This window comes from Odocoileus virginianus, chromosome 16, assembly GCF_023699985.2.
Source record: "Odocoileus virginianus isolate 20LAN1187 ecotype Illinois chromosome 16, Ovbor_1.2, whole genome shotgun sequence".
Taxonomy (NCBI): Eukaryota; Metazoa; Chordata; class Mammalia; order Artiodactyla; family Cervidae; genus Odocoileus; species Odocoileus virginianus.
In genome coordinates this window covers 48,218,178-48,290,266 of record NC_069689.1, presented here as the reverse complement: position 1 = coordinate 48,290,266, position 72,089 = coordinate 48,218,178, and the positions used below count along the sequence as shown (strand labels likewise).

Sequence of the window (72,089 nt, the reverse complement as noted above, 5' to 3'; positions counted from 1 at the left end):
GATCAATAGAATTTATCTGCCACATTGTTGTATCTAGCAGTACAGAATGCTTTCTGATAAATTTTCTATGGTTTAGTAAATGCTTTATTTTGGGTTCACATAAGAGTTTGTTTAGGAGATAATTTAGAATTAAAAAAAAAAGAAAGAAATGAAAAGCAAGACTTCTTAACTCTGCCCAAGTTTCTGTCTTGCTTTCTTCCTTCCCAATCTGTTTTGACATCAAGACTACCTTGTTTTGTCAACTGTGCGGGAGACAGATAAGGATGGCAGGTATGCAGCTTAGGAATCATTAAGTCTCAAGTTGTCTTGACATCTGCCAATAGCTAAAACACTTTGTTTTTAAGTCTGAATTATCTGCTCATTCACTTTTCTTGCTATTCAAGTTTAGTGACACAGCCAAAAAATACCATCATCACCCATAAGAAAACTACTGTAGCAAATAAATACATTTTTAAAAGTCCAACTACCTTCTATTTTTTAGAAAAATATTTTTGTAAAAAAAAACTTATTAGTCTAAGTCAATCAAATTCACATTTAAGGCTGTTCTCTTATGAACTGTCAAAAATTAAAAATCTTATACTCAAAAAAAGCAATCATAAATTTAAAGTGGTACTCCATAGAGATTTTCATAACTCAATTTTAAAGTTTAGCAATTGGTTATGTGGTAAACCTATGCACCAAAAATATCCTCATAATTTGGACAATCTCTTTAAAATTAAAAAACAACACAGTTAATATTTAAGTAGAAAGGCTATTTTAAAATAGTAGCACTAATAATTCCATAGATGTGTTATGAAATTGCAAAACTAATACCTACTTATTTTCCAGCTTAATAGAGTATTTAAGTTAATCATCAGGTACACTATAAATCAGACAATTATTTCTAAAAATAGATTATTTTTCAAACATTTAAGAAATTCTCCTTGCTAATATTTCTCACTTTGGGAATTACATTTTTGAAAGAAACAGTTTTAAAGTGTTCTTTTGGGGCAAAATTTAAAAATTATCAGTAGACCTCAAAAATTAGAATAGCTATATATCAACTTGATTGGCTATGAAATGAAATTAAAGCTTAGATCTTTTAACTGAGGTCAAAAGAAAAATATAGAACTCCCATATAAGAGAAAAGGATTGCCCATATACCAAGTCAAAGATTTCTTTAACTTTAGGTGAAGAATTTGTGTTCAAAAACTGAACAACTTGAATGTGAATCACCTCTCTTCACTCATGGTAAAGAACACTGGGAAAGTTACTCTACCTATTTTTTTCTGTGAAATGCATCTTATAATTCTATTATAGTGTTTTAAGGATATAAGGTTGAATTAAATGTGTAAAGTACTTAGAAAACTGTTGATGCACACTTAATATTAATAATTACTGCTCATTAATATTATCACTGGAAGTAAAATTTCCCAGAATTTTGTTGACGTATCCTATAACAAGGGATATAACATCTGAACATTATTACCTTTCAGAGTCATGATCTACAAATTTAAAATAGAAATTAAGTTTAAATATTAGAGTGTCAACAAATCATGTAATATAATTTCTGAGTGTACTACATTATCATATCCCGTCTGTTCATCTATTTTAGATAAAACCAAGTTTTTATTTTAAAATTGTCAATGAAAATATGGTATCAGTGGTGTTGATTAGAAAGATCCAGAATATGCTCCTGGATATAGGGAAAGATGGTGGAGCAGGCTAACTCTTGATGAAAACAATTCAAAAATCTGGAAGATATATAGATAAAGGTATAGATATAGATACACACATGGCATCATATATATATATGTGTAACAATTATATGAACCACAGACACACACATATCACACATCCAATCTAAGTATCCAAGTGCTACTTAAGCAACAAAGATAAGGAAGCCAAGATTCCAGAGATAAGGGAAGCACAGAGAAATTAACCTCTCATTTGACATCATTTTTCTCCTTGAAGCAATTTTTTATTCCCAAGACCAACTGATACGCATTGCAGAAAGTGCCATGGAGAGACTGAGGATCTGAGAGACTGAGCAGCACTTCCGGCAGTCCTTCATAGCCAGTTTGACAGTTCTGGAGTTAGAGCCCAGAAAGTCTAAGGGCTCTCCTAAACAGCCAGGGTTCTGAATTGGGAACTCAGAATATACAATTTCTAGTGTTAAAGAGAAAGTGGAAATAAACTAGTTCTGAAAAAGGCCTAAGCTCAGGATTCAGTTCAGTTTAGTTCAGTCGCTCAGTCGTGTCCTACTCTTTGCGACCCCATGAACCGCAGCACACCAGGCCTCCCTGTCCACCACCAACTCCTGGAGTTTACCCAAACTCATGTCCATCGAGTCGGTGATGCCATCCAGCCATCTCATCCTCTGTCATCCCCTTCTCCTCCTTCTCCCAGTCCTTCCCAGCATCAGGGTCTTTTCCAATGAGTCAACTCTTCCTATGAGGTGGCCAAAGTACTGGAGTTTCAGCATCAGCATCAGTCCTTCCAATGAACACCCAGGACTGATCTCCTTTAGGATGGACTGGTTGGATCTCCTTTCAGCCCAAGGGACTCTCAAGAGTCTTCTCCAACACCACAGTTCAAAAGCATCAATTGTTCAGCAGTCAGCTTTCTTCACAGTCCAACTCTCACATCCATACATGACCACTGGAAAAACCATAGCCTTGACTAAATGGACCTTTGTTGGCAAAGTAATGTCTCTGCTTTGTAATATGCTATCTAGGTTGATCATAACTTTCCTTCCAAAGAGTAAGCGTCTTTTAGTTTCATTGCTGCAATCACCATCTGCAGTGATTTTGGAGCCCAAAAAATAAAGTCTGACACTGCTTCCACTATTTCCCCATCTATTTCCCATGAAGTGATGGGACCAGATACCATGATCTTAGTTTTCTGAATGTTGAGCTTTAAGCCAACTTTTTCACTCTCCTCTTTTACTTTCATCAAGAGGCTCTTTAGTTCTTCTTCACTTTCTGCCATAAGGGTGATGTCATCTGCATATCTGAGGTTATTGATATTTCTCCTGGCAATCTTGGTTCCAGCTTGTGTCCAGTGTTTCTCATGATGTACTTACTCTGCATATAACTTAAATAAGCAGGGTGAAAATATACGGTCTTGACATACTCCTTTTCCTATTTGGAAACAGTCTTTTGCTCCATGTCCAGTTCAAACTGTTGCTTCCTGACCTGCATATAGGTTTCTCAAGAGGCAGGTCAGATAGTCTGGTATTCCCATCTTTTTCAGAATTTTCCAGAGTTTATTGTGATCCACACAGTAAAAGGCTTTGGCATAGTCAATAAAGTAGAAATAGATGTTCTTCTGGAACTCTCTTGCTTTTTCGATGATCCAGCGGATGTTGGCAATTTGATCTCTGGTTCCTCTGCCTTTTCTAAAACCAGCTTGAACATTTGGAAGTTCACGGCTCACATATTGCTGAAGCCTGGCTTGGAGAATTTTGAGCATTACTTTACTAGCGTGTGAGATGAGTGCAGTTGTGCGGTAGTTTGAGCATTCTTTGGGATTGCCTTTCTTTGGGATTAGAATGAAAACTGACATTTTCCAGTCCTGTGGCCATTGCTGAGTTTTCCAAATTTGCTGGCATATTGAGTGAAGCACTTTCACAGCATCATCTTTCAGGATTTGAAATAGCTCAACTGGAATTCCATCACATCCACTAGCTTTGTTCATAGTTTTGTTCGTAGTGATGCTTTCTAAGGCCCACTTGACTTCACATTCCAGGATGTCTGGCTCTAGGTGAATGATCACACCATCGTGATTATCTGGGTTGTGAAGATCTTTTTTGTACAGTTCTTCTGTGTATTCTTGCCACCTCTTCTTAATATCTTCTGCTTCTGTTAGGTCCATACCATTTCTGTCCTTTATCGAACCCATCTTTGCATGAAATGTTCCCTTGGTATCTCTAATTTTCTTGAAAAGATCTCTTATCTTTCCCATTCTGTTGTTTTCCTCTATTTCTTTGCATTGATGTCTGAAGAAGGCTTTCTTATATCTCCTGGCTATTCTTTGGAACTGTTTTCAAATGTGAATATCTATCCTTTTCCCCTTTGCTTTTCACTTCTCTTCTTTTCACAGCTATTTGTAAGTCCTCCTCAGACAACCATTTTGCCTTTTTGCATTTCTTTTCCATGGGGATGGTCTTGATCCCTGTCTCCTGTACAGTGTCACAAACTTCCATCCATAGTTCATCAGGCACTCTATCAGATCTAGTCCCTTAAATCTATTTGTCACTTCCACTGTATAGTCATAAGGGATTTGATTTAGGTCATACCTGAATGGTCTAGTGGTTTTCCCTACTTTCTTCAGTTTAAGTCTGAATTTGGCACTAAGGAGTTCATGATCTGAGCCACAGTCAGCTCCCAGTCTTGTTTTTGCTGACTGTATAGAGCTTCTCCATCTTTGGATGCAAGGAATATAATCAACCTGATTTCGGTGTTGACCATCTGATGATGTCCATGTGTAGAGTCTTCTCTTGTGTTGTTGGAAGAGGGTGTTTGCTATGACCAGTGCGTTCTCTTGGCAAAACGCTATTAGCCTTTGCCCTGCTTCATTCTGTACTCCAAGGCCAAATTTGCCTGTTACTCCAGGTATTTCCTGACTTCCTACTTTTGCATTCCAGTCACCTATAATGAAAAGGACATCTTTTTTGAGTGTTAGTTCTAAAAGGTCTTGTAGGTCTTCATAGAACCATTAAACTTCAGTTTCTTCAGCATTATTGTTGGGACATAGGCTTGGATTACTGTGATATTGAATGGTTTGCCTTGGAAATAAACAGAGATCAGTCTGTCCTTTTTGAGACTGCATCCGAGTACTGCATTTCGGACTCTTTTGTTGACTGTGATGGCTACTCCATTTCTTCTAAGGGATTCCTGCCCACAGTAGTAGATATAATGGTCATCTGAATTAAATTCACCCATTCCAGTCCATTTTAGTTTGCTGATTCCTAGAATGTCAACATTCACTCTTGCCATCTCCTGTTTGACCACTTCCAATTTGCCTTGATTCATGGACCTAACATTCCAGGTTCCTATGTGATATTGCTCTTTACAGCATCAGACCTTGCTTCTATCACCAGTCACATCCACAACTGGGTATTGTTTTTGCTGTGACTCCATCCCTCCATTCATTCTGGAGTCATTTCTCCACTGATCTCCAGTAGAATGTTGGGCACCTACCGACCTGGGGAGTTCCTCTTTCAGTATCCTATCATTTTGCCTTTTCATACTGTTCATGGGGTTCTCAAGGCAAGAATACTGATGTGGTTTGCCATTCCCTTCTCCAGTGGACCACATTCTGTCAGACCTCTCCACCATGACCCGTCCGTCTTGGGTGGCCCCACATGGCATGGCTTAGTTTCACTGACTTAGACAAGGCTGTGGTCCGTGTGATCAGATTGGCTACTTTTCTGTGATTATGGTTTTAGTCTGTCTGCCCTCTGATGCCCTCTCGCAGCACCTACCGTCTTACTGGGGTTTCTCTTACCTCGGGCGTGGGGTATCTCTTCACGGCTGCTCCAGCAAAGCGCAGCTGCTGCTCCTTACCTTGGACGAGGGGTATCTTCTCACGGCCGCCCCTCCTGACCTTGAACGTGGAGTAGCTCGTCTCTGCCCTCCTGCACCCGCGCAGCCGCCGCTCCTTGGAGGTGGGGTAATTCCTCTCGGCCGCCGCCCCTGACCTCTGGGGTGTGGTAGCTCCTCTCGGCCGCTGCTCCTGACCTCGGGCGAGGGGTAGCTCCTCACGGCCGCGCTTCTGCGCGCGGTCCGTAGCAGCCGGCGCGCTTAAATCAACTTGATGATTGGATTAAAAGAAAGTAATTTACTACTTCTCAGTTAGCTAAAGCAAAAGTAAATTCTCACTGAAAGAAAATGGCATCTTCCAAAGCCTCAAATTGGTTCTAAATTTTTATTTTTTCATATATAAGATCAAGAACTCAGTAAAAGAATTTATTAGATTTACAAAGAAAACCAACTTACCAAAAGTCAACAGAAAAAATACACAACAAAAATAAACCATAGGAGTTCCAGATATTGGAATTATCAGTCCTGAATTTTAAACTAATAGTATGTAGCAGCCAAGAGGATAATATCCAAAATTACAAGCAGTTAATAGAATTTAATATTGAAAAACTGTTACTGAGTCCCAGCACGTACTTCTTACCACATAACAGGCCAAAAAATTTGAGAGCTGAGTTGTTGGGGCAAGAAATAGTGATTTTACTCAAAAACTGAGAAAGTGGTGGACTCGCGCTCTGAAGAACCATCTTGCCTGAGTTAGAATTCAGGCTTCTTTTATACTAAAATGGGAGGCAATAAAGTCAAAAATTTCATGGAGTATGAGATTAACAGATGCAAACTGCTACACACAGAGTAGATAAGCAACAAGGATTTACTGTACAGCACTGGGAGTTACATCCAATATCTTATAATAAACAATAACGGAATATAATCAGAAAAAGAAAACTGAATCACCATGCTGTATGCCTGAAATCAATACAATACTGTAAATCAGCTACACTTCAATTTAAAAAATAAAATAATTATGTTCAAGGTTAATATTAATGTGTACAAGATTTTGAAATTAAATGAAATTGAGATGAAGAAAGACTAATTAGAAATTTTTAAGTTGAGTAAGATAACTGAAATTAAGAACCCAAATAATGTACTTATCAACAAATTAAATAATTTAAAAGAAGATTAGTGAATCAGAAGGTAGTTTAGAAGAAAATATCCAAACTGGATAACCCAAAGAGGGAGAAACATGGGTAGTGCAAAAGTAAAAAATAATGTAAGAAAGCTATGGAGTATAATAAAAAATCTAACACATTTATACTTGAAAGCCAGAATTTGAGAAGAGAAAATGGGACAAAAACATAAATGAAGAGATTAGCTTAAGAGCTTTTCAAATATGTTTAATACATCAATCTCCAAACAAAATAACTGCAAAGAATGTTTATCTTTGTGTTTATATTTGTGTTTATCAGATCAAAATTTCTGAAACTCAAGAACAAATAAATCATCTTAAAATAATCTAGACAAAGGATAAACATCTTTAAAAAGTGAGAATAAACTTGAGAATAAGCTTCTCAACAGAAACACATGTCCAGAAAAAAGTGGACTATGATCCTTAGAGTGCTGCAACAAAATTTCTAGCACCAACATAGAATGTTATACCCAGTGAACATGTACTTCAAGATTGAAAACAAAATATAGAAACTCTCAGATGAAAACAAAAAATTTATTGCCAGCAATTCTGCATTAAGAAACATAAAAGAGTGCTCTTCAGACAGAAGACAGATGACTACAGATGGAAGCATCAAGATACAGAAAGGAAAGGAGTGAAAAAAGGATAATATGTAGGTAAACAGATACAATTATACATAAATAATTAAAATAATATATTTTTGGATTTTAAATATAGATTTAAGTAAAATACATGTCACTTATAACATAAATAACATGTACAAGTTGAAAACTCCTGAGGTTCTTGAGTGGTCCAAATATTGTTAAAAATACTACTTTTAATAAGAATATGTGTTGGTAGGTCTAGGTAGTAATAAAATAATATAAAGGAAATAAACTAAAAGAAGAACAGGGAATTCTTTGTAGTGGGGAGTGGGGATGGAAAACATAGAGAAGGGCCAAAAATAAAAATAGAGACAAAGGAGAGTGAGACTAGATTAATAGAAAGCAAATAATAAAATGAAACATGAAAGCCATTTCATATTAACATCTAAGTAATTGTAAGTACAATAAATGTTCTAATTAAAAGATGATTTTCTCAAACTGTATAAAGTTCTATATGCTGTTTGTCAAAATACATTAAACATAAGAAAACAGAAACCAAAAAAACAGTGCAAATAATGTTAGAGATCTTTAAGTCATGAAATACATCTATAGATAAATAAAATTATTTCATAATATTAAGAGGGCAGTTCTATCAAAAAGATTAAAATATTTAAAAACAAGAATGTAACAAACAGCATGACTGTAAGTACAAAAATCTAAAATTGACAGCACTAAAAGGAAAAGTAGATTTTAATGTATCTCTCTCAATATCTAATAGAGGAATATAGCAAAAATTCAGTTAAAATATAGGATATCTGAACATAATTGGCCATTTTGACCTAATCAAGATATTCAGATAACACTGTATATAACAGTAGTATTACTTTTAACATCCTTTTCAAGTTCATGCTGCCAAGTTTAGCTAAAATTACTCATATCATTAACAAATCTAAAAAATTTTGAAGTTTTTTGAAATAATGTATAATTATTTACAGTGTTATAATTAAACTAGAAATTGATTTTGTAAAATGATACTCTAAATAATGTCATTTATTTGTAAATAAAGCATTGCACTTCTTAATAACACCTGAGGCAAAATTTCACGATATAATTAAAAAAATTTTGAACAGAATAGCAATGAGTATAGGACATTGTTTAATTTGTGGGGTGACTATCATGCTGAGAAGAAAAAATTTAGCCTTGTATATAGACTTGAGAAAGGAAGAAAGGCTGAAAATCTTAAATATCTTTATACACACATCATGAAAAGTTAAAATATTGAACCTAAAGACAGTAGAGCACAAGGAATCATAATGAATATTAATTGAAGACATAAAAAAATAAACATACAATAGGATCAAATCAGCCAGTTGTTGTATATCTGAAAACAATATTTAAACTGTTAAAACTCTTACAGGATTGATCAAGAATAAAAGAGAAAAGGCACAAGAATCAATATAAGAAATAATAATGGGAAATGCAATACAAATACATACAAAAAGGCACGTTTCAGAAGGTCATCAAGACATTTTCCATAAAAGTCCCAAACTCTGAAACTGTCCAAAAGTCCATCAGTGGGAAAAATAAATAAGCTACAGCATATTTCTACAATGGACTAGTATACAGTAATGAGACTGAAAAACTACTACACAGTTTATGTGGATAAATTCAATCTTGTCCAGTTTATATTCATCACCTAAATAGCCCTTGGATGTTTGGATTGTGGTGTGTGTGTGTGTGTGTGTAAATATATATTTATATTTATAGATGGTATGTGTATATTTATATTTGCATGTATCACAGATTTTTGTGTTTTTTCAAGACAATTAGCTTAAACAAACTATCCCCTTAGATCCAGACACATACTCAAAATCATTTATTATTATTTATTTATTCTTGGCTGCATTGGGTCTTCCTTGCTGCCTGGGGGCCTTCTCTAGTTGCGGAGTTGTGGTGAGCAAGGTGGGGGCGGGTGTTGGGAGGTGGGGAAGGGGGGGGCTACTCCCTAGTTGTGATGCCTGGGCTTCTCTTGTAGAGAACAGGCTCTGGGCACACACAGGCTTCAGGAGTTGTGGCACACAGGCTTACTTGCTCAAGGCATGTGGAATCTTCCAGGACCAGGGATTGAACCTGTGTCCCCTGCATTGGCAGGCAGATTTTTAATCCCTGGACCACCAAGGAAGTCTGAGACTCAGAATCTTTTTAATCAATACCATGTATACATATATTTTTATTAAGAATTTTTAAATAAAATTTTATTTTAATCTAAAATAAAAATTCTCTTTACTTGTGCAATTTTAAATATATGGAATATGACAAATAATGTAGTCATAACATAATGGGTAAAAAAAAGCAGAAATCAAAGAATGCCTACTGTATGACTCAGTTATATACATTTTATACAAAAAGAAAACTAATACACAGTTTAAAGTTTGATTATTTTTGTAATAGGGACAGGGAGAACACTTCTGTGATGATGGGGAAATTCTATTTCTCAATCTTGGTGACAGTTACTTGTGAAAATCTTGTACAAATTTATTGATGTGATCACTTATGAGTTGAGGACTTTCCTGAATTTATGGTATACTTAAATAAAAATCCTTTAAAAAATAAAAAAAAATGTCCAAAGTATCATATTTCCTTCAGCACTGTGAAATTATAAATTTAGTTATAAAAATAAGAAAAAGCGTGTAAAACTTATTAGACAAAATTCCACTTCTAATTCACATTCAAGCTATCATTCACATTATCTCTGAAGAGCATTATAAGTAAGTATGATTTTAAAATCAACAAAAAATAACATCACAAAGACTATTATTGAAAGCAATTCTCTCTAAATATGAAGAACTCTCATATTTTCCACTTTATTATTTTTTAAAAAATATAAAATAGAGTCCCCTGGAGAAGGAAATGGCAACCCACTCCAGTATTCTTGCCTGGACAATCCCATGGACAGAGGAGCCTGGTGGACTATGGTCCATAGAGTCACAGAGAGTCGGATACGACTGAAGCAACTAAGCATGTATGTGTGCAATATAGAGTCATGCCAAATAATTTACATTATTCAAAAGTTTAGATAGATGTAATAAATGTATATGTGTATACATACACATTATATATTTGTGTACTTGTATATGTGTATCTATGATAGATGTATATATGAACAGATATATATGTGTATGTATGTGTGTATGTATGAACACACAGAAAATACTCACAAATGGTTATACATAAGGCACAGAAACATGTCTTACTTTTTTTGAAAACTTGTAAGTTTCATTAAAATCTCCTAAACATTCTTTATGTCAGCTGAGTTCCCCTTCATTTTCACTCCTACTGATTACCTTATTTATCTATAGCAATGGTACTTTTAACTTAAGGACCTGGCATACTCCTACCAGTGATCAAATTAGGTTTAATAGTACTGTATGACAACTGTACAACAGTATAATACTATTGTTACACTATTCAATTGCTTACTTTTTCCTCCTCAGTACTTGTTTTGAATCTATATTTCTGTATGTTATCTCTTCTGGTTTTGTCTCCCTGCCACATGGCACTTCATGGTATACACCCACCAGTTCTAGCCACTGACTCCCAGTGATAAGCATTTTGATATGGTTCAGATGGTAAAGAATCTGCCTGCAATATAGGAGACTTGGATTCAATCCCTGGGTTGGGAAGATTCCCTGGAGAAGGGAATGGCAACCCACTCCAGTATTATTGCCTGGAGAACCCCATGGACAGAAGAGCCTGTCAGGCTACAGACCGTGGGGTTACAAAGAGTCGGACACAAAGGAGTGACTAATATTTTATACTTTCCAATTTCTCACACCACAAATATCGCTGGGGAAAAAAAAAAAACAAGAAAACAAAAGAAGTTCATGCATGCCCACATATGAACCTGAATGAGAATTTTCTTAGTATTTTTTCCTAGGAGCAGAAGTGCTGATCTGTCTGCAATGCACATATTTACTTTTTCTGAATACCACCAAGTAGCCCTCCAGAGCTGCTGTGTCTATCTGTACTCTCACCAGCACAGCAGAGGGCTGCCACACCCACATGTTTACCTGCTACCACTGAGCTTCCTAGATTTTTGGTGGTTTATAGATGAATTGGTATTTAATTGTTGTTTTAATTTGAATTTCATTAACTTGTAAATAGTTCTATATCCACTTAAGTACACTGCCTATTTACATCTTTGCCTATTTTCTTCTTGGGGTTGAAGTAGCTTTCCTGTTGATTTAAAAAGAGCTCCTTGTACCATATTTCCAAGATACTAATTTCTTGAGAATTTTTGACATTTCAAATATCTTCATCCATACTCTCTTATCTGTCCCTTAACTTTATGCATATTATTGTTTCTTAATATTAATTTCTGATTCTAAGTAAAATCAAATCCATCGTTTATTATAGATTTGTCACTTGATTAGTGTTTCCATGTTAAGTTACAAAGATTATCTCGTATATTCTTTCATTAATTATAATTTTACCTTTCACATGTTTTCCACATGGTTTTGCCTTTTCTTAACAACTTATGTGATGTAAAAATATAATAATTTTCAGTTGATCCTTCTTGATTCTTCTCAATGGCTACATAATATCACACTATATGATTACCCTTCAGGGTATTTAAGCAGTATGCAGTTAATGACTATTCAGATGATTTTTTTAGGCTTTACTAGTATACTCATATAAAGAGTATCTGTGGAGTTGCTAGGCTAATATGTATACATGTTTTTGGTGTTGTTTGTTTTGATTTATTGTCAAACTGTCCTCTAAACTACTGTTCTATCTGTGATGTTCAATGAAAGTACCCTTCATATTTCATGCATATAAATTTATAGATAATAAAAGTTATCTACAATTGGAGATCAATCAAGATAGCAGAGTGAATGGACCTGAAGCTCATTTCCCCCATAAACACTTCAAAAATATACCTACATGTGGAACAATTCTCACTGAAAACTAACTGGAAACTGGCAGGACTCCTGTAATTCCAAGTTCAGTTCAGTTCAGTTGCTCAGTCGTGTGCGACTCTTTGCAACCCCAAGGACAGCGGCATGCCAGGCTTCCCTGTTCATCACTAACTCCCGGAGCTTGCTCAAACTCATGTCCATTGAATTGGTGATGCCATCCACACTTCTCATCCTCTTTCATCCCCTTCTCCTCCTGCCTTCATTCTTTCCCAGCATCAGGGTCTGTTCCAAGCAGTCAGTTCTTCGCATCAGGTGGCCAAAGTATTGGAGTTTCAGCTTCAGCATCAGTCCTTCCAATGAATATTCAGGACTGATTTCCTTTAAGATGGACTGGTTTGATCTCTTTGCAGTCCAAGGGACTCTCAAGAGTCTTCTGCAACACCACAGTTCAAAAGCTTCAATTCTTCGGTGTTCAGCTTTCTTTATAGTCCAACTCTCACATCCATACATGACCACTGGAAAAGGCATAGCTTTGACTAGATGGACCTTTGTGGTCTGCTTTTTATTATGCTGTCTAGGTTGGTCATAGCTTTTCTTCCAAGGAGTTAAGCGTTTTTAATTTCATGGCTGCAGTCACCATCTGCAGTGATTTTGGACCCCCCAAAAATAAAGTCTGCCACTGTTTTCACTGTTTCCCCATCTATTTGCCATGAAGTGATGGGGCTGGAGACCATGATCTTAGTTTTCTGAATGTAGAGTTTTAAGCCAACTTTTCCACTCTCCTGTTTCACTTTTGTCAAAAGGCTCTTTAGTTCCTCTTCACTTTCTACCATAAGGGTGGGGTCATCTGCATATGTGAGATCATTGATATTTCTCCCAACAATCTTGATTCCAACTTGTGCTTCATCCAGACAGGCATTTCTCATGATATACTCTGCATATGTAATAAGCAGGGCAACTATATACAACATTGGCATACTTGTTTCCCTCTTTGGAACCAGTCTGTTATTCCATGTCCAGTTCTAACTGTTGCTTTTTGACCTGCATACAGATTTCTCAGGAGGCAGGTAAGGTGGTCTGGTATTTCCATCTCTTTAAGAGTTTTCCATAGTTTGCTGTACATCCAAAGCTGTAAGAAAGATAAACATGTAATCTGGTAGGAAGGGAAGAAGGCAGTCAGGGCAGGATCTGTGCCCCTGGGAGGGGACCCAGAGGAAAAGAGAGACAACATGGGTAGACACTTGCCTTGAGGAGTGAGCAGTGAGAGCAGCAGGCCTGGCGCCCGGTCCTGGGGTCCTACACCAAGGAGACAAGCTCCCCTGGAGGGGTAGAGGATGACTGGGACTAACAGGAGAGCTGTGTGAAGCCTGGACTCCACTCGTGAGGAGCTTGTACTGGCTTGCTTTCAAGGAGGAGTCGACCCCAGGACACAGAGGTCACCCAGTCCTGGGGTTGAGCCTGAGTGGTAGGTGCTTGTCGTTGCTGGCACTTCACTCAAGCACCGCAGCCCAGATTTCTGAGAGCAGCCATAGCTCGCCTCCTGATACACGCCAAGGGGCCGTTCGAGCCCACCCACCCTGCAGTGTGGTCCACAGCGTGGGGTGCCTTGGAGCCTGGGGACAGGGAGAGGGCTGGGAGGGACAAACGGGACCTGCCCCTGAGGCTGCGTGTGAGTGGAGCGAGGGAAACAAACGCCAGCGCCTGCATGGGCGGTGCAGTGGGGACAGCTCAGACCTTTGTGCTCAGCATAAGCCAAGAGCTCACGTGGGCCCCACTTGCTTCAGCACTCACACCCGGCTCTGGCCTCAGCCTCTCCACTGCCAGCCCTACCCCCTACCACATGGACAACTGCCAGCATCAAATCCAGCTCTCACCAGAGGACTGGGAATACACAGTCTCTGTAGGAAAGCATCCACTTAAGGACATCCTTTCAAGACCACAATAGGTAAGTGTTTGACCTAAATTCATGGAGGAAGAGAAAGTTAGCAAAATGAAAGAGCAAGAGAAAGCTCCTGGAAAAAATTAGGAAACTATCAGATAAGGAATTCAAAGTGTTGATTGTAAAAATGTTAACTGAATTAGGAGAAAGAATAGATCTACACATTGATAATTTTAACAAGGAATTAGGAAATATACAAAGACTCTATCAGAAATGAAAAAGTCAATAGCTAGCATAAAAAGACATCAGAAGGATTAACAAGATTGTAAATGGAATTATTTTATTTTATAGAACTAATTTCTGAAGAAAAAAAAAAGTACATCAGAAGAAATTAATAACAGACTAAGTGATACAGAAGAATGCAAAAGTGATCCAGAAGATAGAATAAAATGGAAATTGCTCAATCCGAATAGCAAAAAGCAAAGCAAATTTCAAAAAATGAAAGCAGTCTAAGAGATTTCTGGGTGGGGTAGCATTAAGTGCACCAACATTCACATAGTAAGAGCCCCAGAAAGAGGAGAGAGAGAGGAGGGGATCAAAATGTATTTGAAGAAACTACGGTTGAAAACTTTCCAAACCTGAAAAAGGAAATAGATAGAAAACACAGAGGATTCCAAACAGAATGAATCCAAACAAACCCACGCCAAGACACATCATAATTAAAACAGCAAAAGTTGAAGAGAATACTAAAGTTGGCAAGAGAAAAACAGAGTCATATATAAGGGAATCGCCATAAGTCTATCAGCCGAGTTCTTTGCAGAAACTTTGCAGACCAGAAGGGAGTGTCATGATATATTCAAAGTGCTGAAAGGGAAAAACCTGAAACAATATATCCTGCCTAGAAAGATTCCTATTAAGAATAGAAAGATAAAGGTCTTCTCAGACAAGCAAAAACTAAAAAAAATTCATACTCTACCTTCTCTAAAAGAAATGCTAAAGGGTCTTCTATAAGTGGAAAAGAAAAAAGAATTTAACAGGAAAGGGAAAACCTCACTAGCAAAGGCAACTATATAGCAAAACACTGGGGATTAACTGCTTAAATAAGCCACTATGAAAATTAACAGACAATTGTAAAAGCAACAGTAACTACAATCAACAACTAAGGGATAAACATGCAAAATATGATTTCAAAACCACAAAGGGGAGAAAAGGGGAATACAAAGTATAGATCTTTTAGAATTTGTTTGAATTTAAATGACAATCTGTTTGAAAGAAATTCAGTTCATTGCTCAGTCGTGTCCAACTCTTTGTGACCACACGGACAGCAATTCGCCAGGCTTCCCTGTCCATCACCAACTCCCAGAGTTTACTCAAACTCATGTCCATCAAGTCGGTGATACCATCCAACCATTTCATCCTCTGTCTTCCCCTTCTCCTCCCACCTTCAATCTTTCCCAGCATCAGGGTCTTTTCCAGTGAGCCAGTTCATCGCATCAGGTGACCAAAGTATTGGCGCTTCAGCTTCAGCATTAGCCCTTCCAGTGAATATTCAGGGTTAATTTCCTTTAGGATTGGTGCAGTCCAAGGGACTCTCAAGAGTCTTCTCCAACACCACAGTTCAAAAACATCAATTCTTCAGCACTTAGCTTTCTTGATAGTCCAACTCTCACATCTATACATGACTACTGGGAAAACCATAGCTGTGACTAGATATACCTTTGTCATCAAAATAATGTCTCTGCTTTTATTTTTAATTAATTAATTTATCTATTTTAATTGGAGGATAATTACTTTACAATATCATGATGGTTTTGGCCATACATCAATGTGTCTCTGCTTTTTAATATGCCATCTAGGTTGGTCATAGCTTTTTTTCCAAAGAGCAAGCATCTTTTAATTGAAACAAGTAGATGCAGTTACAGGTCAGTGTCAACTTTGTAACCACAAACTAAAAACCTACAATAGATACACAAAAAGAAAGGAATTAAAAGGAAGAAACACAGACATACTACTAAAGAACATATTTGCAAATGATGGGGCCTACAAAGGGTTAATATCCAAAACCCTTTGGATATTTGGATATATAAATGACTAATACAACGCAGTATTAAAACAAGGAAACAAACAAATAGGCCAATCAGAAAATGAACAGAAGACCTAAACAGAAATTTTCCAAAGATGATATGCAAATGACTAACGGGAACATGAAAACATGCTCAACATCACTAATTATTAGAGAAATGCAAATCAAAACCACAATGAGATATCACCTCACACCTGTCAGAATGGCCATCATCAAAAAAACCTACAAATAATAAATGCTAGAGGGATGCACAAAAAAGGGAACACTGCTACACTGTTGGTGGGAATGTAAATTGATGCAGCGACTGTGGAAAACAATATGGAGGTTTCCCAAAAGTTAAAACTAGAACTTACATATGATCCAGCAATTGTACCCCTGAATATATATATAAATATACATATAATATATATGAAAACACTAAAAAAGACGCATGCACCCCAATGTTCAGAGCAGCACTATTCACAATAGCCAAGATATGGAAATAACCCAAGTGCACATCAATAGATGATTGGCTTAAGAAGATGTGGTATATATACATATATAATGGAATGTTACTCAGCTATAAAAAAGAATGATATAATGACATTTATAGCATGAATGCACCTATAGAATATTATTCTCTGTGAAGTAAGTAAGACAGAGAAAGCAAATACTATAGGATATCACTTATATGTAGAATCTAAAAAAAATAAAACACATATAAAGTAAGATATAAACAGACTCCCAGGTATAGGAAAAAAAAAACCAAAAACCTAGAGGATGTAACAGGAAAAAAGAAGGGGAAGACACAAGATAGGGGTATGAGATTAAGAGAAGCAAACTACTGTACATAAAATAGATATGCAACAAAAATATATTATATAGCTCAGGGAATTGCAGACCTTATCTTGCAATAACTTTGAATGGAATATAATCTATAAAAATATTGAATTGCTATGCTGTGTACTTGAAACTAATGTAATATTATTCCACTACCCATATTATAGCTTGATTTTATTTTTATTTGAGAGCCTTAATTTTTTCTTTACATCCTTTGTTGTGTCACATCATCTTGTTGTTTTTCAGTTGCTCAGTTGCTAAGTCATGTCCGGATCTTTGTGACCCCATGGACGGCAGCACATCAGGCTTCCCTGTCCTTGCCATCTCCCAGAGTTTGCTCAAACTCATGTCCATTAAGTCGGTGATGCCAGCCAACCATCTCATTTTCTGTCACCCCTTGTCTTCCCATCCTCAATGTTTCCAGAATCAGGGTCTATTCCAATGAGTTGGCTTTTCACATCAGATGGCCAAAGTATTGGAACTTTAGCATCAGTCCTTCCAATGAATATTTGGGGTTGATTTCCTTTAGAATGGACTGGTTAGATCTCCTTGCTGTCCAAGGGACTCTCAAGAGTTTTCTCCAGCACCACAGTTTGAAAGCATCAGTTCTTCAGCACTCAGCCTTCTTTATGTGTTTTTATACATTTTCCCTGAAAAAGAAAAGACTGTGGTAGAATGACAGCAGACACATTAAAAGAAAAAAGATCTCTAGGAAACATAGTAATTCCTGATTTTATTCCTCCCTCCAAGGAGGTACAAATAAAAACAGACTTCTGAAAAACTTGCAGCCTAATATATTCTACTTATGCTTCATATTAATAGACCACACTAAAATCAAAAATATCACTTACAAAGTGATTATCTACCCTAACCACATTCACAATTATTTTTGTAAGTATTTTCACCAAAGGGCTCTTGTCTTATCAAACAAAATTATATTAATTATTACCAAATATTTTGAAGGTACTTGACAGTAATTTTGGCCAGAAACCACATTTGCTAAAATGAGAAAATGTTTAGCATTTGGTCTACTTTAAAAGACAGATTTTAAATTATTTGTGGGGAAAAATACACTCAGCATATAAATATATCACTAACTCATTTTTAAGCAAAATTAAACTTTTTATTTCAAGTCAGGAAAAATCTCCTATAGGAATGAAATATTTAGTGGCTGAGCTAAAATGCGACAGTATTGATACATTTTTCTTGTAACAGCATGTTAGCGAGTATATAGGTGACAGGCCTTTTTAGTCATTGTTAGTGGGACTGTAAAATGATATAAACTGGTTGGAATAAAGTTTGACAACACATTCAGTACATTAAATATAGGATGTAAGTTAAAATACTACAAGAGTATTAAATAGAATGTTCTGTGGTGTTATCAAAGAAAATATTTAAACTCAGAAAAATTCCTCAAATGTATTAATGAAAAATAAGTTTTTTAATAAACACTTTACATATATACTCTTTCCTTTATTTTCCAGTGATTAGAAAGTTATATATTCTGTCTACTCATCTATTAATATCAATCATGAAATGGTATTTATTTAAACCCCAATGTATGTTGACTCAACTCTTTTACTCCCAATTTCCTATTTCCTTTATATTTCACTATAACTTCAAATTTGAAATTTAAATTATTATTGACAAACTATTTTTACTTTATTAATCTCCCTTTTCAAGAATAATTTTAACATGTATATTATATTCCTTGACTATATTTTGTGGTCAATATTTGAAAAAAAAAAGCCTTAAGGTTTAGGAATTTCATTTTTCACCACTCATTTTATTTACATCATATTCTTTCAGTTCTTTCATCTGTTATTTTGATTCATTTCTCATTTGGTTAGAATGTGTCCTCAATTTTTTCACAAAAGTTTAAATGGTCTATTTCCTGGGATCCTTTGGATCTGAGAACATTTTTTCTATCTCATTTGTGAATGAATCATAGCTTCTCTTTATTTAGAAACCTTGAATGACAATTTTTCATTCTCAAAGCATATGCAGATGTGGTTCTCTTGTGGGAAGCATTTATGAAAAGAAGAAATGTTTGACAAAGGCTTCTTCTCCCTTTCTCTGTTACCTTGTGGTTTGTGTGCTATAGTTCATAACATTATTTTCAAATGCTGGTTTTCCATTACAATAAGACTGGATGTAATTCTCCTTCCTTTGATATCTTTGGTAGGCATTTGGTGAGTCTTCATCGAAGACTCACTTTTTCTTCATGTCAGGAGAATTTTCTTCTATAGCTTCCTATTATTATTATTCCATTTGCTCTATTATTTTTCTGTCTGTAGTTCCCTGCCATTTTTTGCTTGTACTCACATACTGAAATGACCTATTTGTAGACCATTTTGGCTCTTTTTTCTTCCCCCTTTAACTGGAAGAAAGAAACAGGGAATATAGGGGTATAGTAGTGTTTACAGTCAGTGATCTCTTAGTGGTAGGATTAAAGGTAATGTAAAATTTTTAAACATTTTAAATTTCATGTGTCCAAGTTTTAAAGACATCTACAAATTATATATATATATGTACGTATATATATATATATATATATATATATATATATGGCCATACTATTATAGATTCTTGTGTTTTAAAATCTGAGGGAGATGTAAGATTCAATAAGTGATTTAGTGATGCTAATAATTATTATTACAATATCAGACAACAGGGGCTTCCCTGGTAGCTCAGTTGATAAAGTATCCATCTACAATGCAGGGGGCACAGGTTTAATCCCTGGGTTGGGAAGATGCCCTGGAGAAGGGCATGGCAACCCACTCCTGTATTTGCCTGGAGAATCCCATGGACGGGGAACCTGTTGGGCTACTGTCCATAGAGTCACAAAGACGTGGACGTGACTGAAGTGCCTGAGCACGCACACGTAAATCAGACAACAAACATACAGGTAAAATTAGAGAAGAGAGATTACATTGTCCAAAAAGGTAACAGTAAGATGAGCTCAAAATTATTTTTCCAGAGTGTGACGGGCTTTCATACTATAGTCACATATTTTGAACCCATGATATGAACCCCAGTGAAAAGTTTAAGACACTGTAGCTTTTCCCCAACAATAAGGAGATGATTTTAGGAAACTTCCACAGTGGAAAACTTTGCAATTAAGGAATTTATGACTCAGTGTGAGAAATAAAACTAGAATAAATTCCTGAAATCCCTCAAAAATCTATTTAGTTACAATAAAATAATAATGAATGGTGCAGAAATAATAATAATTGATATCTAAGCCTTAAATGTATAAGGATATATATTGAGCTCTTAATTTCCATTTATTCTTCCAAACAGTCCAGAAATATTTTAGAATCTCCTCTAATGCTGCAAATACTTTTAAAGTGTTTTTTATCTGTTTTGCACTAATAGACAAATTAGTGATATAGTGTTTATAGTGATGAATTGCTTTGTATTTATGTTCTTGCCTATGTCTGGGTCTTCTTCAAAGAATGATGACTTTTGGATTCTAATATCTGGAATTTTGTGATCCCCCACCTATCCCACTCTGGGTCCTGTCTTCATCAACATTTACTGGGTTAGTTTCACCCTTTACCTTATTATAGATGATTTCAGAGTGTGGCTGTAAGTGTTTATCTTCTGTTTATCTTCCTCTTTTTCTCTGATCTTTCAGTATTTTTCTCACCTGCACTGAGCCAGGAAATTTGACACTGCTCACAATTCTATGCATGTTCTCAGCTCAGGCCACTTTTCCTGCCACAAAAAAAGTGGCTGACCAGGTAAATCACTCAAAGCTCTGCTCACTGGGAAGAGCTTATCTTACTAAGGGTTTTCAAGCCACCTTTGACTATGGCTATGATGCAGCCCATCATCCTTTCATGGCTTTTCCCTTGGAAGATGATCCCTGATCATTATCTTTGAGATCTGGTTCCTCTATCAGCTTGTCTTACAGGAGATCCCATAAACTCATTGATGAGAGTTGAGATGGGGCCACTGGACTCTCTTGCAGCATATTTTATCCCTAGGAAAACCATCCCTATTTCATGCAATCAATCCCCACATTTCCCAATGAGTCAAAGCACCATCTGATTCTACTTAGGCTCTATCTTACATGTTCCTTTTCCGTGTAATGTTAGATCCCTGTGTTGCCTGCTTGATCAATATATAACTGAAAGAAGCCAGTTCATGATGAATGTTCTAGATCCATGGTCACTTGTTCTTAAACATTCTGTCTATTTCAGCACATAGAAGGATGCTGATATTTAATTTTTCATTGCAAATGCCATTCCCTTGTTTCAGAATCCTGGGGTCTTGCACCATGACCCTCCCACTGAAATTTGTCATGCACTCCTCTCAGCATCACTTGTCACCACTGACATAAGATTGTGTGACCCAAGTAGTTGGAATGCAAGCCCTGTAGCCTGCTCCTGAGGTAGATCCTTTTCCTACTCCAGCTTCCACTCAAAAATGATAGAATTTGAGTCAAAGTAAAGTTCCTAGTTGTGTGGATTTTATTAAATTGATTATACGCATTAGGTAGCACCCTCAAAGACTGCCCATTTATTTTGTCCCTAGGAAAAATGGGCCCTATTTCATCCAATTAATAATCTCTTCAATTCTCTGTGAGGCAAGGCCCCTTGGGTACCACCCCGATCTCACTCACTGCACAGCTGTCCCCGAATACCGGTGGTTAATGCCAGCACCTGGGATCTGTTGCTCTGGGACTCCGACATCCCACTGCTCTCAGTGAACGAGCAGAGTTGATGACGCAGGCGCCTTTCTCACTGGCATATTCACAGCAACCTCGTGCATACCGAGTCCTCTGGGCCCTGACTTAGAACATAATCTCCCATCCTCTCCAGCATGGGCTGCTTTGCTGAGCTTCTTAGTTCCTTCCTCGACCACCTGCCGGAGACATTCAGCTTTTCAACTTCACTCAGTGGGGCCATATTGCTTTCCAGGCTTCCAGAGCCAGCCTCCCAACAAGTTTGCATCATCCCCTGGTGTTGAATCCTACATCCTGACAGACTGACCCATTCTCTTCACTCTGCTGTATTCTAATCACCTTGATCAAGCACCCTCCAAATCCAGTCTGCAGGTGCCCCCCTGGTTTTTGCCTGTATATACTGATTTTCTTATTGCCCCTTTGGCACAAAGTTCTCACCAGGCTCAGGACATCTTCAGTAAGCTATGACTTAACCTCAGTTTTCGGTTTGGCAGCCAGAAAAGGAGGTAGTGGACCCAGTGGACTTAGCGGTGAGAACTCCTGGCCTCTTCCCATACAGGGAGAATACAAATTCTTAACAAGGAGAGATCAGCCAATTCTCCAGGCTCTGAGAGATTGAGGGGAGGGGGTCAACCATCTAGGGTGCATGAGATCGACGAGGGGTTAGTGCACATGAAAAATTAAAAGGAAAAAGGCAAAATTTGACAGGAGAGCCTCTGACTGCGATAAAAATCTAAGAACAATCCCACCAACAAGGAACTCCAGTGCAAAAAGACTGCCTTATTGAAGGACCCTGGTACTTTCTGCCGCATGTGGGCATTGGCTGGGGCTGCCTGGGAGGACAGTGGTCTCAGCTGGAAAGCTGAAGTGGTCCCTGGAGTCGCAATAACTGCAGGTTGTCAGCTGATTGTGTTCCTTGCCCCTTAATGGAAAAGTCTTCTATGAAAGGAAGATCTCCAAGGCTGCCAGAACCAGCAAAGTCCTCCGATGATGAGAACTTAGGGAGGAGGTATCAGTTTTGTAGGTTTCATCTCCCATTTTTCTCCAGGGCACAAGCTCATGGAGAGACAGAGAGACCAAAATAGCCCAACACCACACGCTGTTCTTTCTCAGGGATCCATCATCCAGTTTTTTGCAAGTTAAAAATATGCTCACAAGATTCAACTGCAAAATAAATACAAGAACTAAAATGATTTTCTTTAATATTATCCACTCACCATCTATTGTTTTTTACGACAGGCATAGCTTGTTTTATTGCGCTTGCTTTAGTGAAATTTACAGATATTGCATCTTCTGCAAATTGAAGTTGGTAGCAATGCTGCGCTGAACAGGTATGTTGATGCCATGTTTCCATCAGCATTTGCCCACTTCATGTCTCTGTCACATTTCGGGAGCTGTCTCAAAGTTCAATCTCAAACTTTTTCATTATTATTACGTTTTTCTGTTGATTTGTGGTCAGTGAACTTTGGTGTTACTACTATGAATCACTGGAGGCTCAGATGGTGGCTAACATTCTTTAGCAATAAAGTGTCAGGGGTCTCCCTGGTGGTTCAGACAGTAGAGAATCTGACTGCAATGCAGGACTCCCAGGTTCCATCCCTTGATCAGGAAGATCTCCTGGAGAAGGGAAGGGCAACCCACTCCAACAGTCTTGCCTGGAGAATCCCATGGACAGAGGAGCCTGGCAGGCTACAGTCCATGGGATCACGAAGAGTTGAACAAAACTGAACGACTAACATTTTCACTTTTCAGAGTTTCATGTGCTATAACAGTAAATTCTAAAAAAAAACTAGGTTATTGGAAAGAAAAAGAAAAACACACACTGGGACTTCCCCAGTAGCAAAAACTCCATGCTCCCAAAACAGGGGGCCTTGGTTTTATTGCTCGCCAAGGAAATAGATCCCACATGCTGCAACTCAGAGTTAGCATCTTGCAACCAAAGAACTCATTTGCAACAACTAAGACCCAGTGTAGTCAAATAAATATATACATGGTTAAAAGTAATAATAATAAAAAAAAAATTAAAAACATGCAAGATGTGCCTTGCTAGGTGCCAGGCCTGTGCTTCTCCTAGTCCGGGTCATGATTTATTAGTGGACTGAGAAATAAGCCCAGTGGTTGTGACCCACTTTATTTTTTTTAATAGAATGAGATAGGCTGGAACAGAAAATACCATTCTGTCTTTTGCACCGTAAGGGTAAATATCTTGTGAGAGTTTTGTTTCCATTAGCTGTGTGTGTGTGTGTGTGTGTGTGTGTGCTCACACTGGGTCACACTGTGCTAGGCCCACTGAGCACCGGCAACAGAAAGTGCATCTGAAACCAGCCACAGGACCTGATCCTTGCTCCTTCTTCCAATTAATTTCCACATGATTTCTAAGCCTAGGGTCAGACTAACTGATACAGCAACATACTACATTCTATCATCTCTCCCCATCAGAGAGGAAAAAGAGCTCTACGTAAAGGCACAAAAAGGTTTATGACAAGTAGGTATAACCATGAGATTTTAAAACACTCTTAAATAACAGGCAATTTACCCCCAAGCATCATAGTTAAGAGTCATTCGACTATGAAGATCAGAGAAAGTCAGGGCGGAACTTGGCAACTATTACAATGACATCACGTGTGCACCAAACTTCCATGTTAACTACAAGCACTTCTACTGTGAGCACATTATCAGTTCCTCTGGGCTACAGTTTTTAAACATGCAGTCTTCGAAAAAGCTCCTTTGGAATTCTGTGTTTTTATATAGTGAAAGCTGTTTAAGTTTCAAAATGAGTTGTATTTCCCTTCCAAGAGAGCAAAATATGACTTCTTGCTAATGACATATTAAAAGAGTATGCTGACTATAAATAGTGGATTTATTTTCCTTAAGACAGTAACATTTTCAAGAGGAATATGGTTATTTATAAAATGGAAACCATATCAGGGAATGGAAAAAGTTTGCAATTATGATTTAGCTGGCACGACCTTCCTTAGAAGCTTGACCTGTGAGTAAGATTGCCTTGACCTGTGAGTAAGATTGCCTTTTCTAGCTCACGTGGTTACCCAGCAGGATAAGAAGAGCTGATACTTATTTTTCTGTTATGTTTTCTCCTCAACTATGTTGAGATTTTTCTGTTGTAAAAAGTGATCGAGGGGCTTCCCTAGTGGCTCAGTGGTAAAGAATCTACCTCTCAATGCAGGAGACACAAGTTCAATCCCTGGTCCAGGAAGATCCCACGTGCTGTGGAGCAGCAAAGCCTATGTACCACCACCACCGAGCCAGTGTTCTGGAGACTGGAACCGCAGCTGCTACTGGGCCGACACGTGCCCTGGAGACAGGTGGAGCCACCGCCACAAGAAGCCCAGGCGCTGCAGCCGGAGGGAAGCCCCCGCTCAGCACCGCTAGGGAAAGCCCCTGTATCAGCAAGGGCCTAGGTCAGCCAAAAACAAAGAAATTCAAGCATCAAATCACAACTTGAGCTTTTACCCCAAGCGATCAAATCACAACTTCAGCTTTTGCCCCAAATCTACCACATCTGCTTTAATGAAAACCAAATCTGCCACATCTGATTTAATGGTAAATTTAGTAAAGTTTAAAGAAAGTTTAGTCGCTCAGTCAAGTCGTGTCCGACTCTTTGCGACCCCATGGACTGTAGCCTGCCAGGCTCCTCGGTCCACGGGATTTTCCAGGCGAGAGTACTGGGGTGGGTTGCCATTTCCTTCTCCAGAGGACCTTCCCGACCCAGGGATCGAACCCGGGTCTCCCACACTGTAGGCAGACGCTTTACCATCTGACCACCAGGGAAGTCCTAATTTACCACATGGCGTCTGGACACAACACCTTATATTCTTTTATTATTGATGTCGCTTTTTTGTTTGCGTTTGCTGTTTCTAATCCCAGGGCTGCAGCTGCCTCAGAGAAAAATAACCTCATTCCATGTGGGTATCCTATCCAATCCAAAAAGAATAAATTTAAAAGCATCTCTGAATTAGGGATTATATCAACTAACTTGAAACATATATATCCGTTTTATTTAAAGCACTAGGAAACTGAAATATTATAAAGGAGCATAATGCTCTATATTAATGGGATATAAAACATCAGACTCTGCTGTCTATATCTGTAAACATTATATACAATAGAATAAAAGGGTCAAAGGAGTGGTACTTGGGAATAGCCCTTAATCTATAATGTCTTTGGGACACATCTTGACTTTTAAAAATGGCTCTTATTCTTTTTAAGGGGGCAGAGTTAGCATCCGCAGTTGAACCAGGAAAAAGAAAAGCTCCACTCTACAATCTTTAAACTCACCTTTAGAACTGAGCATTTTTATAGAGGGCAACTTCCCACTTGCTGAGGAAATAATATCCTGGAAAATGAATCAGAAATAAATATCCTCAGTTTAATGCTATATAAATACATTTGCCATAGGTTTCATTAACTATTCATGGTACACACATGTACAGGTCAAATTACCTTTAAATATTACATTTCTTTCCAGTGGTAGAAAATTTCAGATTTATTCCATGTTTGGAAGGAGCAGCGATGGGACACATGCGTTATTATCTGCCAGCAAACTCAGCTGCTGGTTTCACTTAACTGACCAAAACGTGAAATAGCCTCAAGTGTCTTGACTCTGTCCTAGAAATCACAAACGGAACTTAAAGCCATTCTAAAAACCTAAGTATTTTACACATACTTTAAAGAAGAAATGGATTCTTTGGTGCCTCCTGCATAATATGCCTCAGGCATGTTATACAAATCTCAGTTAAAACAACCACACCTGTGAAGTAGGACTGATCATCCTTCCACATAATGCAATTGATGAAAAAAAAAAAAAAAAAGAGGTTCAGACCAATATGCTGCACATGATGGGAGGAAATGGCAGGATCTGCATGGAAACAGATCCTGTTCCTGACTAACCATGGTTTGTCAGGGTCCAACAGTTCAAGTGCATCTCTTGTAAGATCAGTTGTTACGTGGGGCCCTGTAGATGACAGCGTTGGTGGAACATTAACAACTTGAACTAATCAAGCCTCGGCTAACTTTCCCCTCCCACACAGCTGCACAGAAACGCTCTGGATTCAAGTCTGGAGGGTTTTTCGGTCTGGACCCTGTTCTTCCTCTGACTGATGTGCTATGTTAGTCGCTCAGTCATGTCTGACTCTATGTGACCCCATGAGCTGTAGCCCACCAGGCTCCTCTGTCCATGGGGATTCTCCAGGAAATAATACTGGCATGGGTTGTCATGCCCTCCTCCAGGGATCTTCCCAACCCAGGAATTGAACCCACGTCTCCCACATTGCAGATAGATTCTTTGCCATCTGAGTCACCTTGAGTTACTTGTATATTTCACATTCTTCTGACTTTTTTTTTTAATCAAGGGTAAACCAGGAATAATATTACAAGTACTGCCAATATCATAGTAGAATCAGAGGATCGGCTGAGTCGATACATGGGGTCGCTGTATGGAAAATGCCAAGTCCAGACTGATGTAGGGCTTCTGTAGGTCTCATCACTCACCCATCTCTGGTAGCAGACTGGTCCAGCATCTGGCCACAGAAAGTTCATATGAACTCAGCCACAAGAACTGACTCTCTCCTTTCCTCACAAATCCATTTCCATAGGGTCTCAAATCCTAGGGTCAGTCTACCTGATACAGCAAGACATGACATCCCTCTGTCCTGCTGCTCAGAGAAAGAAAAAAGGGTTCCATGTAAAGGCACAAAGAGGTTTATGACAAGGCATAACCATGACATTTTAGCACTGTCTTTTAAAAAGACCTCAACTTCACCACCTCAACTTGTGGCATCACCTCTATGGAGATGACTCCCATATTCATTTCCAAAGCCTATTATTCTCAAAGTGCCTCCAACTGAGAATGTTGATGTTTCTATAAATAGGCTTTACAGAGAGTTACTGAGCCATGTGGGGACCGTGGAAAGAAGGCATTCAGCATAGGGGTTTAAACATATTGCTAAGTTGATTAAACAATTTATCATCCAAACTGGGAGACTCTTTGAATGCTATTAATAATTATGCTGAGACAAAGGGTTTATACCAGGACTGTCCCAGACACAAGCAAGAGGAAGAACCACCCCTTATATACCTCAATAAAAAACCATCCTAGTTAGAGAAACATTAGTGTGTGTTAACCGTCTCCCATCCTGTATTTATGGGTGTTAGTTCAACTGCTCTGCTAGTTACAGAGTCGTATTATCAGAGAAAACTGCATGGGAACTGAAAAGTAGGAATAAAATCATTTCTTATATAAAAAGAAAAATAAAACCATTTTACTTAATCCTCCATGCTTATATATATTTTAGGAACTCCATCTTAATTTTCTTTTAAAAGGCAGCTGGATTAAATCTAATGAAAGTGTTATTCTGATAAATGTAAAAAATGTTAAATATGCCACAAAGTTTCTATTTGTTCTCTCTCTTTTTTTTTTTCTTAACATGTCAGTTATGTTTTAAAAAAAAATCAGAAGTGGTTCAGAAGTCTTTGAACCTCAGAGAGGCTCTAGATACCCCTAGGCCTGACCTTTCCTCTGGTTTTGTCAGTGTAGTTTAATCTAGCTGGACATTCACAATTCCGTGTCTTCTCAAACTCAGGATGTGTGTGTGTGTTCAGTCACTCCAGTAGTGTCCAGCTCTTTGTGACCCCATGGACTGTGGCCCACCAGCCTCCTCTTTCCATGGAATTCTCCAGGCAAGAATACTGGAGTGGGTTGCCATGCCCCCCTCCAGGATATCCTCTCAACCCAAGGGTCAAACCCACATCTCCTGTGTCTCCTGCATTTCACGTGGATTATTTACCTGCTAAGCCACCTGTGAAGCCTAAATTCAATACAGGTGAAACCAAACTCCTCTAAGGCAGGTTCATCTATCACGTGGCTATGACAGGGAATATAAAATCGACTGTGTCTGGGTCCACTGTCTCTAGGGCCAACACCGGCCCCAGATGTCATAGAGTAACACTGCAGATCTGAGCTACAAGGGGAGCAGGAAAGAGGAGAAATGTAAAGGAGAGCCAAGGCCAGAATCCCTGTTTGGTGTCACTTCCAGTGGCTTCTGTTGCCTGTGATTTCTCATCCTGCAAGGGGCAGGGCACACAAGCTGCACTGTCAAGGCGAACTCCAGGAGCGGGGCAGGGAGCCAGACACCTGAGCCTTGGCTGACAGCGTAGAGCGGCTCAGGCAAGTGGCTTCTGGGGAAGGCAAGGTGACAAGGACGCATGCTGCTTCCCCATCTGACACTTACCTGCGGCACCATCTGCGGCACCTTCTCAGAGCCGGGAAGTCTTCTGGCCTCTGGGGGAAAAGACAGCTCTCAACTGCAACCCCGTAGACCCTGAGTTGGTGGATGCCTGCCCTGAAATAGCAGTGGCAATTTCTAGTTCGTAAAAATCCCACCAGGATTCTAGCAACACACTTTGAGGATCGCCCAGCAGGCTCCCATCATGGTGTAACAGGCCTCCTATACACAACTGCCCCTTTCTGCCTGGTTGAATGAATCACTTTACACACCCATCTCAACACTTACACCTGCCTCATTTTGTGCCCCACACGTGCTGTCTTTACATCTTCAAGGCTGAGTTTCATAATATTGTAAGGCGACCGTTAGCATAGAAAGTGCCATCATGGAAGGAAAATCACTAACAATCAGCCAAATTATAATTAGTCCTGTAAGGACAATGCAGTAAGTACCCTGAAAGATGCTGGATGAGGTGACCCACAGGGCAACGGCACAGCGCCCATTTCTCGGAGGTGATCATTTCCCTGAGGATTCTCCAGCCATGGGGCAGAGGAGGCCCCTGGGTGCACCGGTTCTCTGGACCAGATCAGGTCAGTAAGCAGTGTCTCTCTTCTGTCTAGTTTATCTGTCCTGCTGGCATCCATGATGGAAGTGGAATTATTACAACCCACGAGGAAGGCATGATCAGTCACCTGGGTGGATACGTGAGAAAGAAAGAAAGGAACTTCTATTCCTTCAAACTGATGTCTTTCAGGTCACCAAAACCTGAGCTGCATCTAATTACTACAAGTGCTCTATGCATATTTTTATGTTTCAGCTTTAAAATGGGACATTTTTCTCCCACTTACTTGTCAGAACACTAAATTTCCAAAACTTCAGTTCTTAACTCACATAACCAATAAATAGAATGCTTCCCAGGTGGCTCAGTGGTAAAGAATCCACCTGCCAATGCAGGAGATACAAGAGATGGGGACTTGATCCTTGGGTCCACCAGCTCCAGTGTTCTTGCCTGGAACATTCCATGGATAGAGGAAGGAGCCTGGCAGTTAACGTTCCATGTGTTTACAAAGAGTCAGACACAACAGACTGAGCACACACACACTCGTTCAATAAAATAGCCAATCAATATGTAAGCAAACTTTTTTTGATAAGCCTACATGTGGAAGTTTTGCCTTAACATTTGAATATTTGCTGTTAATAATAAAAATATTCTTAATTACTATTTGAAAAGCTTTTTGGTTCCTAGAAAAGTACAGAGATGAGTTGCCTGGATTCAGTGTCAGTCATTAAATATCCAAAATGCTGTGAAAGTAGGAAATTATTTAACAAGCAGAATTGTGCTTTTTAAATAAAAGTGAATAATTTATTATGTTTAAAGGAAGCTTATCCTAAAATAAGAGCTATGGTCAGTTACATAGGTTATTGCGAAATCAGACCAAGATGCACAGAGAATCACAATGTTAGTGGCCTTGCCTGGCAAACAGATTACTTTATAGAAAATTTTCAGACAACTTAATGGCTAAATTTGTGTCTTTTCCATGACTAAATTATTTTCTTCTCATAGACTCAAAATTTTTTGAGTATAGAATCTCTGTCAGTTTAGTCCTTTTATCTACAAAACACCTCACATATTTCTGAGCATACAATAGATGCTTAAAATATGCTTATATTTAACTCATATAATATCACAGTCCTAACCTCTGAGAATCAAAAGTATTTTCATCGTACTTTACAGTTTACAAATCACTTTTTTAAATGATAGTTTTAGGTCAAATTAGGAGGATTATCTTAAGGTCAAATATAAATAAGCCACAGAAGCTAAAACTGAGAAAAATGTAGAGTTTCCCAAGATGACATGGTTTTTAAAATCTGTGTGTTGACGAACTCAACTTATATCATTTGACTTGAGCTCCTACAATCTTGGTTTGTATGCAACTGAAGACTTTGCTGAATTAATGGATACTTCAATCAATGAAATCATTGAAAAGTAAGCAGTGAAATCAGATTGTGAAGCAACAAGCTAGTTGATGATAAGTACCAAGGTTATTATTTATGTGTTCTTCATTATTTTTCTAAACGAGAGTGAGGTGGATGAAACACAGGACAAACAAAATGATACCTCCCAAAACAGCAGTCCCACCACCATCAAGGGGCATGTATGTTTCTTTACACTCAGAGAAGTTCAGAGGAGCTTGCTTAATGGAAAAGACTCACAAAGAAGCGAATAGTTTGGCATCACAGACCAAGTGGTTCGTCGCTGGCGATGACCACTGTCACAAGACTGGATTTAGCTTCAGACGTATTGCGTGCCATCTGGCTCCAAAGAGCAAGCCTATTTTTATAATATCATATTTGCAATAAGAGAAAACGACACACATGTTCAGAGTTGGACGGGCTTCCATTTTTAACACGACTGACTTTCGTCTTCCTGGGGGCCCCAAAGTGGGTGGGCTCTTTTTCTCTGCTCTGAGTCTTATCTCTGTTAAGTTGCATGATTAGGATCCCAAAGTCACTGAACAAACAGGGTAGGATTCTCCGTAACAGACCTCTTGTTCATATACATTTCCCTGGCTTTTGTTCGAGAAGTCCGAAAACAGCTATCATCTCCACACTAATAATATCCTTCAGTAAATGATAAAACCAAGTCCAAAGTAAACCAATAAGCTTTATCGGCATGTCAAAGTGATCCCCTTACAGCTCTGTACTTGCCAACTGCGCATCCTTTTCCTAGACACAGCCTCGATGCACATTAAAAGGCACTTACTGGAGCGGGTGTTTGTTTCCCAAAGGAGAGCAGGCTACACTCTGCTTCCAGTCACCCCGGTCGTCACTCTCATCACAGGAAGATAGGTGTACTTTACAGCCAGACTCCTTCCTGGATGACCTCCTGACTTAGAGTCTGGGGGAAATCCAGAGCTTCCTGCCAAGTGGTTCTTGCTCTTTCTGCTTGTTAATATTAACTGATGGACTTCTCGGAGGGAGGGTGAGTTTCTTACCACGAATCCAGAGAATGCCGCGGTCCACCAGCTACTGTTCCATCCCTGTTGTCAGAGATAAGTCAAGAGGGATTTACTCACCCCGCTCATCCTAACAGATGGCCCTTCCCCTGTATCCTGAGAGAAGCTGAAAAATCAGTCCGCATTCTCTCTAATTCCAAATTAGGCAAATGAGTGTGCTGGCCTTGATGGCTGGGAGCGGATTTAGCAAAATGGACACAGTGAAAAAGGTAAAAGATGTAAAAGGTTTAGAAAGGCCTGTGTCTCACCTCATTTAGAATTCTGTGCCCCTCCTCTCACTTCTTTTATTTTCATTAATTGTGATAGGAGGATAATTGCTTTACAATGTTCTGCTAGTTTCTATCATCCACCTCCCCAACTTTTGGCATAAAAATGATGCTTATTTATGAAGGAGTGAAAACAATAATATTCTTTTCTTTCCTTTTGTTTTCTGTGTGTGTACGCGTGTGTGACTTTGCCATGCTATGTCCAGGAAAGGTGGCCGTATACAGCATATGCTTGTATAAGTGAATGTGTAACTACAAAAACGTGTCCATTGTATATACATCCCACACTGAAGTAGCATGTGGGTCTGTGTAGCTAGCTAATAACAGGAACAATGGAGGCTGCTTGCATTAAGTAATAGCAATATGTTGCAGGTTTTCTTGGAATTTTTTATTTTTTTTATGATTGTAGATAAATATTCCCCCAGGAATGAATGGCTCAGGGAAGGTGTGATGGGATATGAAGCCTTTCGTCATAAAATCCCCATATAAAAATCCTGTCAAGATTGATAGGGACTGAAGTGTATATAACACTGTTGCTGCGTTGGTTTCATTCCAAACACAGCATGCCTCTGAATGATCTGTCATTACCATCAGACCTGAAGGAAAGAAGAGCTGGAGAGAGAAACCTCTCATTGCCACCTATAGGCTGCAAAAGGAAGGTCCAGGGGACAGCCACATTGCTCTGGGGAGCAGCAGAGAAGGAGAGATGTTCTAGAGTCCTCCAGTTTGTATTCACATTGACTTGGCCTCACTCCTTTTTTCAAAGATCACTTCTTGCGCCAACATCTGGCCCAGATGCAATAGAGGATACAAAGGTACAAAAGAAATATAGTCCTCATCTTTGGCTACAAACATGAAAAGTAAATCTATCTCTCATGTTCTAGGCACTGGAGAGAAGCCACAGTGAACTGCGGACTTGATTGACAGTGGTGACAGAGCGGTCTTCCTGGAGGAGGTGGCATTCAAACCCTGCTAAGTTTTCTACAAGGCCAACACCCAGGTAGAGGGGAGGGGTCGTGTTCTCGGTCACGGAGCATGGCATAAACAAGGGGGCGGCAGTACAGATGATATCTTACACGTTTAGGGAACTACAGTAAGTTCTGCATCTGACTTTGCTCTATGTGTGAATTTTGTACAGTCTGTGGGAGGGGAATAGTGTGGCCTGAGATGGGGCTAAAAATAACTGAAGAAAGAAGGACTGTGAAAGGCTCAAGGACTCTGCTATGTTGTTGTTCAGTCACTAAGTCATGCCCAGCTCTTTGAGACTCCATGGACCGCAGCCCTCAAGTCTCCTCTGTCCATGTGATTTCCCAGCCAAGAACACTGGAGTGGGCTGCCATTCCCTTCTCCAGGGAATTTTCCTGACACAGGGACTGAACCTGCATCTCCTGCATTGGCAAGCAGGTACTTTTACCACTGAGCCACCAGGGAAACCCTGTGCTATGGTACTTGTAGTAAATTCTAGACTCAGAGTTGCTGTCCCTAAAGTGAGATCAGTAGTTTGCCGAAAGCAAGAACCTTTGTTATTTTACCATTTTAATTGACATGTTTGGTGGTGTCTATCCAACTCACACTTTCCCTTTTGACTCTCCCCCTACTCCACAGAAAGGCCCCTTAGTGGTGGGTCATGTGTGAGTTCTACAATGCTGCTCCTCGGACTACCATATGCAGAGTTATCAGATCCCTGGCCCAAGCTGGGCCAATCAGCTTCTTTCTTACATGAGTTTCTTTACTGTAACAGAAAATTCCTGGGAACTGAGTTTGCTAATGACAGATCTCAAGAAGGAAGATCCAGACCTCAATATCGATGTTTCCATGCTTTCTGACGCCACTTAGTTCAGCCCTTTCACGACAACTTCAGTATCCCTCATATGAATATCCTTTTTTGAATAAGCTAGCTCAAGTTACTTTCTGCTGATTTGCAAAGCAAAGACTACTGATACAGTTGATTTCATTTTTAGTGTTTTATTATTTATCTCAGTGATTTTCCCTTGACAGACAGCAATCTATTCCCAAGGGGGGAAAAAATTGCTCCAGGTATTGCACTCACACAATTCCCCAGAGTGGTAACTAACTAGTTATGTCCATCAATCAACAACCCACTGAATCAAAGGCTGATTTTTTTCATTAAAATTATATCACTCAGTAACCTACTAGAAGGAAGATCCAAATACCAAATCCTACTTAAGAATTAGAGAGATATATCCATTTCTGTGTTTAAGTCCATTTATATGGAGCTGGTTTTATCTGCTCATTCATGTGTTTAAGAATTCATGTGTTTGACATGCATTTTACATCTACTTAACAGCTAAAAGGAAATTCTGAGCAGCCATATTTACCATTGTCAGGATCTCTGTAAATTAGCCTAGTTATGAGAGATCACTTGTACCCAGGGAAGACATTCAGTAGCTCTCACTGTGGCTCAGCATTTCAAATGAAAAGCTTTTTCCATCAATATGATTCCTTCTGCCCTCTCACCTTCCCTCTTCCTGAGCCACCATCTGGGTAGAGATGCATGAAGGCATTGCCAAAAATTGCTGTGTCAAACAATAGGTGTCACTATGTGACAGCATGCAAAAATTAAGCTGTTACCTTGGTGACCAGGCCAGAATAAAAGCGTCCCGTAGACTTAGATTCAGTATAGAGAGACCTGGCAGCTGGGTTGGGTGGGGCTTGTGCTCCAGCTAAACTGACTCACACGTATCACAATGTCTGCTGTCCAGTGGGCCCCCGTGATTGGAAAGAGTCAACAGCGGACATCTTGCTAGTGTCCGGGAGCCTGAGATAATGAACTTGGAAAGCCTTTGTCTATTGGCAATGCTAAAATCCTTCAAATCAAAATGCAAGTTTCAATTCTATATTCTCTCCAAGGAAAAAATATAACTAGCTTTCATCTATAACACCATCATCTCGTTTTAAAAAGGTTTCAGTTCTGAACCTCCTTTCTGTCTATGAGATAGAGTCTGAGATATGTTGAAATGAGATTGTTAAGAGCCCAGACTGTAGAATTTTCCCTGGCCATCCAAGTCACTCAGAAAGCCCCAAGCACTCTCTTTTTCCATGTATTATAATAAAACAAATTATTCTGGTGTCACAGACCTTGAATACCTACTAACCTTGATAAGCACTTACATCTAAACAAAAAAGGAATCAATTTGCATTTTCCTTTCTACTGGCTAACATAATGCTTCATTTTACAGTCGCCATTAAGGGTTATTGCTATCTTTACATACCACATTAGGCAGTGTGTGTCCATTGTTCATGCATAGTTCCATCAGAATGTTTCAGGTTGAAGGCATTTTTACAATGATGTGGCTTTTGTCCTGTCCCAATGCTATTATCTTGAATGCATTTATCCCAACAGGTCTCTTCAAAACTGGAAAACTGTCCCCTGTGAGAACATGTCAGGGATCACCTTCCTTCACAATCAGAATTAACAAAGCTCACACTACTGTATATAAAATAGATAACTAAAAAGGACCTACTGTATAGCACAGGGAACTCTATTCATTATTCTTTAATAACCTATATGGGAAAAGAATCTGAAAAACAATGAATATATGTATATGTACAACTGATCTACTTATCCGTACACCTGAAATTAAAGCAACTTTGTAAATCAACTATACTCCAATAATATTTTAAAAAAAAAGAATTAACCATATTTAAAGTCTCACCAAGCCTCAGTGAGCATGCACACACACACACACACACACACACACACACACACACACACAGCTTACCTGGATGGGCAGATAGATCAAGCTGCAAATATTCTTGGACTGACCTTAATGAATTGAAAACTGCATAGACTCAAGAAATTCTTTGAAGGAATCATAGCATCTGAAGCTTTCAACCATGCCATGCCTGGCCTTTGAATTAGCATTTTCTCCTCTGATCTATGGCCTCTTAATTTTCTGGAGAAGAAGAAGGAAACCACAGGCATTCATGAAACAAGCATCCATGTATGGGAAGAAATGGGAAGCATACTCCTGCTGGCAACCAGAAATAGTTGAGTTAGAATAATTGAGAAATGGCCACTGGTAGGTTGGGTAACACAATTATTATAGATGTAACCTTTGGGGAAGTAAAAGCCGAAAATCTTAACTGAGAAAGATAGATGCACTCCATGAAAAAGAATGATCACCAAAGACCCATTTCACAATGAAAAAGCATATAAGTAGTGGTTGCAGAACACTATTCCAACAATGACAAATAGCTTGGTCAGAGATCAAAAATTAAAGCATAAAATATTGATATTTTAAAATTGAGCTTTCATAATAAAAAACACCAAAGAACCATTTTATCTTGGTATGTTTGGCAATCATATTTTAATGTATATTCAGCTATTCCTTATTTTATATTAGTCCTGTAACTTTTCCCTGCCCTGATTCCATTTCAAATCAAGAGAGTAAAGGTCTGGAATATTTTGCCATTGTGAGAAGTCTGAATGAATCTTGAATGTCCAATTCTTAATATCTTTATTAATGAATAATCTTATTGTGCAATGAAGAAACTAGATTCTAAGATTCTAACGGACAGGTAAAGTATCTTTAAATTTTGTTCAGGGCCTTGTGTGAAGTAGTTAATGATGATGGAAGAGATACTGATAAATAAAACTAACAGAAGCTCTGGCAGAACTATTGATCCTTGGAATATATGGGCATCTTCCAAGGAGTTTAAAATACAATAACATTCCACTCAGAAACTACTCCTTTATGTGTAGGTCCAGTGAAAGGAAAAAAAATACACATATTTATAAAACAAGGACGCTGTGACAGGGTCTAGAGTAAGCTCCAGGGAAGCAGAAGGGAAGGAGACTTTGCACCTGCTCTGTAGAATTTTCCAGCCCAGAATAGAGTCTGACAAGAAAGCAATCAAAACGCATATAATGTGGTTAAGTGCTTGATTTCCCCATGCAAGACTGAAAATCATTTCCACATCACCCTTGCCTTAATCTTCTTGATTATCCTATGAACCAGGTGCTAACTATCATCTCAGTTCACACTGGGACATTCTGAGACATTGGGAGATGACCTAGAGTTAGGTAGGAGGTCTAAGCGTGGACCTCAGTTTCCCCACTCCGAGCAGCAGGGAGTGGTGGTGATTTTCCACAGTGTTTCTATGGGAGTGTTGAGCCTGTGGCTATGTCTAAGTTTCTCCCAGAAGGATGTAAAGTCCTGGTGAAGCTGCTTAATTTCACTTACGCTGGCTACTTCACCTCTCAGCTCCACACCGGATTGGGAATGCCCATCAAAAGGTTGGCAGATTCCATGAAAGCAAATTCAAAGAATCTGAAGATCAGGAACTGTCATTCAGAAGCTCTTCACATCCTCAGCCCATCCTCTTATTATAGTGCCAAATCCAAGTTTACTAAAGAAGTTAGGGAAACAAGAACTCTGATAAAAAGGGAGTGATTGTTTTGTTTTGTTTCATTTTTCTGAAATAAAAATACTCTTAAGATGACTGGAAGCTCCACCTAAAGGATTTTAAAATAAATTTTAAAACCAATAAAAATTATTTAGGAGTAAATATTTGTATTAGTCAAAGACTTTCCCTCTACAAAAGGGTTCCCTGCAGATTTCCTCTTAATGGTGTACTCCCTTGTTGCTTCTTAAATGATATTTACAGACCATTAACTACTTGCAAAAAAGCAGGTAGAGAAAAACTGCCAAAGTATGAGAATCTCTTATTGATTAGCCAAAATTAAGAAGAAGCTCCCTGAGAGATGGAATTCAGTCTGCCAGAAGTGAATTCTCACAATGAATTTTGGAATAAATCTCTGATGGCAAGATTTCTTCCTTGAATGCAAACAGAACTCAGATTTTAAGAACATTATTTTTAATGCTAAAGTATTTGGGGATGAAAATATTAAAACTTTTCTAACTATTACCAGGGTATTGAGAATTAGGAGATTTTTACATTTTTAAAAAATTCAATAAATAACATTATAATTAAAATCCAAATGCATAAAGTTTTGCCACATTTCTGCTTGATCCCTTAGCATTGACTTGTAGAAGTAATAGATAAAATGCACACTTTTTTTTTAATATTCCTGACCTAAATTATTCAAACACTTTTCAGAAATATCTTCCTGACCCAAGTTAGCATCACCACAAAGACCTTCTTACAGAAACTTCCCAAGAAGTGGGCATGAACATTTTAAAAGTCTTCCTAATATTAGTTGAAAATGGTACTTCTTGTTATTTATTTTAAAAGAGTTTGATTGCAAATTAAGTTGAACATATCTTTTATTTTAATTAGTAATTCATATTTTCTGCTGTAAACTATCTGCAAACTATTTGTATTTTCTGTTGTAAACAGATAGTTTACTTCGTAATATGTTCCTGTTGAGTCTCAGTAATTCCTTATCGATTTGTGTGAGTTCTTCACTAATCAAGAATTACAGTTCCTTTCATATTGGTTACAAACAGTTTCTTCAGTTAGATGTGTGCACTTTTATTTCATTTGTGAAATTTGTAGCATGTACTTTTGACTTTTTTCACCAATTTTTACCTAGAAAATGTTTTCTCCATGAATTACATAAAGAAGTTATTTATGTTTTCATCTGTTTTCAATATTTTTCCTATTGTCTTCAAAATTTTTCTTTTTAAATGTTTTTACCGGTGGATGAGTCAGGCTGCTCTCCTAATCTCTTTGAAACTGTTTTTTGCTTCATAATGAGGAAATTATAATAACTATTTTGTAAAATTTGGGGAATTTTGTGAAGTGGTATTTGAAAGCTCTTTTTTGTCCTCAGAAGCTGACAAAACTGAAATTTCAATAGTATTTATTATTATGGCTGACCAGAATCTGATATGCCAAAAAGTTCCAACAATCTTGACCAAGCAAAGCAAAACAAAGTGCATATTTCATAGCTTTGAACAACACAGAAGTCAGTATGCTTTGGCCAGATGTAAAATAATTAAACTACATATGAGCATCTTTGAACCAAATCTTATGATGACTTTTTCACCCCTTTTTTCCCTTGTTTAATTTTTTTTTTTTTTCTCTTTAGAAATCACCTCCAAGTAATGCACAGAAGAGATTGCCCTACCCGCTCGCCTTACTGCCCGGTTTAATATGGCTTGGACTGTCTTCTCATATCCCCAGCTCCTATATGAATCATTTTCAGCGCTGAGTTCTGATCATTATATACAAGGTCACTTTTTAATTAGAACAATATAGTAAAACATATGCTCGCAAGATAAATGAGGTACAAAGCTAGCTGTGCTACGGTGAACCCTTTTATTGGAAAGCCCTTAAAAATAATAAGCGTCATGTATAGTCCAGGGGCCTTTGCAACATATTTCAGTACAGCAAAGTGCCTGCCATAGTGAATGAATACCCTGTTATAGTGAACAATCATTTGGCAGCATAGGTTATTTTAATGGACACATCACTTTAAACGAAGCCTTCACCATCTGTTCTGCCCTCTAATTACAGATGCAAAAGGAACATAATTCACAATTGCATCATAAAAAAGTAAGATATAAGTGATTTAAATGCATGTGGATCTTCCTTATTCAATGCAGTATGCAGCTGTTATGTTGTTTTCATGTTTCAAACACAAATGAGGATAGAAATCGTTCTTCTCTGATGGAGTGAATTCCCTGATACAGGACATTTTGGGGTGTGAATAAATGCAAAAGTGCCTCCTCTTCCAGCACCTTCCTATCACATGAGAGACAAGGCTCTTCTATAATGCATTCTGTGTTCTGTTATCATGTGTGATGGTAGGCATGTTTGTGTTAAAATCTAATTTTCGGTTGATTCTTTATTAGGCTTTCTCATCTCAATGACTGCTCAAGTACTTGTACTTGTGATAACCAAATGGTTGGCTGTAGGTTGATGTGTTATAACAAAGAAATCCTCCTGCAGAGTAAGATAAGGACTTGGTTACCCCAATAAGCATGTTGGTAAATCTTACACAAACCCTTTTTGATTTTTCAAGACCAACTCTTTGGAGTTACAAGCAGAAAGATGGAGCTCCTTACCTTTTCCCTAATTTTTCAAAAATACTTCAAAACTCCCTCATGAATTCATAAGTTAAGGATTACTTATTTGGGGAAGGATATTTTAATATACAAGCTTGAAGGTGAATTTAATTCCTTACTGTAAAACTTCCAGTGTAATTTAGTACTGACACAATCACTATGAATCCAGAATATAATTCTGTTTTCTAAAGACAAAATTTGTTAAATTCATCCTAGAGATGCTCAATTTGTTTTCAAACAATGAAGCTGGATAGTCAAATGAAATGTTAATAAGGTAAAATATTTTATTCTTAGAACTAATTGCTGGGGGATTGGTGCTAAAAAAAAGGGAATTAATTGGTGAAGAGTGCAAACAGCTTAGAAAGCTAAGAACATTATTTAAAATCCATGCTATAACCCTGCAAATGATGAGAAAAATACCCCCTGAAAAAGTTTATACTTCAGATTCTCTGTGGTTCTACAATGAATGAGATGCAGTTCCATAGTCATTGCTAATAAACAGGTGCTTTGAAGGTGCTAAGTAATTTTTAAAATCCATGTTCCCCCAAAAATAAAGTTTGTATTTCTAATTTATTTAACAACTTTATTTTACAGATTAATCAAACAATATTTAGATAATCTAAATATCAACATTTCAATTACTGTGTTCAAATTCATGTCCTTTGCATTGGTGATGCTATCCAATCATCTCATCTTCTGTTGTCCCCATCTCCTTCTGCCTTCAATCTTTCCCAGCATCAGGGTCTTTCCTAATGAGTCGGCTCTTCACATCAGGTGGCCAAAGTATTGGAGCTTCAGCTTCAGCATCAGCCCTTCCAATGAATATTCAGGACTGCTTTCCTTTGGGATGGACTGGTTGTATCTCCGTGCAGTCCAAGGATCTCTCAAGAGTCTTCTCCAACACCACAGTTCAAAAGCATCAATTCTTCGATGCTCAGCTTTCTTAATGGTCCAACATTCACATCACAATGCTCACATGACTACTGAAAAAACCATAGCTTTGACTAGGCCGACCTTTCTGTTGGAAAAGTAATGTCTCTGTTTTTTAATATGCTGTCTAGGTTGGTCATAGCTTTCCTTCCAAGGAGCAAGAATCTTTTAATTTTGTGGCTGAAGTTACCATCTGCAGTGATTTTGAAGCCCAAAATAATAAAGTCTCTCACTGTTTCCATTGTTTCCCCGTCTATTTGCCATGAAGTGATGGGACCAGATCATATGAGCTTCATTTTCTGAATGTTGAGCTTTAAGCCAACTTTTTCACTCCCCTCTTTCACTTTCATCAAGAGGCTCTTTATTCCTCTTTGCTTTCTGCCATAAGGGTGGTGTCATCTGCATATCTGAAGTCATTGATATTTCTCCCAACAATCTTGATCCCAGCTGTGTTCCATCCAGTCTGACATTTCATATAGTGTACTCTTCATAAGGGTTAAATAAGCAGGGTGACAATATACAACCTTGACGTATTTGCTCCCAATTTGGAACTAGTCTGTTACTCCATGTTTGGCTCTATGTTTTGGCTCTATGTTTCATGTTTGGCTCTCAGTTCATTGTTCCATATTCTGTTGCTTCTTGACCAGCATACAGATTTCTCAGGATGCAGGTAAGGTGGTCTGGTATTCTCGTCTCTTTAAGAATTTTCCATAGTTTGTGGTGATCCACACCGTCAAAGGCTTTTAGCATAGTCAATGAAGAAAAGTGGATATTTTTCTGAAATTCTCTTTCTTTTTCGATGATCCAACAGATGGCCATTTGATCTCTGGTTCCTCTGCCTTTTCTAAATCCAGCTTGAACATCTGAAACTATTCAGTTTACATACTCTTGAAGCCTAGCTTGGAGAATTTTGAGCATTACTTTGCTAATATGTGACATGCATGCAATTATGCAGCAGTTTGAGCATTCTTTGGCATTGCCTTTCTTTGGGATTGGAATGAAAGCTGATCTTTTCCAGTCCTGTGGCCACTCACTGCTGAGTTTCCAAATTTGCTGGCATCTTGAGTGCAGCACTTTCACAGCATCATCTTTCAGGATTTGAAATAGCTCAACTGGAATTCCATCACCTCTGCTAGCTTTATTCACAGTAATGCTTCCTAAGGCCCGCTTGACTTGACGTGCCAGGATGTCTGGCTCTAGGTGAGTGATCACACCATCGTGGTTATCTGGGTCATGAAGATCTCTTTTTATAGTTCTTCTGTGTATTCTTGCCACCTCTTCTTAATATCTTCTGCTTCTGTTAGGTGCATAGCATTTCTGTCTTTTATTGTGCCCATCTTTGCATGAAATATTTCCTTGGTATCTCTAATTCTCTTGTAGAGATCTCTAATCTTTCCCATTCTATTGTTTTCCTCTATTTTTCTGCATCAATTACTTTGGAAGGTTTTCTTATATCTCCAAAGAATATATTATATATTCCAAAGAATAGTAATTCTTTGCAACTCTGTACTCAGATGGATATATCTTTCCTTTTCCCCTTTCCCTTTTGCTTCTCTTCTTTTATAAGCTATTTGTAAGGCCTCCTCAGACAACCATTTTGCCTTTTGCATCTCTTTTTCTTGGGGATGGTTTTGATCACCATCTCCTGTACAATGATATGAACCACTGTAGTGTGTATATTTTAATCCCAAATTCCTAATTTAATTAAATTTTTATGATGGACTAGGAGAACTTCTGTTACCTGTCACACTGATGTTTAATTCTTTGTAAACTTCAAAGTCTTTTTAGGATTTTTTAAACTATAGCTTGAGAGGAGGTGAGTGGGGGAAATTTAGAAGGTAAAAAACATCTGTTAAACATTTTTACTTTTCTCTGTTAACCAGCTATGTGGACATATCTTATAATTGCAGGTTATATACTAAGTAACTCTATAACAGTAGAGCATTAAAATGGATCAAATATAAAAAACAGCAAATTTGGTGTTAGCAACCCATATGTTCAGACATACATTTAAATTTTCTCTTTATTTTTTACATTATTTTTATGATAGCCAATAATTTAATTAGTAATAAATGTGAATTTCAGGGAAGTCAAGCTGAAAGGAATTGTGTCCTTGATAATAGTGTCTACATCTAAAACCCTTTACATTATTTTTATTTCAGAAGATTTCAGAAAAGAAAGTCAAATTAATGTTTCTGAACATGCAACTTTCTGGACAAGACTGTTTTCAATAGATATCATTCAACGGATCACTTCTTTCATTTAAACATGTATTAGCTGTACTTGGAAAGGACAAATGAATCACCAGCAAAATAGATCTTACCTTACCTCTATTTTTCAGTTAAATTACAAATAATTTCTTTTTTGCATAGTTTTCCGTTGCATTCAGTTTAAAGGATGTGTGATTTGTTTAACAAAAAAAAAAAATTGCTGGCTAAACATAAATTCAGCTTCATTTTAGAAATTTCAAAGCTATCAATTGCTAGTAAAGTTTAAAATGAACTTAAACATAAATGTATTTATTTGCTGAATGGCCTGTAAGTGAATCCATTTGGGGATGAAGGACGCTAATAAGGGTCAACTTGGAGGTAAGAGAGTGTAGGGAGTCACAGATAATTTCATCAAGCAGAAGACACTGCAGCTCACCCTCCCACAGAAGACAGTCATATGTGATACATGAGAAGCAATGATTTCTAGTTGTATATTAATAAAGTACGACAAAGTCTTCGCTCTGGGAAAATTACCTAAATCTAGCATTATAAGTCCTTTACTAAGACCACTCAGCCCAACATGCTGCTGCTGCTGAGTCACTTCAGTCGTGTCCAACTCTGTGCGACCCCGTAGACGGCAACCCACCAGGCTCCCCCATCCCTGGGATTTTCCAGGCAAGAACACTGGAGTGGGTTGCCATTTCCTTCTCCAATGCATGAAAGTGAAAAGAGAAAGTGAAGTCGCTCAGTTGTGTCCGACTCTTAGTAACCCCGTGGACTGCAGCCCACCAGGCTCCTCTGTCCGTGGGATTCTCCAGGCAAGAGTACTGGAGTGGGGTGCCATTGCCTTCTCCGCAGCCCAACATAGTATCACATTTATACTAGAACCATGGTTGTGATTTTGGTCACTGAGAGCCAATGACATTTACAGATCCTGTATATGAGTGGTGATGATGGATGATGAGGATGATGGTGATGAAGATGATGAAGTTGATAATAGCACTGAAGATAATACTGCTGATGATGATGATGACATTTAACAAATATGAAATGACTATATGTTAAACTCTTTTATTTTCTAATTAACTTTTTGTTACATTTAATTCTCTCAACAACCCTGTGAGAAAGTCACTGGAACATTAGAAAAGACATACTACCCAGAATGAGAAGCTCTAGGGAACATCACTGGTTTTGTTAAAAGTCTTTACTAACTTTTACTGGCCCATGGGAAGGACTGATGCTGAAGCTAAAGCTACAGTACTTTGGCCACCTGACGCGAAGAGCCAACCCATTGGGAAAAACCCTGATGCTGGGAAAGATTGAGGACAGGAGGAGAAGGGGGCGACAGAGGATGAGATGGTTCGATGGCATAACTGACTCAATGGACATGGGTTTGAGCAAACTCTGGGAGATGGTGAAGGACAGGGAAGGCTGGCATGCTGCACTCCATGGGGTCACAAAGGGTTGGACACAACTCAGCAGCTGAACAACAACATTGGCTCACTTATACCAGCCTTAATTCCTTATGTTGTAAATCCATTCTTGCTTGGCAAAAATTTGATTAGGGTAACTGAAGGAAAACTGATTCAAAAGTATTGTATCTTGAAATTAATCAAAATTTAAATGTCATTGCTATTTAATCTATATAGGCATATACACAGTATACACACTAAGTAACTTATTTCCCCAAAATCAAAATAAATGACTAAATCAGTATATATATCTAGAAGTGATGAGAAAACAAAACAACAAAAAAAGACCCTGAAATGCAGCATCTCTGCACTCAAGACAACAAAAGGTAATTAAGCATCTATCAACATACAGCTGCTATATGAAAAACACTGGATTAGATGCTGTGGAGAAAACAAAGAGAATTAATATCTGTCCTAAGGAGTGACCCATCCAATTAGGAGTGCAAAGATGAACTCATAAAACTATGACAATATAAGACTGAAAGAGCATTTCTAATTAGTTACAGGGAAAATACCAAAATCACTTTCCTCTTCCTTTAAACCTCCTTCATAACATTTATTTCAACTAAGCAGGAGTCATCTCTCCCACCAGGCTTTCATAATCCTTTGTCATTCTTTTAAAACCTGTTCTTCATTGGACTGAGCCTGTTTGCACCTCTGTTTCCACATATATGGAATGGAATACCGAGTAACAGCCTCATAGGGTTATTGTCAGCACTCAATGCATCAATGACAATAAATGATTAGAATATTTCCTAGCACATGAGAGTGTCTTATTGTTACCACCTATCTCTCTACTGAATTTCCTGACCTGATTTGTAAACTTCATACCATCTTGTTCACAATTCAAACAGCTTCTAGAAAATGAGAATAGGTATTTTATGTGTTTTCTCAAATGAGAATAATGAAGTATATGATAAAGACTAATGGTGCAGTTGGTATCCAGAGGGTGCATGTTCACTCATCTCTAGAGAGATCAAGGCAGACTTGCTGAGGAAAGTGAGTTGAAAGGTACAAAGGAACAAAAACTACCTCCTTCTGGATAGGAAACTAGATTGAGGCACAAGACACTGGAACATACATAGAAGAGAGGTGGCTGGAATGGAGGAGTGTGTTAGGTAAGTGATGAAAAAGAAACTCACCTTGGGTGTTACTGCAGTAATCTAGCAATGAATATTTGAGAACCTCAACTAAACAGGACCATCGCAATAGAATAGAATCAGGATGTAGAAGCAAGACTCAGTAGGAGAAGATCACTGCTGGCACACAGGGAGCAAGAGGAAAAGAGAAAGAAAAAAAAAAAAATCAGAGATGCAGCTACATTTCTGAGTTTGGATAACAAAAGAAATGATAATTATAGGAGTGGGAAAATTAAAGAGACAGCGGAGCCTGCTTTTCTAAGGGGACACTGGAAGTGAGTTTAACATAGGTGGAGTTTGAGGTTCACAGGTCATCAAATTGGACATGTTTACTAAGTCTGTCACATGAGGTTGAATCACTGAGGGGAAAGCAAAACGAGAGAGTCGAAAACAACAATTAGCCCTTTAATGCAAGTGATCCATGTCCTTGTAAGTTCAGTATCAAGATTCACAGGTATTCACAGGCTCTTAACAGAAGTCCCTTGGGGCCAACATCAAGGAGAAGAGGGACAAGACCAAGGCAGTCATTCTTTTAAAAAATTTTTATTGGTGTATGATTGCTTTACAGTGTCGTGTTAGTTACTGCAGTACAACAAAGTGAATCCGCTCTATGAGTACATATATCCCCTCTTTTTTGTGTTTCCTCCCCTTCTAGGTCACCAGACAGCACTGAATAGCATTCCCAGTGCCATGCAGTCACTTCTTATTTGTTATCTATCTTATGCGTAGTAGTGTATATATGTCACTCCCAAATGCCCAACCCATCCCATCCTTCCTTTCCCCGTGTGGTGTCCATATCTTCGTTCTCTACGTCTGTGTATCTACTTCTGCTTTGCAAATAAGATCATCTGTACTATTTTTCTAGATTCCACACACATGAGTTAGTATATATAACATTTGCTTTTCTCTTTATGACTTACTTCACTCTCTTCATACCCCCTTGGCCTTGGTTCTACAAGGATACAGTGTTTGGGACCTGCACTGTGCTTGCACAGAGAAAGTTCTCTTCCTTTTCCTTGAGGCCACAGTCTAGCTCGAGGAGACAAAGTTAATGAGAGACAAGATAAGGCCTCCTGGCTCAGCTCAGCTCCCAGTATACACTCCAGAGGGACAAGGTGGCCCACAGCCTGTATCAGCATAAATACAAATGGGCTTAAATAGATCTTTTACCTAAAATAAATGTCAAATAGTATGCAAATAAAAGTATATTTTTGTCAGAAAGACCTTGGGCAAGGCAGAACACAAATGTTTATTTAAAAGAATTTTTAAACTCTGATTCAGGCTAGGAAAGTCAGGCCAGTCGCTGAATCCCATGGGACAAGCATATGCGAGGGCCTCCACCCAGCAAGTCAGCTTTTAATGGTGTGTTTACAAAACCACGTGTCCTCAACTAGAACTAAGAAAAACTCCCAAAACATATCAATTCCAAGTGCATGACCCAGGTCTAAATAAAGAAGAGAGGAAATGCTTGGTCATGTATATACATCAATTTCATAGACCTTTCCAGTTGCAATACCAACAATACCTAAAATTGAGATTGTATTTTTCAATGTTCACTTATTTGTTTAAACATTCTTACTTCCCATAATTATAATGGGAAAAAATGCAATCCACTGTTAGAATATAAGGGACAAGAAAGAAAGAAAGCAATCATACAGATATGTGTAGTTTGTTCATCTTACAGATAAGAAAACTGAGGGAGATGAAATGAGTGTCCAAGTTCAATGAAGAGACACAAGACTGGACTGGATTAGACTACAATGGAAGCCTTCCCAGAGCCCAACTCATGAGCTTTCCCCCACAAAATCGTTGCCTCTCAGGAAGAAGAGACTCAGAAGAAAACATTAAGAGGTATTCCCTACTCTAGGGTTTGACAGATAACCTCTGATGGAAAGTTCCTTCTGTGTTTTGAGTTAAGAGAAATAAGATGGATAGCATAGGGAAAGAGGAGAGTCAAGGCTAATCACTTTGCTGCTTTTGAGAAGATCTGCTTAGAATGTTCAATCTCTATTTCAGAATTTTGGCAGTGAAAACCTGTGAAACAGGGTACTTTCTGGAAAAGAATGGACTAGAAGAGGCAAAAAACGGACACAGAAAAGTGAAAAAATTTCCCAGTAGTTCACATCTCATCATCCCATGAAAATACCCTAGACATAACCTACACTTTTCTTTCCTACAACTACACAATAGGTTTCTGTTTGCTTCTGTTCAGCTTTTTTTTTTTTTCCTGCTATAAGGAGGCTTAGCACTTCTTATCTGAGAGTTGCCAAATGATGTTCTACGCAGAATGTCAGTTTGACATCTGGAGGATGAAGGATGAAGAGACCCCAGAGGAATATCCAAGAGACTAGAGAAATGAAGACCCAATGGCTCTGGGAAGAGGAAGGGGTCATTAGGCAGAGGCAGAGGGACAAAGTTACACTCACTTTGCAGTTTGCCCCATAAACCATCTCTGAGATATGAAAATAGAAGTGTCACTCTGAGATAGCTTGTAGGTTTCTGGAAATAATCAAGGCTCTATTGAAGTGTAAGTGAATATGACTAGATCCTGGAAATAATGAATTTAGGAACTCCAGAAGTGAAAACAAAAGGCAAAGAATGAAATCCACCTCCTTCAAGACATAATGCTTTTATCAATAAATCAAAATTATTCCCGGACTTCCCAGGTGCCTCAGTGCTAAAGAATCTGCCTGCCAATGCAGGAGACTCAGATTTGATCCCTAGGTCAGGAATATCCCCTGGAAGAGGAAATAGCAACCTACTCCAGTATTCTGGCTGGGAAATCCCATGACAGAGAAGTCTGGTGTGCTATGGCCTGTGGGATCGCAGAAGAGTCGGACACAACTGAACACACATGCAGAAAATTTTTGCCACATAATTGTTCAAAGGCAAATCAAGTTCAAAACAGATATTCTAAGTTCATGGCATGTATCAGCAACAGGACTCCCTTGAAGAGGAGGTTAACTGAGTGTGAATGGAAGCTAGTCAATATGTTCTCTATTTTCAAGAAACTTGTTTCTCGACTTGCAACTATTAGTTTTTAGAGTAAACATGTTTACTTTAAAAAGTCATAGAAAGGAGCTAATCTCAAACAGTTTCCCATCAATGTGATCTCTTCAGATCTTAGCCTCAAGCAGTGTTCTCTAAAATGAGATTATAGCACAGTTTTACAGAATAGAGTTCTTGAAATAACTTTAATAAAGCATATATTCTCAAATGATGCAAAGAGGTGTTGTCAATAGAAGGAGGCTCTAAACTGAGAAAGCTACATTTTATAAACCAGCTAATGTGTGATTGATCTGAGTTCCACTGTTAGGGTTTAAATGGAACTCCCCTCTGGCATTCACATCCTAACCGTAACCTTTCTTCAGCTTGAACATGGGACCTGTAGGGATTTGAGCTACCACATCCCTCTCTCTGTGTACATAAAATACTTTAGGAGAGCTCTTTAGAACCTGTCTACTCTGAGACCCTTAAGTCCACTCTGAAGACAAGAGGTTTAACTTGGATGGATGTTTGTCATTGAGAATGGCTCATAAATCATCGTCCGTTGAGCCTCTTTAGAGGGTGAAAAGACATCTGAAATAGCATCCTGCATTCAGAAGGTCTAGAAAGACACCCAGGAAGAGTGATTCTCTCTAAGCAGTTGAACTTGGTCATTAGCCATCAAGAGTGTCCCTGGTGGCTCAGTAAGTAAAAAATCTGCCTGCAATGTGAGAGACCTGGGTTTGATCCCTGGGTTGGGAAGATCCCTTGGAGAAGGGCTTGGCAACCCACTCCAGTATTCTTGCCTGGAGAATCCCCATGGACAGAGGAGCCTGGCGGGCTGCAGTCAATGGAGTCACAAAGAGCCAGACACGACTGAATGACTAAGCACAGCACATAAGCCTTCAAATCCAAATGGGTTTGGTGTTCTGGATTTCAAATCCCTTCTCTTCTAACACAGATAGAAATAATACAAAAAAATTTACCTATTTTGTTGCAAATAAAATAAATAAAATGCATCAAGTAAAAACTAATGATGAAGAAAATAATAATTAAAAAACTAGCTATTGCAACAATCAAACTCCAACAAACCACACAGCTGTGCCCCTGCCTTCAGCACATACAATCCTTAAATGATTGCATTCAACTTATGTGCTCATTTTAAAGTTTTATTGCCAAAATGTTCCCAGAAAGGTATTGTGCTGTCTGGCCTTGTGATGATCAGAGATACCAATGTGAGTTGTTGCTTTTTTTTTTTTAATTTTTTGGATCATATCAATGTACATGGTTTTCAGTCTTGCTTCCTGCATTTGTTTTTTCCCCTCTAGGACCAATTCTGGGGATCTCAAGAGAATGAAAGAAACCACTGTGACCAAGCTGGAATGCATGAAAACCATACCACCTCCTCACAGAGGATGAGGAACGGGTCCCACGACTCTGTACTTGCCCCGGTCTTCTCCCCTCCCCTCCAGCTACACGTCCACTCTGCACCCTCATTGCTACCCAGGCCAACTCTACCCTAGCTCCCTGGCCAAAGGGAAGATGGCTATATCTCCTGGGGCCATGATGTGAGGCCTGAGAGGAAGTGTTGTCTTGGGGAAATAGCAAGATTGGGTGACTACCTTAAAGTCAATACTATTTATCTTCACCTCTTGTCCTGTGGGCTGACAAAGGCGCACCACTGTTAGGCCCAACCCCCCGGCACAGCTGCAATAGAAAGAAGGCAGGGACTTGTACTTTCAAGTGTCAGACCCTTTGTGCCTGACTACTAGTTTATGAGGCTGATGTCAAGCATGGCAGTCAATGAAGTCTTTGTCCTAGGTGTACAGGGCAGGACAGTGGAAAAACTGCCCCCTCTTATATCCCAGGCTCATCCATCTTCCCCTCACCCTGGTTCTCAACTTCTCTGTCTCTTGAGCCGACAGAGAGAGGATCCCTCCTGGGTTAATGTACTGGAAAATTGCTCTGCATGTTTATGAGGGGGTCCCTTCCAAATGAAAGAAAAAAGGAAAGGGAAAAAAAACGGGGAAGAAGAGTCGTTTTTTCCCACTGAACTCATTGGCCTTATGCATGTGGGTCTGACCCTGATTAAGAAAATCTCAATGCCCTGCTAGGAGCTTTATTGTCCAGTTTGGCAGAACGCACTTCCGATTGAATTTTTTTTTTATTATTTATAATCACAAAGTGGTTTTGAACAGCGACTCCCATCACCCATCCCACCACCACCACTACACACACACACACACACACACACACACACACATCTAAGCCCTTACCTTTAAAGAGGCCCCATCCACTCACATCCAGTTTTCCTCAGAGCAATCTATCCTCCTCTTTAAAGCTGGTTTCCCCAAGGCAATTCCTTATAAATAGCAAACATGTTGTTTTCATACAGTTACATGGAAGTTGGATTGTGTGAACTTTGCCATGGACTTGGACCCCAGAGGTGGCTGCCTTCCATGAAATCACATTTGCTTATTTTAACTTTCTTTTTTTTTTTAGCTAAAAATAATATTCTCTATCTCCAACCTCTTCCTTCAGTCCCAAATATTATTCCTCCATGCAAGGTTTGAGGCTAAAACTAAATGTCATGTAAGTGGTTAAGGCATCTACTATGTATCAATTATGTATGCTCCATCTACAGCGGGCCAAGAGATTTTTATAAAACTAACCTGAGACCTTCCAGAAACTTCTGAACAAAAATCATGGAAATTGGAAACACAAGATTATAGATAATTGTTTCCTCTAGAAGCCAGCAGGCACACAGCAAGTGTTTTTTTTTTGTTGTTGTTGTTGTTGTTTCTTTGTTTGTTTCAGAAAATGAAGAAAAAAACTTAGCAGCTCAAGTGCGTCTTCTTTCTTCAGCCTGATTTTCAGAAATTGCTTTATGTTTCCATGGATTATTAGTTTGGCCAGAGAAATTGGAGATGGGGAAATATTTGCACGTAAAAGCTGTAATTCATTGGTGACAGAAGGAAATTTTTTTTTTAGGGAAATTTTTGGAAAAGTCACAAAAGTGACTCAAATTTAAAAAGTTACTCAAAGAGAAGAATTACTATTCCACCCTCAACCCCCACTCCAACGGTGGGTTCTGTCCTGGTTTTGAGTTGATGACACCAACCTTGAGGCAATCCTACATTAAAGTTAGAATTCCCTGGTAACTGAATGATCAAACAACCTTCCCTGTTAGGAAGTTTTTTGCAGGAGGTGACAGAACACAATTACAACCGATTTTTTTTATTCTATGTATGATGTCCAAAACCGAGAAGTTTCTACGAAACAATTCGATTCCAGCATGTGAGGAATTTCCTGGGTTGTTGATTTTTTTTTTCTCTCTCTCTTTCTCACTGTATATTTTTTACCAAGTTCCCCTCTGATTGAAACCTAACTTTCTTTTCTGCAATTTCCAATGCTCTACCATTGACAACAACAGGGCTCATTTAAATATTTTGCAAGATGACAAAAAGAAAAGGGGGAAAGCTGACAAATCAGGCTCAGGAAAGGGGGTAGGCATTAAGTCTAACACAAACATTAATAGGCACCCCTAATCTCTTCTCCCGCCTCCTTTGATTGAAGGAGGTCAGAGCGCCTGGTCCCCACGCCTGCTCCCTCAAGACCGATAACAAGCAGATGTTACTGTAACACGCTCAGGGAACCAAGCATAAATATGACCCCTGACCCCGGCTGTCAGCTGATCCACTGAGTCTCTTAGAAATAGACTCTTCACTTTGCTGAATTTCCCCTCTTTCCCACCAGACCCCTCCCCGGGCCTGGCGCCCCCACCTCGGGTTTCTATGCCCGTGGCTGCCGCCCTGGCCCTTGCACAGTTGCGCTCGGTGTAACCTTTCTCTTCACGGAGGTCAAAGGCCCAAGACCTCAGGCCAGCCTCTTTTCTTGCTAAAGGCCAGCTGATGAATCATTCCCAACTTGAAGGGAACAGAGGAGCGGGGAGGACTCTGAAGGCCTTTTCAGAGAAACAACTGTGGCCTATACATCAGCATTTACACTGCCTTGACACTTTCAAAACTCACGTCCCTTTCTGGGAACAACAGAAAGAAGGGGGGACAGAGAGGTCTCCCTATCAGGATGGAAGAAATAAGAAGCAAAGAAGGGGAACATGATACCAGCCTTCAAGACTGTGTAATTGGAGGCTGTCCAGAAAAAGAGAGAAATGTAGGCATGCACATGTGCGCACGCACACACACACACACACACACATATACAATCTTTGCCCAGATTTCAGCTGGATCAGTGTCACTTTTTACAAAGTGAAAGAAAAAGAGAGCATGAACGTGATTTTCTCCTCGGCCAAGAGAGTTTGGTCACCAGCACTTTGTTGAATGACTCAGAATTCCCTTGCCTATTATTTAGAAAAGTAGCAATCGTCTAACTTTGAAAAAAGAAACTCTATATATGCCTCCTTTAAGACAACCCCCCATGAGTAGAATCAGCAGGGAGGGATGGGGTTGGAAGCTAGGATTGATGGCTAAAACACCTGGAAAGCATTTTGTTTTTCGCTGCTTTATTCACCCTACAAAGTTCTAGTTCCAGTTTATACTTTGAATCTGTGAGAAGTGAACCTTTACCCTGAAGTCATTCGGGTGTCTTCAGTAGCCTTACAGTAAGGCTAAGGTTTGGAAATACTTGGGGAGAGCTTAGAAAGGAGTTAAAACAGGCCCAGTTGTCTGTTCAAGGCCCCCAAAATGAAAGGAAGTATAAGGTGCAGGCCAGGAATGGAGACGCGGATGTAGAGACTGGATGTGCAGACACAATGGGGGGAAGGGGGGTGGGATGAATTACGAGATTAGAATTCACATTTATCTGCTCCTATGTGTAGAACAGCTAGTGGGAAGCTTCGGTACAGTGTGGGGAGCTCAGCTCAGGACTCTGTTCTGACCCAAAGGGGAGGGATGGGGGTGGCTTGGAGGGAGACTTAAGAGAGAGGGAATCTGTGTATGCTGCTAGCTGATTCACAATGTTGTAAGGCAGAAACCAACACAACATTGTAAAGCAAATATCCTCCAGTTAAAAATTTTTTACAAATCAATGGTAAACTCAAAAATTTAATTAATTAAAAAACAGGGAGGGGATGTACGTATATATGTAGTTTGTTCACTTTGGTGTGCAACAGAAAAAACACAACATTGTAAAGCAATTACACTTCAATTTGAAAAAAATTAAAATAAAACGCGCCTAAGAGGAGCTCTATAGGAACTGCACTGCTTGAACTAGAACTTAATGTTATCAGTTTTTTCTCTTGTCTTTTCTGGCTTATGTTTTCTCTAAAATCTCCTAATCTAGACAAAACACTGACCCCGCTATTACTGACTCCATATGGAAGATAGAGAACTATCACACTTTCAACTCTGTACTCCACTTCATTATATAGTTGTTCGTTTATTTTTTCATTCAATAGAAAAGGCACCCAATGTCTTTTAGTTGCTCTAGGGGGCACAGAGATAGATAAAACATAAACTTACCTGACAAGAGTTTGCATCCTACTGGAGTCGATCAGGCAGGAAAGAGATAAACATAGAAAAAGATAACAATGCAGGGTGTCATAACCGAGGTGCTTACCAACTTCTATGACAGCTTGAAAGATGGTATCATTTGAATGATGTCTTAAATAAGAGTTAAGAATGGAACCCACAAAGATATCTCTATAATGTTCCCATAGAACATAGAAAACAAAAGCATGAAGGAACAAAATGCATCCAATGAATGCCAGCATGTTTGATCTGACAACTACAAGAAGGGACATGGAGGAGAATGGCCAGGGAGAAAAGCTGGAAAAATGTGACGATCCCCTGGAATTGGGGAAATACGAAGCCAAAATATCTCAGTGGATTGCATGTCTTTGGACCTGTCAGAGGTTGGGTGTCCTCCAGTTCCTACTAGCATCCTAGTATTACTGAGATGTTTTTCCCGAAGGTGAAAAGCACTGCAGACTCATAGACTAAGAAGCAATTCACTCTTTATAGATCAAAAACTTAAATCAAGTCCTTAAACAGAATTTTTGATTAGCTAAACCTATGGGATTTCCCATTCATAAATGAAAAGAAAAATGAAGATCCAATCATGGCTTCCCTCCTCTTGATGTCAAAGCATCAGCTCAGAAAGTGTGCCCTGTCATATCTCTGGGCTCTGACTCCTATACCAGGCCAGTGACTTTGGCTTCCTATAATGCTTCCCACAGCAAATGCTAGCATAATGATCTGCTTGTCTATTATGGCTCTTATTAACATCATTTATGGGCATCATGTTTAACATACCATTTTAAAAAATATGGTAGGTTATTCAAATCTGAGAAGTTGAAACTAAATGTACCAATGAAGTAGAAATTCTAGCTTAAAAAAAAAAAACCTGAAGACCTGTAATAACAAATTTAAAAAAATAGAAATCATACAAAATACATCCTCAGACAACCATGGAATTAAAGTAAAATTAAAATAACAGAAATCAGTATTTAGAAATTAAACAGTAAAAATTAAACCAAATCCATGGATGTGTAGAAACCCATAATGGGTCAAAAAGAAGTCATCAGAAAAACTGAAAAGATGTTTTGAACTGTATGAAAATAAAATACATCTTACCAAAACTTGTAGAATATAGTGAAAGCAGAGCAGAAAGGAAGATTTATAACATTAAATAGGTATATTTGAAGAGGAGAAATATCTAAAATCTACATGTAGAGAATGACAAAACACAGTGGGAAAAAAAAAAACAGAGATCTAAATAAGTGGAGAGATATTTTGTATTTATGAATTGAAAGATTCAGTGATGTTAGTATGTCAGATATACCCAATTTAATCTAGAGATGTTGGACAATCTCAATCAAGAATCAAAGTCCAAGCAAACTATTTTGTACAAACTGACAAACTGTGTCTGAAGTTTATACAGAAAGGCAAAAGATTTAAAATAGTTTATATAATTCTGAAGAAGAAAAGCAAAGTTAGAGGACTCACATTATCTGACTTGAAGTTTAATATAATGCTGTAATGTTCCTGAAAGCACGATATTTGTGAATTAGAGAGCCCAGGAACAAGCCCATATAAATATAGACAACTGACTTTTTTTTACAAAGATGCAAACGAAATCCAATGGTTAAAAGATAATGATTTCAACAGATGATGTAAGAATAATTGGCTATCAGTATGCAAAAAGTAAATAAGTCAATAAGTAAATAAAAAAGAACAGACAAGTCTCCCAAGTAGAAGAATTCCAAATAATTCATGTGATACTCCAGTCTCAGTGAAGTGGATCATAACTCTCCATTCCTTTAGTGTGTACCATGCATAGTGATTTTCTCTCAAAGAGAGTAATATGAAAAGAGGGGAAAAATAATAACTTTACAGTAGAGAAATCTGATGAGTCACATTGACAGCAGATACCTTTGATAAGATGTGATGAGAAGGGCACTTTTTCTGGATTATCTTCTTACCCAAAACCTGTAATTCTAGTTTAACCACAAGAAAAACATCAGACAAATCCCAGTTGAGCAGCATTCCATAAAATATATGACCAGAAGAGAAGGTATGTTCAGTCACTCAGTCCTGTAGGACACTGCAGCCCCATGAACTGCAGCCTGCCGGGCTCCTCTGCCCATGGGCTTTTTCAGACAAGAATATGGGATTGGGTTGCCATTTCCCGCTCCAGGGGAGCTTTCTGACCCAGGGATCAAACTTGAATCTCTATCTCCTGCATTAGCAGGTAGATTCTTTACCACTGAGCCAACCAAGAGGCCACCCAAAATACATGGTCAGTACTCCTCAAACCTGAAAGCTCATTAAATGGGGGAAAATCTGCTTTATAAGAGAAAAATGTCACAGCCTGGTATAAAAAGGACATTGGGTAAAAACTTTTAAAAATATGATAAAGAATAATTTTAATTAATTACAATGTATAAATATTGATTCATTAATTGTGATAAGTTTATCATACTAAGGTCAGATGTGAATCATAGGGAGAACTGGCTATAAGATTCATAGGAACTCTGCCTCATTTTTTCAATTTTCTATAAATTTTTAAATTTCTACTCTAATATTAACATAAAATTTTGATGAGGACTCATTTTCTTCGAGCAAATAATTAAATTATTTTTGCTTTTCCCTTCACCAATCTTATGAAGCACTACATTTATTTTTTCTATGCTAAATGAATGAAAAAGTGAATAGTTGAATGAATAAATACTTTAAAAGAAAATTTGAATTTTGAAAAACTTAACTGATGATTTTAACCTTTATCATGGTGACTCAACCAAGATATTGTTCACAACGAACACTTTCTGAACAGTCAGATAGTTCTCTAAATGATAGATGTAACACACAAATGAAAAAAGTAAGTTGTAGCTTATTTCCACCCAGAAAATCTGGCATAAAACCTTTTAAATAGATTCTATCTTCTATTATAACAAAAAATTGTTACCAAATGCACTATCTTTTTAACAAAAAAAACAAATTACTATATTAAGAATATAAAAAGAGAAATTCTATAGACAAATAAGAAAGCATAATTGCAAAGGAGCTAGTCTTTTTTGTCCCACTATCCCTTTTCAGGTTGCTGGGAGAAATATCAATAGCCTCAGATATGCAGACAATACCAACTTAATGGCAGAAAGCAAAGAGGAACTAAGAGCCTCTTGATGAAGGTGAATAGGAGAGTGAAAAAGCTGGCTTGAAACAACATTCAAAAAAACTAAGATCATGGCATCTAGTTCCATTACTCCATGGAAAATGATAGGAAACAATGGAAACAGACTTTATTTTCTTGGGCTCCAAAATCACTGCAGATGGTGACTGTGACTATGAAATTGAAAGATGCTTGCTTCTTGGAAGGAAAGCTATGACAAAACTAGACAGCATATTAAAAAGCAGAGACATTACTTCTCTGACAAAGCTCTGTATAGTCAAAGCTATAGTTTGTCCAGTAGTCACATACCATTGTGAGAGTTGAAACTTAGGAAGGCTATGTGCCAAAGAATTGATGCTTTCAAATTATGGTGAAAGAGAAGACTCTTGAGAGTCCCTTGGAGAACAAGGAGATCCAACCAGTCAATCCTAGAGGAAATTAAGCCTGAATATTCACTGGAAGAACTGATCCTGAAGCTAAAGCTCCCATATTTTGGCCACCTGATGCAAAAAGCTAACTCATTGGAGAACATTCTGATGCTGGGAAAGATTGAGGGTAGGAGGAGAAGGAGGCAACAGAGGATGAGATGGTTGGATCACATCACCGACTCAATGAATATGAGTTTGAGCAAACTCCGGGAAACAGTGAAAGACGGGATCCTAGGATGCTGCAGTTCATGGAGTCACAAAGAGATAGCCACAACTTAGCGAGTGAATGGCAACAATCCCTTTTCAGGGATAACTTGAAATAGAATCAGGAACTCTAGAAGAGGTGAGAAATTTTCATCAACTTGCTCTGGTCATTGAAAATTCTTCAGTGGCTAGTAACTCAGAAAATGCATTCATTCATTCAATACAGTTTTCCAAATATGCATGATAATGCAGATATATAGTTTAATCTTGCTATTAAAGAATTTAGCCCAACAAACACATTGATCTCAATGAGTTCCTGAGTGTAATGTACTGATAATGCTACAATATGTAGCAATAAAGGAAACCAAACCTGGGTCCAAAGGAAGCAAAGAGCTTGAGTGATGAGAGACTCTTTGGTCATCTGGGAGCCAAGAAAGGGGTGAGAATAGAAGAGAGGCCTGAAATTGTGTTCCATCACTCCTAATTCACCTGGTGCTCAGTTACTCCTTATAACTCGTGTGCTTGTATGCCCACTAGTCCCCTGGGGAAGTTTTCTGGCTTTGCCTCTCCTGGCCTTTTCCTCTAGGTTATAATGATCATGTGCAGAGTTCCCTGAAGAAGTTCCTGGTTCTCACACAGCAGTGATGATCAAACATATATATACATATATTTTTAATGTGTTATATTTTTTTCTACACATTTATCTTGTGAATAAAAAATGTTAACCTGTTCAAAACACTATCTGATGAGATTGTTGGCCAATTGTGAACTTATTAAATAAAAATGTTCTTAGATGCAACACATACATTTTTTTAAAAAAATTATACCCTCTGATACAAAAGTTTAACTGTAAAACACTAGCTTCTGGAGTTGAACAGAAGTGTTAAAAATAACTGAAAGACACAATAATAGTTAAAAAAAATTTTTTTAACTGAATTTGCAACATGAAGAGACCAATTAATTGTATTATGTTAAATAATGAAATCATCAAGCATCTTGTTTTCAAAGAATACTTAAGATACAATGATATTTCAAGACATTGTTAAATGGAAACAGAGGAACCATGGATACTTTGATTTTATACACACACACACACACATACATACACACTATATAGCAGAAGGAATGCAACAATAATTGAACAAAATGAAATTTTAGTTCATATATTCATAGTGATCTTATATTTTCTGAACATTTTTCACTTGAACATAAACAGTCTTAAATTTCACCTATAATAAGAACTTTATGTATACCTAAAAAATATATTTTTTGTGCTTTGAAAAATCACATTTACTCAAAAGAAAATGTGATTTTCCTATGTACTTGCTATTGGAAAGAACTGTTCAGCCAAATCACAATAAAGAGATCAATGTTTGGGGGAAATACCATTTTCTTTTTTAATGATCCCTATTCCATTTCATGGGTAGGGTGGATCATGAGGGCCAAATATAATGAACAAAGCACATTTACTTTGGAAAAGCAAAACAGTACATGTCATTATTATTATATATGCTCTATAAGCGGGGCTTCCAATTCATTTCTCCATGTGTTTTTAACCAATCAGACTTACATATTTATCATACATTTTAGCTAAAGTACTCAACTCACTTTGATTCCAGTAGATATCCCTGACTTTTTGAAAGTTTGCTTTACCATACCATGCTTTTAAAAAAAGGCTTTGATTAGTTCCTGTTTTGGATAACCAAAAGAACTCAAAATGGAATTTACCTTTTACTCCCCACCTCCAACTCCAGCAAAGACAAAAAGCAAAAACAGAGTTCAATATGTATTTCTCAGTGAACCATTACAGACTTCACACATCCCAAGCATGAGAGGAGCACTGCCAAGCTCCTTCCCCAGGAACAGCACTGAGCATCTCAGTGTCAAGATGCCATAGCTCTGAACTGCATCTCTGAACATCTGTGCTTTGTCTCGATTTATTTTATGCATCCATTAACAAGTTTGTCCTAAGGTAATTGCTTCTCGGCTTTACACCATTTCTGCTTACTAAAGGTTTCATAGGAACGGTGTGCTTTGGCAATCTGTATTTATAGGAAGGAGTAAAATAAAAGTTATCCTGTTTCTATTTTTGACAAGAATTTTCTTTCTTTCTTTCTTTTTCAGGTAGCAGCAGACTTTAATGAATGGAAGGGAAATAAAAGGATGGGCATGATCTTTCTTCACAAGTCTTCAGCCCTGACAAAATCAGTTTGGAAAATGCATTTCACTTTGTCACCACTCTTCCTTCTTTTGCCTACTGCCCTGGCCAAAGTTCACACACTTTCTTTGATCTGCTGTTCTGAGCAAATCTGAAGTGAGATGTTATTTAGAAGAAAAAAAACTAATGAGATGCTATTTGGCAGTGAAAACAATTTCCAGGGCATGGAAATCTCACCCAAAAGTCAAGACTTGCTAATCAGGAGCCCTTAGGGCAGCAGGCTGGAGCTTAGACCTCTCTGATCCACTGGCCTTAACAGCTACCAGACCCAGCCCACTGAACACTGTTGGCCAGGCATCACCGCAGAGTCAGTAAGAACTCATAATGTTTCTTTTTCTTTTCTTCAACTTGATCATTACACAAAGGATACTCACTAATAAATGCTTCCATTCTTCCAGAATATACTTTCACATGGACATTCATTTCATCTCTCAAGGGCTGGATTATCTCTATTTTCCAGTTAAAATGTTTGAACTGACATAACTTGGAAATGATGGGGAGCGGGACTCACCCCCAGCTTTGTCTGACCCCAAAGCCTTTCATCTTTCCTATGTGCTTGAGCTTCTCACTGAAGCCATCTTCTGTGTAGGGAGGACAGTAATGGATGATCATTTCCAGTTCTCAGCCTTTTAACAGGCTCTATCCACATGGGATGAGAAGAAACAACTTGGGGGCTGGGTGAAAGACAGGAGAGGTGTGTGATACAGTGGAGATACCCATAGAAAAAAAACTGCATTGGGAAGTCAAGAGGTAAGATGTTGCTTTCATGTATGTTGTGGAATCCGAAAGATTTATCAAATCATGTCTGGAACAATGAGAGTTTCTGAGCTGTATTTTAGGTAGCTGTGTGGAGAATTGCTTCGAGAAGGTAGAGATTTGCAGACTCAATTAAGAGATTAGTCTAAACAGTAGAGCAATCTTGAAGATCCAAACCCATGTCATCTAGTTGAAAAGGGAAAGCACATGACAAATGAAAACAAGTTACCAAGGTGTTATTGATAGGAGCAATGACAAATAAATATCAGTACAATAGAATATATGTAGGCAACAAAAAGGATCTCTGAGACCACAAACACATGAAGTTAAAGTGAGGATGAAAATATTAGGAGACAAGAAAACTGTAATTTTTCAGTGAAGAAGTCATAATTCTGTTTGAGACTGGAATTGAATGCTTTAAAAAATTACAGCTAAGAGGTGACCTTCTAAAGATCCGTGAGCTATAGATTCCTTTGATGTAATCTTAGTCATATTCTATAATGTTGCTGATTAATGTGGGGAGGGGGTGGCGTTGGCATAAAGCCAGTCATTAGAAGAAAATCTGACTATGGCTAAGAATAGTTCTAGACACATGGTGGGATTAAACAAGAATGGGACACTGTGTACTAAAAAGTTGGATATAGCTTCATGGGAAATGGCAAATACTTGGGAAAGAACATTGAGAAACCCTTGGGGATGTAAAATAGGATCAATGAAATTCCTTGGTACTACATTTTTAAAACCCCATGAGGAAAGAGGATAGACAGATGGTTCTTTAAAGCTAGGATAAATTTTTTTTTCATCTAAGAAAGAAAATCCACAATTGCCCTTAATTTGCCCTCAATAAATCCAAAAATAGACTCATCCTTTACTAAAATAGCATAGTAATGTTTAAATTTTGAATATCATTCTAGTACAGCAAATATGCCAATCTCTTTGATGTTGCTCTAATTGATTTGAACAAAAAATATAAGAAATAGCTTGGATTGCAAATTTTTTTCCATAACAATGAAGCATATTCACCCAACAAGTCTATGTGCCTGTGCATATCTTTTTCTTAAGCAGAAATACATACAAACGTTACAGTCTGTCAGTATGATATATTGAGAAGCATCTTTGTATAGATTATGGTGACCGATGGAATATATAGCATTGCCTCCATTTCAAGAGCATTAACTCCTCAGGTTGCTGTTGAGTTCATAAGAATTCAACTTAAAAAGAAGCTCCTAAAGCAAATGAAAACTTGAAACCTTATCTTCCTAATCCTTGGGGATGCCTAATCCTTAGACAAAGATCTTAGGAGCACTGCATATACCTCAAAAATGTTGGTGGATTTTATTTCTATATTTTATTGATATCTGCATTCATGGATTGTGAAATTGATATGTGCATTTGTTCAGCGTATGACCATTTATCCAAGCTTAAGCGTGGATATTGTTCTCTGAAGACAACTCATTTGAAAATATCCAGTTGACAACCCAGTCACTCTTACTCATGGAATTTCTGATATTCAGAGACTTCCTAGTTTACTCAAATTCATTAACTCAGTAAAAACACTAACTCAACAAATATTTATTAGGCACACATTACGTAAAACACATCAGACAAATTAATCTCTTAGATGACTTATCTGGTTGTTTGACCAAACTCACTGGAGAGATTTGTATAAATGGTGAAACTAATTATGTGTGTAGAAACAGCAATGCAATCAATATCTGAAAAGACCTAGATGTTTAATGTCAGTAGGCATAACGATCTGGGAGTTTTATCCAGGTGATCAAACAAGTTTCAGATTATTAGATTATTTGTTGTCCTGAAGACAACTGATGCCATGTGTCAATAAATCACCAGTAGAATGAGGACTTGGAAGGGAAGCATTTGCTCTTATGTTGCCATGGGGTACTGGGTGTATATTCATTAGTTCTCTATTTCGATATGTCCTTCAACCATTCATGCAGCATACTCTAACAGAGTTACTTGGACATATGGCTGGTGAAAGCTACCTTCAGTAATAAATGCCACCAAAGCACAAGATTTCTAATATAGAATAAAATATGGAAAACACATAATACATCTTTTTAGGTAAGATTATAATCACTGCCAGACTCATACTGTTTCTCTTTCCACTGCTCCTTTCCCTTCTAGCTGTTCCTTTCAGTTATGTATTCAAATATTTATTGACTCATATAGCATTCTTGGCATCGTGTTAGGAGCTAGGGATACAGAGGTGAGAAGAAGATGGGAGAAAGTGACACCTAAACAAATATCTGACCAGTGTGCTCCATGTGATGCTGGAGGTTCACAAAAGACACGGTGGGAATGCAAGGAAGAGCATGCTAGTGCTGAGGAGTGCCTGGATGCCTTTGCTTTTCCAGGGCTTCTTTAAGACTTTATGGACACAGAGTTAATGACTGAAGAGGAGGGTGAGAAGTAAAGAGACCCATCCTAGGCATTTCATAGGATAGTTAGTACAAACTGGGACGAGCCATAGGCCTAAAGCCCAGGTATCATTACTTTAGGTCTGGCATCATTGCCACTATACTATATAGATCCACAGCTACTTAGAGGGCCTAATTTTTCACTCTATCTGACTTCATATTTCACCAGGGTCTTCAGTGCTTTAGGGCGTTCCTCGTGGCTCAGATGGTAAAGAAGCTGCCTTCAGTGCAGAAGACCTGGGTTTAATTTCTGGGTCAGGAAGAGCCCCTGGGGAATGGAATGGCTACCCACTCCAGTATTCTTGCCTGGACAGAGGAGCTTAGCGGGCTACAGTCCACGGAGTCACAAAGACAGAGTGACCAACACTTGGTGCTTTAATCCAGACCTCTTTGAGATTTGTCTTTCTGTCTTCATGTCCAGTGCTTTGCATAGCACTAGTCGTAAGATACATGCTCCGTACGTTTTTCTGAATAAGTAAGTAAATGAAGGGACTGAGTACTGTGGATACAAACAAGGTATAGGCTTCCCCGGTGGCTCAGTGGTGAAGAATCTGCCTGCCAATGCAGGAGACACAGGCTGATCCTTGACCGGAGCAGCTAGGCACATGCCCCGCAACTACAGAGCGTGTGCTCTGGAGTTTGGGAGCTGCAACTACTGAGTCCACATGCCTTGACTACTGAGCCCAGGCACCCAGGAGCCTTGCTCTGCCACCCGAGAAACCACTGCAGGGAGAAGGCTGGGCACCCCCTCCCCGCAACCAGAGAGAGCCCGGGCAGTAACAGTGACCGATCACGGCCAAAAATGAAAAACTAAAATTATTTAGAAAGAGAATATAGGTCAATGATAGATAGACAGACAGACAGATAGATACACAGATAATAGAGATCAGAAGCACTTTTGCATCCCTCAAATTATTCCAGACAAAAACCGTTCTAAAGCTGACACTACTAGAGGTATTGCAAGATGTTTTATTTTGTTACTTTCACACAAAATTTGAACAGACCAGTTTTGACCATTGTCAATCCTCATTGCCTGACCAAAAAATTAGAAGCTCCTCTGTATGAGATATTAAGTGTCAAATTATTAAGAGTAATCCAGAAAAGTCTTAGCACTAAAACTCCAGCAGCAGGAAGGCCACAGATACATGAAGCTAAAAATGTGCATGAAAGGGTAGTATTCTAAATGTTCATAATTATTGCAAAGAAAAATTTACTGGCATTGACTCTCAAGTTTTGCACTTTTTAATCATGATATTTTGGGGTAATAAACATGTACATTTAACATAACTATATTACATTATTAAACTGAACACAAAGTCTCACATACAGTTAATATTATTTCAAAAGAATCATAATATAAGGGTCTAAATTTTATCTACATATACATTTGAAGGAAGAACGAAACAAATTCATCAAACTAAGCACAGAAAAGAAAGAGAAACTTCTGTGACAGTCTTGTGCGTTTAGTAATATTGCAGATCGGAAATTATGGTCACATGAATATTAAAGTATATTTTCCAGGCTGAGGATTATTGGCAGTATATCTAACTTCAATTAAAATTTTGACTGGCCTGTTAAATTTTTACTTTTATAATTTTTTAAAAATTAGATGCTATAAGAGATCATTACTTCTCTTAACTCTTCACACATACATATCATCAATAACATTCTTTCTTTTTATGTAATGATGTAAAATAATTAGCCTCCAACTAATAAAAATAAATGAAAAAAAAAAATAAAAAAGAAAAGAAAACTTTGGTAATGTTTCCAAAGACCCACAAAATTTTTCTTTTCCCTCACTCCAATGAGGACAAAAAAAAAAAGTCTAAATCTACCAGATAGAATTTCTGCAGCTCACTTAAAGAATTCCACCTTCTCAACACCCTTGCATTTAACTTAATGTTTTTCAGATTTCCAAACTCTATTACCACAATGCTAAACAAATAACTATGGTTCAAAGGTCACAGAAAGAAACCTATTGGGTGAAAGGTTGAATAACTTGAAAGAAAAGTGTTACAGCTCTAAGAAAGAGGTTTAACAGGTTTGGGACCTTTTGCCTGCTGGCAACAGCCCATTCTTTCTTATTTTGGCTATTCACCACTAAGGTGTTAACTTTTTAGCCGCTGTGATTTGAGCTTTATTACATTTTCTCCTTCCATTTACTTATTAAGTTAGAGGAAAGATTACTTCATGGCCAAAACAATATTTCAGATTTTATGAATTAGCTTGCCTTAGGGAAAAACCAAGTGAAATTTGTAGTCTAAATTTGTTCTCATATTTATAACCAAATTAATTCTGTAAACATGGTTCTTCAGGAACACATTGAACCATTCAGGTTAAAACAGATGTCACTCATCCATGTAAAAACCCCAAATGTAATTCTTTCTGTGTCTATCCACTCAGAAGGGGAAAGGAGGCAACCAAGCGTATCCCAGGGAGACCAAGGGCATATACAAAAGTTTTACTAGCATATTTAACTTCTTCTTTTCCTCTTGTTTCCTTCTTTGAGATTTTGGCAAAGAAGAGAAAGAAAATTTTGTAAAAATTGTTTTCAAGGACTAGATGGCTTACCCATGACTTTGAATGGAAGATAACTAACTAGTACTAATACTAACTCCTCATAGGGAGCCACAGACGAATGGGGATAAAAGGAAGCCAATGGGTTCTTGCAGAGATGATAACAATGAAATTCAGTGCTGGTGAATGCGTTCACCCTTTCCCTCACCTTTCCTTCATCCTGTGCTAAGTGAGGTCCCCAAACTTGTAAGACACAGAGCCAGGTACAAAACATGACATCCACTCATAGAAGAGTCCTTGGAAACTGAATGAATAAAAGATAATTTATTTCAGATAGTTGAATGGAAATAGACACTCAAGTTCAAAGAATGTTTCCCTTCTTAAGTTGGCTAAAATTGAACTGTAAGAAGTATTACACTGTTTCAGATAAGAAAGATGTAGAAAAAGACTTCCCAGGTTCAACTGTGGCCTAGGTATGTGCATATATGGGTTTGAATACCACATATTCATCAGTTGTGTTAACTTCTGCTTGTGGCTAAACAAAGAATAGCCCATGGCCACTCCACAGCCTCATAGTAATTCATGGGATTAAAGCTAAATTACACACCTAGGTCATTTCTACTTACTCGATAAATTTTCAAAATCCAATGTAACAGTGCTGTGTGTGCTAAGTTGCTTTGGTCGTGTCCAACTCTTTGTGAGCCTATGGACCATAGCCCACCAGGCTCCTCTGTCCATGGTTTATCCAGGCAAGAATATTAGAGTGGCTTGCTCTGCCCTCTTCCAGGGGAACTTCCCTACCCAGGGATCGAACCCACATCTTTTACATCTCCTGCATTGTCAGGCAGGTTCTTTACCACTAGAGACACCTGGGAAGCCCCTAATAGGGGGGAAAGTTTCCTTCTACCCTGCAGATTGAATTTCCCCTTGAGTAATCTACAGATGCAAGATACAGAGGGTGAGGTCTGTTTTGTCCATCATGGATATATCTTTAGTGTACCCAGACTTTTAAAGAACTTTCTAAGTTATACTTTACACTTTTCTTCTTATTTCATTATCTTATTTTATTATAAATATGTTTGCTTATATCTTTCACCCCTTAAACAAGTCCCATTTAGGTATATGAGCTGGCTGAAAGTGGAAATGGTCTCACTGGCTCTTAGATTCTTGAATGTTAGTGCATGTTAGTGTGAACAGTTCAATATTTTTACCTGAATATGCCCCGGAGGAAGTGGACCATGATTTTATAACTGACATGGCCATTTATGATAACTTCAGCCTGGAGTTGGTCTTTTGAGTGTTTTTAGAAGAGAAATGGAGCATGGCCCATGCCTTTCAAACCAAATCAAGCCAAAAGTCAATATCCACAAAGCTATTTTAGAAGTTATCAGTCCCCAGAAGGTTCGTGGTCAGCTTGCGCTCTGCTGATACTTGCAGCTTGTTACTTCAGCCAGGACACGTGTACATGGTGTCGGTAAGAGACTTTTCAGATGGGCCAATCCAGGATCAGACCACAAAGAAGCAGGACAAGAAGAATGCAGTTTTTCCAGCAATATCTCTTCAGAGGGGCCAGAGACCCGCCCAGTAGGACCTTCCAACAGGAGGCATTTAGGAGTTATTCTCAAAAAACCATGCCCACTGTTTTAACCCTCACTGCTGAAAAGGAAGGAGCAGCTCACTAAGTTTACAAGCAGTCCCTGTATTTACCAAGAGTTATGTTCCTGGAAAAGGCATTGTAATTCACAATGATGTAAGGAGAATCTGATTTTCTCATTGAAGCGATGTTGTAACAGGGGACTCTGTGTCTAAGAGCCTGTTGCTTGATGACTTACAGAAATGACAGCAAACACCACCTTTAATTAAATGCACAACATATTTAAGTGCTATAAGGTGTAAAGCTTTTCAAGGTGTAGGAAAAGCATTTAAACTGGGAGCGTGATGACAAGTTCATTTACTTTTATAAAATTGTATTTCTTTAAGGCAATTTCTGAAGAGGGTAAGAGACAACGTGGAAATTAAAAGGTTCAAAGCTGACACTGAGAGAGATGATACGCAAGACAGGCAAAGAGGAATATGTATCGTCATGCAGAAAAACCCAACATGACGGGCACAGGCCTGCAGAACGAACCACAAGGGGTGACATGATGTGATTGGACACGGAGCACCACACAGGAAAATCTCAGTCTTAAGCTTAAATAAGACATAAATAAAAAATTAAACAGCCCATGAGCAAGACACCTAGCTTCCAAAGGTCACAAGTTCAATTGCAAAAGCAACTGAGACAAGGAAGGAAGAAGAGAGGGAGAAACAGAAGGAAAAAGAAAATGAGAAAGAAACAAAAGAAGGAAGGAAGAGAGAGAAAGAAAGAAAGGAAAGAAGGAAGAACAAAAGAGAACGGAGGGAGGGAAAGAAGGAAGACTGACTGATTAAAGGCCCTCTGGCTAAATGTGCGAGATTTACTATTTTCTAGTGAAGATTCCTTTGCTAGTATTTCAAAAGAAAGATGTAAATGAAGTGTGGGCAGAACACAGATTGCAGATAAGTTTCTGTAATACTGTATTTTCAGAGTATTAGATTGAATGTGGTGGCAAGGATGAGACAGAAGACTTAGTTACTTGTCAATCAAACTAACTCAAAAGGTAAAAGAAATTCTTTGCAAATGTGGAGAAGACAATTGAGAGGTATCTCACATGTTCCTTTATCCTCAGTGTGGTATTACAAGAATGACAGAGGATCCAGTGTATATTCTCCATACACTTCAACAGGATCAGGAATCAGAAAACCCAGGAAAATAGGATGCTTTCTTACAGTCTGATAGAAAAACAAGTTGGTGTTTTTCAAAATTCTTTGAAATAAATGATCTATTTTTCCATTAAAGAATCACAAAATCTAAGCAAATTATATAGAGACACATCTAGCTTTTAACTTAGTTAAGCTTAACTCAAATACAGATACAAATACCATGATTTTCAATAGTTTAAGAAAGCAGCTCCCCTTTACATTTAAACTGTGTGCACATACATGTGTGTGTATGAGCCTGTGTATTGGAGGTCATCCCTCCTTTCTACTTCTTTTCTAGTCATTTAAGAAGCAAAGATTCCTGTGGGAATGCAGTTTGGTTTCTGAATCCAGAAAACCCAATCTGTGGAGGACATGTTGACCAGTATAAAAAGATGAAACCCAGGTGCTTCTGGCGAAACCATGAAAGAGACTGATTTTGGTTCTTCCTTCTGGACACACAGGTCATCTATGTTTCACTGTCTCCCTTGAAAATGCCTCTAGACATACGGCTGGGATGACACCAAAGGAATGTCAGTCAGCGCAGGGATGCGGACCACTGTCAGATTGGCCAAGGAGAAGCCACCAGCAACAGTCCTTCTGTTTTTTCCCCTCATTCCACCCTTCTGGGGCAATCGTGGTAGCTGCAGGTTTGATGAAGAGTCACTAGATGGAAAAGACCTGGGCCTCTGACTTTCTTCTTGGTGGATACCACCTTGGAATTTATGTGATCTAGAAATAAATTATACTGTATTAAGCCACTGATGTGGGGGAGAATCATTGTTTGCAGCAGCCATCGTCACCTTGACCAAGAGATTTATTCCACCATTTTCCTTACCCTTTCCCACTTTTGTGCCACCTGAGGGTTTGAGTCCAGGAACATCTGGATCTAAAGAACTCTGAGCAGCCTCACCTATGTCATCAGCACTTCCAGATACTCACTTTGATGTCTGATACCTGTCACAGAGGTATTGCATGAAGGCAAATAACGTCTTAAATTCTCTATTCTGTTACTCTGTTCTAGGCACTTTCATAGGCCTCTACTATCCTCGTGATTATCATTTTCAGGTCAGTGAGATACAGTGAAGAAAGGTTAAGGGTTATGCACTGTGTATCTCAAATGGTAAAGAATCCGCCTGTAATACAGGAGACCTAGGTTCAATCCCTGAACTGAGAAGATTCCCTGGAGAAGGGAATGTCTACCTATTCCAATACTCTTGCCTGGAGAATCCCATGGACAGAGGAGCCTGGTGGGCCACAGTCCATGGGGTTGCAGCATCAGACACCACCGAGCAACTAAATCTCTGGGAGATACGATTCACATGGGTTCATGGATGCATGCATGCTTAGTCATTCAGTCACGTCTGGCTGTTTGTGACCCCACGGACTGCAGCCCGCCAGGCTCGTCTGTTCATGGGATTCTCCAGACAAGAAAACTGGAGTGGTTGCCATTCCCTTCTCCAGGGGATGCATAATGCCCTCTCAATCTGCTCAGTGAACAACACGCACAAATCAAATATAACTTAATAGGTTGCATCAAGAGAAAGAATATTCTTTCCTCATGATATCTTTGCAATCTTCAGTTCCTGGCACTATTTCTCTGCTTTATCTTTCCTGAATTTTTTCTCTCCTTGGGAAGGCTTAATCCTTTTAATGAGCTTTAGAGTACAGTCCTCTTTCTGCAATGGAGACTGTTTACCACCGGATTGCTAGATCAGTTCTTCCTTGCCACTAAAAAAGTATGTAATTCACTGGGAAATGGGAAACTTCCAGCCATTAAAAACTATTTTCTGTTTCTCAAAAGCAAAGATTTCATTAGGAGTGTTAATAACAGATACAACCTATGATGATCTGTCAGATTAAAAAAAAGAACTGTAGAACAAGCAGGAAGAAAGCACAAAATTTGTTTTTATTTTAGTTTATTTTTTAATTTATTTTTATTGAGTGAAATTTCAAGCTATTTATTTTTTAAGTTTTATTGGAATATAGTTGATAGGCAGTTTGATGTTAGTTTCAGATATACAGCAAAGTGATTCCGTTACAGGTATATATACATGTGTGTATATATTATGTATACATACATATATACATAACTGTATAAAAATATATATAAATGCTTTTTTAGGTTCTTTTTCATTACAAGTTATTACAAAATATTCAGTTAAATTTCTTGTGCAATAGAGTGGGTCCTGTCGGTTATCTATTTTATATAGTGTAGTCTATATATATTAAACCCAAAGAATTTTTTAGAAGAAAACATGTCTCCATTAAATTATCAAAGAATGAAAAAAAATACGTGGAGGTACGATTTATCTTTGTAACCTCACCTTAAGTTCTCAGGCAGCTGACTTTTCAGTTGTCTTGTGCAGACCTGGCCCATTACAAAATTCCTGGAAAACTTCTCATTGGTCATAATTATCCTCAGGACATTATGGCCATGCTCCTTTGCAGGTTTCTCCTACATGAACTGAAAATTAAGTGGGGGGAAAAATCTACTCACAAAGAAAAAGTAAAATCTGTCAGCTTAGCATTTTGTTTTAGGCATTACACATGCAAAAATTTTACATATTCCAACATAAGTTGAAAGGTTCTAATGATTTTTTTTTTAATTGCAACAATTAAGATGGTGTAGTTAAACAGAACCCTGCTAAGTGAGGGTATGAACCATAAAAATCTCAAAAGGAGTCATCAGACAGAGCCTCCTGCAGCTGGGAAGCATCAGGGAACGGCGGCTCACACCCAGCAGCCCCAGCACAACAAACAGCTGTGGGAGGCTGCAGAAATGACAGGCTTCCACAGCAATCTGGAAAATGTACGGCCAGTCCTCGGAGATCACCAGCGAGGACTGGATGGATCGCCGGGGTACAGAAGTACGCAGTGATCATAACAAAGGAAAAAGTAAATCCACGAGAAAGACGAAGTGATCGTTTTATTTAGAGGACAAATAAGGCTTTCCATCACATTCTCCTATATGTGGGATAAGCCAGTGAAGATGGACATCCTGGTGGCTCAGAGAGTAAAGAATCCGCCTGCAATGTGGGAGACTGGGCTCCATTTCTGGGTTGGGAAGATCCCCTGGAGGAGGGCATGGCAACCCACTCCAGTATTCTTGCCTAGAGAATCCCCATGGACAGAGGAGGCTACAGTCCATGGGGTCACAAAGAGTCGGACAGGACCGAG

General features: G+C 38.4%; 1 long non-coding RNA gene across 5 annotated transcripts; it reads right to left on the bottom strand.

The window, feature by feature from the left end:
* Window positions 1-14,409: 14,409 nt before the first annotated feature.
* LOC110143201 (uncharacterized) lies at window positions 14,410-51,321 on the bottom strand. Of its 5 annotated transcripts, XR_011491885.1 has the most exons (9): window positions 51,219-51,321; window positions 35,953-36,126; window positions 35,443-35,600; window positions 31,691-31,967; window positions 27,194-27,357; window positions 26,147-26,311; window positions 25,982-26,039; window positions 24,858-25,100; window positions 14,410-17,642 (listed from the first exon to the last, which is right to left on the bottom strand). It is a non-coding gene; the product is annotated as an uncharacterized lncRNA (long non-coding RNA). The 5 variants fall into 5 exon arrangements; XR_011491884.1 differs by lacking the exon at window positions 24,858-25,100 and having other exon boundaries at window positions 51,219-51,316; XR_011491886.1 differs by lacking the exon at window positions 24,858-25,100 and having other exon boundaries at window positions 31,923-31,967; window positions 51,219-51,316.
* Between the last annotated feature and the right edge of the window lie 20,768 nt (window positions 51,322-72,089).